Source organism: Elgaria multicarinata, chromosome 7 (genome assembly GCF_023053635.1).
Source record: "Elgaria multicarinata webbii isolate HBS135686 ecotype San Diego chromosome 7, rElgMul1.1.pri, whole genome shotgun sequence".
NCBI classification, from domain to species: Eukaryota; Metazoa; Chordata; class Lepidosauria; order Squamata; family Anguidae; genus Elgaria; species Elgaria multicarinata.
Window position 1 is genome coordinate 98,142,244 of NC_086177.1, and position 72,089 is coordinate 98,214,332.

Sequence of the window (72,089 nt, forward strand, 5' to 3'; positions counted from 1 at the left end):
CAAGAAATTTGGGGATTTTAACTTCAATTTTTGGCAGGTTTCAGAGTCTAGGGCTCTAAATGGAGACATGGAACTCTGCAGAAGCAGGAAGGGATTGATTCTTTTTAGTTTTGGACTACATTTCACAGGCACACACCCTTTTTGCATGGAGCTCTGTGTGTGCATTAGATTCTCTGCATGCACACTGAGAAAACTTAATCGCGGCAAAAACGTGCATTCCTCCACTAGAGAACATGTGTTTTAAAAATCTGAATACTGCTAATAGTATTCAGCATATTCCACAAATCCAGCTTCCAAAAGTAACAGGGTAGACATATGCCCTACAGGGGTCGATATGAAGAGTCACCCATCAACACTTAACCGACTAAGCAGGTACACATATGTTGAGATGTATGGTATTTCTATTTAAATTATAGTAATGAGCTCAACATTATATAGCCACATGTATTGGCACCCTTGTTTTTGGAGCTATGTAAGTGGCCACCCTAAAATTTCAATGCACTGTGTATACTAGATATAATGGAGAAATTCTTTTGGATTACATTGGCTGCAGTCCAAGGGTGTTCCAGGATGCTTTGGGGGGGAGGGAGAGAGGTCTGACTACAGATGTGGAGAAACAACTGCATAACCCTCCCACCCAGCCACCATGAAAACATATATCAGTAGAAGGGATAGATTTGGGGGCGGGTCTGGGGAAGGTTTAGATCTGCAGGACACATAGATTGGGAGAAATTTATTTCCCAATACAGCTGATAGGAGGGAATAATAAAAGGAAAGGTAAACAACCTGAAAAGAGAGGATGGGTAGAGAAAAACACCACTCTTCTCTCCTTTCTTCTCTGTCAACATGAGACTGGCAAGACTTTGGATAATGCCATTCTTCCACATTTGGCCGTCCTCCTCCTTCCTCAGTAGGGATGCCTGTAATTTGGAAATCCAGCCCTTTCTGGGTTCAACGGATTTCTACTGCCTGCACAAATAGGCTTGCATTCGCGAGCCAAGCTGTGGGTTTTCCCCAAACTACGTGGACCTTTTACAGCTTTCTTTTGCGGGAGGGCATCTGGGTGGTGTCAGACTGCAATTTGCACAAATGTGCATAATTTCCACATATTATGGTCGAAATTTGTGTCGTTTGCACAAATTGCAGCCGAAATGTGCGCAATTCACTCAAACGGCATCCGTAATTTGTGCAAATTGACAATTACAGAAAATCCGCTAACAGGCCCGACTTATTGCAGACCAAGCTGGGCTAGTTAGCAGAAAGTGAAATAAAGTCCAGGGAGATGAACTCACGAAAGCTTGTTGAGCTCTACCCCATAGATGGATTCCTCCGACATCCCTATTCATGTACGTATGCTTAAACAATCCTAAATATTGTATCTCTTGCTCCAGAGATTCTCAGCAGGATGCTGAGATGGTACAATTTATGCCATGAGAGACTCCAAAACACCCCCAAACAGATGTCAGGGACACAGTTGGAAAAGCGGGCTGTCCAGAAATTTAGAAATAAGTGGTGGTGGTGGGAAAGTTCAGAAAGTTGGTAATAAACAGGCACTAACTGCTGGAGATATATGAACATAATCCTTATCTAATGCAGTTGACCTTTGCGAAGGGCGATTACATCGTGCATTTTAATGGAAGGAGTAAACCAAGGCACAGGAGAATGAAAGCATTGGGCTGCTGCTACCTCCTTCTCTCCCGGCATGAAACAACCATCTTCTCTAAACTAAGCCGGTGGCTTTATGATTCCTTGCATTATTCTTTGAATGTCACGACCTTTGTGTCAAAGTGAGAGGCTGGATGTGGATTTTTCATGTCCTTGAAAGCTATACTTTCACCCGAGACAAAGAGCCTCTTTTATATCAGCATTAGGGCCTGCCTGCCATGAGGTGGGAGCAGCAACCCGTGCAAGTTTGGGCAGTGTGTGTGTGCTGACATTTTTCATTCCTCATGTCCCACAAGTATTTCTCTTTCAACGGGCCTTCTGTGTGAGTGGCGGGCGAGGAGGGGGGGAAGGAATGGGTTTTTTCTTTCTTTTTTTGGGTTAGGTCTAGTACATTTGAAAATTCCAACTAGGTTCCCAATTTCCCTTTTCTAAAAAAGCGGCTTGTGTCATACAGAAACATTTTTCACACACCCTCTTTTCCCTCTTTTTTTTTAACAGTAGAAAATATGTATTGTTTCTTTCTGCCTACTAACAAAAAGGACCATTAGGGTGAATTTCCTGTCTCAGCTCCCCAGAGAAAGACACACAAGCTGTTTTGCCACAAGTGACAGCTTGTGGCCATGATCCTCAGCAATGCTCAAGTGGGAAGATCTGCCCCCCCCAAATGAGGCATTTCAAAGTCCCCCCATTTGTAAACATTAATGACCTATTCATGAATAGAAGGGCAACAGTTTTGCACAAAAGGAACATTCAAATTCGTATCAGACTGCCAAAGTCAGCAGGAGAAGTGATGTAAATCACTTTGAGAGGAAATCAAAGACATTTTGAGGAAGTAAGAACATTCTTAGCAATGATAGGGAGACTAATTTTATTATTTATGGTCTTATCAGAGGCATCCCAGGGAGACTACCTGATTAGTCAATGTAAGCCTCCTTGAATTCAGTGGAACCAAAGCTAGATTATTTATTTATTTATTTATTTATTTATTTATTTATTTATTTATTTATTTATTACATTTCTATACCACCCAATAGCCGGAGCTCTCTGGGTGGTTCACAAAAATTAAATGCAATTTTAATGCAATAAAATAAATTGCTTACTATATATAGTTCCCAATAAAGGGATTTGTATGGACCTGCTGGGGAAATCTCTGCCAATCAGGTGGCCATGTGTCCTACATCACTGAGAACAGTCCTCTGTTTGAAGGGCTGCTTTATCCAAGTCTGGTTTCAAAATAAAGAGCCATAAGAAGGGAGAATGAGGGGTGGGGCTGAAGTTGACCATCAACAATTCCATCAGGACAGTAGAGTGAGCAGTTACACAGATCACTTGCTCCATCTTCCTCACTACAATGAGATGCATTGTATTTTTATTTCAGTTATAGCTATTATTTCTAACTTTACATCTATACATATGCATCTATAGCATATGCACACTTTATGCAAATCTGTGTCCTCTTTCTTTGGTAATACATTGCCTCTTTTTTGGCCATGGGTATAAAGCAACCACCCTGCATCAAAGTGCAAAGAAACTTTCTCTTTTACCAGGTTCTGATGGAAAACACAAAGTCCATTTGGAATGTCCTTCAGGTATGAGACAAGAGTTAAGCTTGGAATCCTTAAGCATGTTTAAATGTGTGTTGGATTGTATGTTTAGTAACGGGTGGACAAATCTGTCAATTTTGGTTTCTCTCCATTTCTCATCTTTTCAATCTTAAATTCAATTCATCCTGAACATTGACATGATGATGATGGTAATTAAGAAGTTTGCATGACCATTCACACACATTTCTGTGTGCATTTCTCTTAATACAAACCCTTCCAATGTATACTGTCTGTTTTGGATCACACCACGCAAGGCAACAATGCATGATTTTGGAAAGCACACCGCAGGGAGTGCTAGATGGAACTGTTGTCTCAGCAAAGACTCCGTTAAGGTCTTTCAAAGGCTCTGCCCCTGCTGGATGCTGACTGCCATTCTTAAAGTGGTGGTTTCTGCAGCCTCATGCTCCTGCATGGCTGAGGGACAGGAAGAGATGTACAGAGTCAGAATTAGATGAAGGGAGAGTTCTGCTGAGAGTACCCCATGAAGTGGGTGACCTCTTACCTATCTGAATCTGAGGTCATAGCTAGACCTATAGTTTATCCCAGGATCGTCCCAGGGTCATCCCTGTTCATGTAAATGTCACACAGGATATCCCGGGAGCAGGCAGGGACGACCCTGGGACGATCCTGGGATAAACCTTAGGTCTAGCTAAGGCCTGAGTCTTCCTCAGGATAATACAGAGCTTCAGAGCCAAGGGGCATGACCAGCATTGGGGCTGACAAAAGCCCACTTAGGAGCCAACACTGCAAAATGGATGGACCCATGAACCAGCCCAGTACAAGGTGGCTTCCTATATTATTGCATTACATTTTTAAGCTCTGCAGAATTTTTCCTTGGGCTGGATGTTAGTTTGCAAAAGCTCCCCTTTTAACACAAAAGAAGCTTACCAATACCATTTGTAAATATGCTTCATTCCTCCCCAGTGATCTCTCCTATTGTGATTTTCATTCTGCTCAGTCCAATCAACACATAGTGGATGTGTGTCCCTTTTGCACAGTATACAATTCCCATTTATGAGCGCAACACTTGTAAATTGGACAAGGATGCATGTCCGGATATGATGATTCAACTCCAGAGAATTTTCTTTTGGCTTTTGCAGTTTTTGAAATGTCAGGGCCTATAAGGACTGTCATATGGTATTGTTATATCAGAAAAGAAACTGCTGAACAAAAAGCAGGAATTCAGTATGTCTCTCCACAATGCAGGAGAACACAGGACAAGATATTCTTTAGTTACCTATTTCTTGTCTCATCCCCTGCCCTCAGAAATATTTAAATCTTCTTGGCCAGGAGGATGCCTTATAAAATCAGTTATGAGCTTCAGATTCGTTCTTTTATTAACCACTTTATCAGTTCTATATTGTAATGTATTGAGGCATTTTGTAGCCATCGTGGTGTTAAAAACTCTGACAGTGATTGGCTGAACTGCTCATATGTCACAGAAGGTTAGTTCAGGCAGACATATTTCTAGCTGACTACTCTGACCCAGAGAGCTTCGGCTATTGGGCGGTATAGAAATGTAATAAATAAATAAATAAATAAAGGGGTGGGGCAAATAGAATGGCCAAAAGCAGGGGCGGGCAAATTGTGGCCCTCCAGATGGTTTGGCTATGACTCCCATCAGCAATAGCCAGCATTGCTGATGTTGAGGGATCATGGGAGATGTAGGCCAAAATATCTGGAGGGCCACAAATTGCCTAACTCTGGCCTAGGGAAAGAGGGTGGAAGAAGCATGGGCCTATGAAAAGAAGGGTGAAGGAGAGAATGGGCCAAAGGAATGAGGGGAGGGTGAAACAGAGGAGTCTGAGAAAGAAAATGGAGAGAGAATGGGCAGAGCCAGTAGAGAGGCACACGTGATGGGCAGCACACCTACATGGATCATGAAAGCTGATGTTTGTTTGATTGAATTTAAATAAGCAGTGGGCCAGATCTTTGACTGTGGGCCTCTGCCTGGATTTCAAGACAAACGTATGGCCATTGATAAGGATAGATGAATCTATCAAGCTTGATTTTGCTCAGGTTCTCATTTTTCCATTGTTCAATTCATTCGAACCAGTTTTCAGACTGGATTGCACATTTTCTTTAAAGTCCACATAAAAATGCATACATATTTCTGTAGGGATTTCCCCCCCACCAAATGTATGCATTTTTGTGCGTACTTTTCCCAATGCTTAATTTCCCCCCCAAGTTATTTCTTGCCATTAAATTAAGTGGTTTGGGGACACATTACCCCAAATATACACATCTTTGTATGCACTGTTTAAAATGTACACATTTTTGTGCACACTTCTTGTGTCTGTGTGTGTGTGTGTCTGCAGACTTCGGAAATGGAAGGACCTGACCACGTCTCGCCTTGTGTTTAGGTTTGGGAAGTATTCTCACACTCTGTATACTTGCGGAAAATTGCACTCACACTCCCAAATCCAAACACATTTTCTTGCAATAGTAGTATTCTTTTAACTGTATTTTGACATCAGCCACAGCTATCTTTAGACTGGTGGTTTCTCAAACTGGTCTTTAGCTGCGGCCACAGATAAAGTTTCAGCACAATTGTATTCTGTACAACTAAACGGAGTAAGCCCAAGCCTTGGTGGCCACAATTAAAGTCCCCGGTGGCTGCATGAACCCACATGGCTGGCTGCATATGAGAAGCACTGCTTTAGGATCCAGCTATTAACTCCCATTCAAAACAGTAGACATTTCCAGCAAACGGCATTCTGCTAGCTACAGGAAATGGGACGCATTTAGTACGCCTATAAAGATTAAATGAATGGGGTGTGTGTGTCTCTAGCACAGGGGTGTTGAACCTCTTTCAGTCCAAGAGACAAATTGAATTTCAGAGAATCTCTTTGGGGCCTGCTTTCCAGTAGAGATTGGGGCTGAGGGAGTGTGGCCAAATATCATCCTATTTTAGCTTAAAGCTCTCATTGCCAGCAACTAAGGCCTCATCTACACCTGCAGCCCTTTCGCAATGGAAGAGGGCTGCTTCTGAATGGGCCTGGCTTCCATGATTGGCGCTCATGGGGCACACGTGACCGATGTTTACCGCAATTACAGGAGTGCCATTGTGGGAGCACGTGTGTCCCATTACAGGGCTTGTGCATGTTTATTGGTGGAAGTGGGCGAGCCTAGGGTGATGGGTACAGAGCAGAGGTTTTTTTTTACTGACTTGTGAGGGATGCGCATGAGCACAGATGTGCAACAACACATGGGTGTATATTAGAGTGACCCTATGGAAAGGAGGACAGGGCACCTGTACCTTTAACAGTTGTATAGAAAAGGGAATTTCAGCGGGTGTCACTTGCATGCATGCAGCACCTGGTGAAATTCCCTATTCATCACAATAGTTAAAGCTGCAGGAGCCCTGCCTAGTGTGACCAGCTACAAAAGAGGACAGGGCTCCTGCAGCTTTAATTGTTCTGATGAAGAGGGAATTTCACCAGGTGCTGCATGCATACAAATTATACCTGCTGAAATTTCTCTTTCTATACAACTGTTAAAGATACAGGAGCTCTGTCCTCCTTTTCATAGGGTCACCCTAGTGTATATGAACTCTGTCAAATATGCATTCCTGCACAGAGATATGTTTGTATTAAAAAAGAAAGAAAGCATGTTTTGAGTAGAATAAGTGATAAAGTAAAATGAATAAATAAATAAATAGCCATGTGCTTATAATATTTTTTAATCTTTTTGCACCAGGACATCCATATTCCTTCTGATCATTAACTGTCTGGTGACCAGTCAACTTCATTCTGGTGAATAAAACATGCTTGCCTGAGAAGGACTAAAACCTTTAGCAGCCCTAAGACTATGGCCACAGCTAGATCTAAGGTTTATCCTGGGATCATCCAGGGTTCACCCCTGCCTGAGCACTGGATCCCCCGTGTGTCACCTAGATGAACAGGTTCGACCCCTGGACAATCCAGGGATAAACCTTAGGTCTAGCTATGGCCTATATTACCCATGATGTGGTGTGACTGTAAGTGAAACTACCTACATGAACATGTTTGGGTCTTTGAAGTGACATGAGCAATAGGCTCTATTGAAGCCATGGCAGCACAACCAGAACCAACTGGCATGTAAATAGGGAGATGGAATTTCTTTGGGGATCCGCTGTTTTGGGGCAGTGAACATGGAGCTGATATGCACATCCTGGCTGCACGTTTTGCCCAGCACTGCTTAGGATGAAGGAATGAGGGAGAGTGCAATAAAATGCTGGAGTGCAACTAAAATGTTTGTGATTTGTAAGGTTCGGCTAGAACTGTATATGATCCCGCATTTTTAGAAGGTCAAAATCCTGGCTCATTTGAGATCTTTGGGCATTTGCCACTGATCTTGGTTGGACCAGAGTTTGGCTGAAAAGGTCAAATTTGTTTACCACTTAATGTTAAATCCCAGTTCAGTTAAAACCAATGGCAGACCTCCCAAGGCCTCCTTTGAGATTAGGATTTGGCCCTTACTAGACAAAAATCACTCCTTTGTTAAGTAAGCGGTGGATGTGCTTTCCACATCTAGAGTGACTGATTTATGTGCCACGGATATTAGCTTGGGCTCCACCCTTCAACATCAGCTCTGGCTGCAATATTTATAAGGCTCAGAGGTGGGAGAGGACAGGCGGAAATCATCAGCATGACACACGTGCAACTGGGGGGGGGGGACGTTTTAATCAAGCTCTGCTGTGCCTTCAGCTTCACTATATACATAAAAGGGGCAAGTAACCTTTCTACTTTTTTAAACAAGCACCAGTGCATCCGTGTGAGAGATACACATTCACATAGGAATATAAGATCATAAGAAGAGCCATGCTGCATCAGATCAAGAGTCCATCTAATCTATTGTTCTGTTCACAGAGTGGCCAATTAGCTGTCCACAAGTAGGGTGACCATATGAAAAGGAGGACAGGGCTCCTGTATCTTTAACAGTAATGCAGAAAAGGGAATTTCAGCAGGTGTCAATTGAAGAGGGTGAAATTCTCTCTTCATCACAACAGTTAAAGCTGCAGAAGCCCTGTCCTCTTTTGTATCTGGCCACTCTACTATAGCTAGTGTAGCTTTAACTGTTGTGATGAAGAGGGAATTTCACCCTCTTCAATTGACACCTGCTGAAATTCCCTTTCCTACATTACTGTTAAAGATACAAGAGCCCTGTCCTCCTTTTCATATGGTCACCCTATCCACAAGAAACTAACAAGCAGGACATAAGAGCAACAGCATCCTCCCATCCATCTTCCCCAGCAACTGGTGTACATAGGCATACTGCTTCTGATATTGGAGGTAGCACATAACTCAGGAATAGTAGCCATTGATGTCTTTCTCCTTCAGGAATTTATCCAACTCCCCTTTAAAGCCATCTAAATTTGTGGCCAACCCTACATCTTGTGGTAACAAGCTCCATAGTTTAACTATGTGCTGTGTGAAGAAGAAGGTCCTGTTCAGAAGACACCTTAGAATCATAGATCATAGAATAGTAGAGTTGGAAGGGGCCTATAAGGCCATCGAGTCCAACCCCCTGCTCAATGCAGGAATACACCGTAAAGCATACCTGACGGATGGTTGTCCAGCTGCCTCTTGAATGCCTCTAGTGTGGGAGAGCCCACAACCTCCCTAGGTAACTGGTTCCATTGTCGTACTGCTCTAACAGTCAGGATGTTTTTCCTGATATCCAGCCGGAATCTGGCTTCCTGTAACTTGAGCCCATTATTCTGTGTCCTGCACTCTGGGATGATCGAGAAGAGATCCTGGCCCTCCTCTGTGGCCACAGCTAGACCTAAGGTTTATCCTGGGATCATCCAGGGTTTGCCCCTGTCTTAGCACTGGATCCCCTGTGTGTCACCTAGATGAACAGGTTTGACCCCTGGACGATCCAGGGATAAACCTTAGGTCTAGCTATGGCCCACGTGACAACCTTTTAAGTATTTGAAGAGTGCTATCATGTCTCCCCTCAATCTTCTCTTCTCCAGACTAAACATGCCCAGTTCTTTCAGTCTCTCCTCATAGGGCTTTGTTTCCAGACCCCTGATCATCCTGGTTGCCCTCCTCTGAACACGCTCCAGCTTGTCTGCATCCTTCTTAAATCACAGTGGTTAAGGCTGGTTTAAGGTGACTTCTGAACAGGGCTGAACTTTCTTTTATCTGTCCTGACTCTCCCACCAATCAGCTTCATGAGATAACCCCTTTTGTTTTCAGGATTATGAAAGAGTGAGACACATGTCTCCCTATTGACATTCTCCACACCCTGCATAATTTTGTACACCTCTAATGAAGATTTCTGTAATTGTGACACCCCTTCTGATACTCTACAATAGCAATAGCAACTTTATCTAAGCTGCTGTGATTGGCACAATAAGGGATTTGCCTACAACATGTCAGACCATTCCTCCATCCAGCATTATCTCCACCAACTCCATCCCAGTGGTGGGAGAGGCCATAGGCAGAAGGAGGAGAGGGCAAAGGTAAAATGGGTGAGGCCATATTTTAGCTTAAAGCTCTTAATGCCAGTAGCTTTTGTCCCCTGACAGCCTTTCAAATACCCTGCCATGTGCATTGCTGAAGGGTCTGTTCTGCCAAGTGTATGCTGCATTCATTTTCTCTACAATACCTTCACCTTCCCGACTGAAAAGCCAAGTCAGCATTTTTTTATTTAGAGTATTACTTCAGGAAGTAAGAGAGAGGGACTTCAAGCTGTGACTCGGAGTCTTACACTTTTCTATTTTCTATCTGTTCCCCCCTTTAAAAACTCTTTTTAAAACTAATGGGTTTGCCAGCGTCATGACATTTGCCCATTCTGACTTCCTGGGCATTCTTGGAAGAGCTAGAGGGCCAAAAGGCACTCTGGGAAGTAAGAACAGTGGTGGGTTTGGAGATTTCTTTGAGTTGGTTTTCCCCCCCATGCTGCTGAACCAGGCATCTTTTAACAGAGGCCTCATCTACACCAAGCAGGATATTGCAGTATGAAAGTGGTATGAAAGGGGTATATAAAAGGCAGGAGCCACACTACTGCTTTATAGTGGTAATGAAGGGACAACTGTTGGGGCCCATTGACACATCCCATATACCACTTTCATAGTGCTTTATCCTGCTTGGTGTGGCTCCTGCCTTTTATATACCACTTTCATACGGCAATATCCTGCTTGGTGTAGATGAGGCCAGAGTTGCAGGGGAAATTAAGTAAAGGAGAAAAGTGCTTTCAGATTGCTTAACTCTCAAGTCCTTTCTGTCCTGAATGGGAAGAAGTTTGTGAATTTTGCTACAGAAAATGAAGCAAAAGTCACACTCATCTGTTCTAGCCAAATTCCATAGGCACAGCTGTTCCAACCATGAAGAGGACCATGAGGAACCACGAGGAACCTGTCTGCTCATTAAATACGACCCTGTCAGAAAAAAATGAGGTAGTGGCAACCCGAATTGAGCACTCACATGGTTCAATACATAGGGATTCAAACCAAGGCTTTTAAAGAATGAAGCACTCAATACCCTGGGCCTGGACGGAAGAATTGATCAGTTTTGGTTTCTCCCACATTTTTTTTTTAAATCCAAGCTCTTTCAGAATGTGGGAGGATGGAGAGAAAGGCCGTTTCTACACCTGCCTCCCTCCCCCAGGATAGTCCCTGGATCGTTACTGTGCATCCAAGGGGTCATCTACACCAAGCAGGATATTTCACTATAAAAGGCAGGAGCTGTACCAAGCAGGATATAGTGGTATGAAAGCGGTATATGGTATGTGTCCATGGGCCCCAACAGTTGTCAGTGCGCTTGAATATTGCTATAAAGCAGTAGTGTGGCTCCTGCCTTTTATATACGGCTTCCATACCACATTCATAGTGGAATATCTTGCTTGGTGTAGAGGAGCCCCAAATGTCACACAGGGGATCCTGGGAGCAGGCAGGGACGATCCCTCCATTTTCCTGGGATAACCTTTAGGTATAGAAAGGGCCAAAGGTGCAAAATCCAGGAAACCATTAAAACCAGGGTGGGGCTTGAGGAATGGCCATGGCCATCTGGGGATTCTTGGAGGGCTAAATTAGGACCACCAGCAGGCCAGATTTGGCCTGCGGGCCTCAGATTTTACAGCTCTGCTTTAAGGTGACACAAAACAAGGAACACTTTCCACACTGGCTTATCGAGAAGGGAGACCGTGAATGAATGCCACAGAATCCCCATACATTGTAAAGGGTTCTGAGGCATACCCTAAGTCACATGCTCAATTCACTCAGGGCAATAGTGGCTGCTGCATTTCTGTTGCCCACAGGGATTGAGCGTGTGCCCTAGGATACACTCATCCCTCTCCAGTGCTAGTACTTTGCTGGCAAAGATCAGACGCCATGGGGAGAAGAAGCCATCCTTTAGGGGTATTTCTCTGCCATTGTAAATCCTCCCATTGAGCACCCCCTGGTCAGCTTCCAAGGAACCCCTGGGGTTTCCCAAGAACATACTTTGCAAACCACTGGTTGACATCAAATTGAATACAGCAGCTAGTGAGTTTCCCAGATTCTGAGCATGTCTGTGGAATGGGTCCAGGTGCAGCACGGAAGCACAGCTCTCAAAGCGGATATCGATAGCCCCCCTTGCTCAGCACTTTTCAAGATCCCACAGACAATTTCCGAGTCAAAACAACAGTTTGTATACAGCTGTGCTAATAGCTGCAGCTTGCTGTCAGAGGAAGTCCGCTTAGATTCCAACCATCTGGAGCAGAAATCTCTTTCCCATTTCTCAAAGCGGGGACAAGTAGCATGTCTTTGTGAGAGCTGGGCTATGGGGGGAAAACAGATGTCCTCGTTTAAAAAAGGGGGGATCAGGAATATTATATGCGAATGGCCTTCAGCATTCCATTAAAGAGGACTGAACCTGCCCTCCCTCCCAGTTCTCCTCAAATTGGCTCAGATTAAGCCAAGCAATAGCTTCCCAAAGTTGGGAAATACTTCAACTGATTTCCAAACCAATAAATCAGAACTTATGTCCCTGTTGGTGTGATGATTGGGCCTGATTCCTTCTGCCTCTTCCCCAGCTCCTCCGTTGGTCTCCCAGGCCATAGCTAGACCTAAGGTTTATCCCTGGATCGTCCAGGGGTCAAACCTGTTCATCTAGGTGACACACAGGGGATCCAGTGCTCAGGCAGGGGTGAACCCTGGATGATCCCAGGATAAACCTTAGGTCTAGCTGTGGCCCAAGTCTTCTCCCAGTCAAGAGCTGGCCTGCCTTCCATCCACCAACCTCTAATCTCCACTCTTGCCTGCCCACTTGCCTTGGGACTCCTGCTGCTGCAGTGCCTGTATGAGGAAAGATGGAGGTCTGTCTGTCTGCCTGCCTGTCTCTCTTCCTGGCACAGTTACAGCTCAGAAAACGGCATTCCTCAGAGCTCCTGGCACCTGTCTCATTTCTGCAGCACACGAATAGGGATGGGCGGATTCACCCGCGCTCGGCTTCATAGGGTGTCCGCTGAGCCGCCCCTGCTGTCTGTCCCTGGTTGCAACACCATGGCTTGTCACCCGCCCGATGAAGCCGCAGGGCCATCCATCGTCTTACTGAGCTCTCATTTTGCGCTCAGCCATTTCCAGAAATGTAATGTTGTGCCGTAAAAGGGCCGTTTACGCAACATTGACGGGCGTGAACGCGCCATTCATTCCTTTAATGTTGTGGAAATGCCCCCTTCGCAACCGCCATTGGCACATTACCTTTCCGGAAATGGCCGAGCTGCTATTGTTGTGTAAACTGGCAGCTCGCGCGAGTCCCCGTCGCTGCTCATTGAGTCCTCATTCTCTCTTTGCAAGGCTTCCTGCGCCTGCCTCCTTTTAAACGCTTGACAGAAAGAGGGGATGAAAAGCAGCGGAAAACCATGAGCTTGACTGACTTGCCGCACAATGAGTTGGGGAGGCCTGGGGATTCATGGGCTAGAAACTGGGGGGAGGGGGCTGACCTGAGAATATCTCGTTGAACCTCGAGCCCCAAACAGATGCCCACATCATCCCTGCACAGGGATGGGGAAACCTTTTACAGCCTGGAGGCCAAATTGCAAACTAGCAAAGGTCTCAGGGGCCACATTTCATCTGCAGGTGGGGACAACGGCAGAGTAGGCGGAGCCAGCTGTGATTATTGCTGTTGAAAGCTGACTCAGAAGTAAGGGCAATGGGTGGTGTGGTCTCTAAGGGCCTTCCTAGACGAGGCCTTAGCGTGCCTTCTGTTCCGGCTTCCCTGCTGTGCGTCCAGATGACGCACAGGGGAATCCGGAGACAGGCCGCGCTGAGGCCTCCTCCAACGCGCCATAAGCGAATTCGCTTATGGCGCGCCTTTTCCCCAGCTCCGGCCTGAGGCCGGAGCTGGGGAACGTCTAGGGACTTCCGCAGCTTTTCACGGCTCCTCGCTTACTTGCGAGGAGCCACGAAAAGCCGCGGACCTGGCACAGCGCCTATAGTAGCGCTGTGCCCATCGGCGGGGGGGGCGAAGGCTGGGAGGGTGGGTGCCAGGGTGGGTGGCACGGGGGGAGGGCGGGTGCGATCGCGCCGCGCGCCACCCGGGCAATGCCTGGCATGGGGCGGCATTGCAATGCCGTCCCATGCCAGGCATTGCCCGGGCTCAGGCGGCGCACGGCGCGATCGCACCCACCCTCCCCCCGTGCCACCCACCCTGGCACCCACCCTCCCAGCCTTCGCCCCCCCCGGGTACCCCCCCCAAAAAAGCACTTACCTCTCCGGAGTCTTCGGGCCGCACCCGGCCCCTTTAAAATTAAAAAAAAAAATGCTGGACGCCGCAGGGACGCGTCCCTGCGCGTCGTGCGTCTAGTAGCCTGGGGGAGGCGCGCTAACTTCAGCGCGCCTCGGCCCCGCCTCCCTGCCGGCGTAAGCCGGCAGGTCTAGCAAGGCCCTAAATCTCAAAAACCAAATACATAAATCATGCTTGCCTTGCATTTGAACCCAAGTCCCTATCCCAGTTCAGACATTTGCATTTGCAGTGCAACGCCAGTCGGGGAACTTAGGCCATCTGGCTTAACTAGGAAGGAAGAGACCTGAAGTTCTCCGAAGGCTGACTTACACATCTCATGAAGATCCTTTTGGAGAGGATCTGATGCATGAGTTTTGCACTGCAATCACGCTGCAATTAGCAAGCTTGTGTTCTAGAAGAATGCCCCTGAAATACGTTTCCACTTGTTGCAGCAAGAGCTCCCAAAACACAAATAACCTATATGAATTATTGAAGTTGCATTATTGCCCTGCTTCCAAAGCAGCCATCTACACTAGGCCTTAGCTAGACCTAAGGTTTATCCCAGGATCGTCCCGGGGTCATCCCTGTTCATATAAATGACACACAGGATATCCCAGGAGCAGGCAGGGACGACCCCGGGATAAACCTTAGGTCTAGCTAAGGCCCTAGTTTCTACAAGTTTCAGCACCCGCAGTCAGGAGTTGATTTAATGGTTTTAACTGATATTGGGAATTGTTATCCAATATATCCAGAGGGCACCAGGTTGGTCAAGGCTGCTCCAAATCAACATTCTTTCTTTTTCTTGCTCATATAATGTGCGTACGCACACACACACAGAATTTAATTTGCTATAATTATGTTTTGGCCTTCCCTTTTCACAAGTATGTAGAAGGATAATCCCCTCAAATGAAAACGTCCCAACACATTGCTATGGGATCCATTTATTTTTGCATTGCTAAAACTTTCCAAATTACTGCCAGCCAAATGTATCTTGTTTCGTCTTTCTTCTGCTTCTGCTGTGCTCTATACTGGGCTGGTTTTTTAGAAGAAGGCATGCTTTCTGAATGCTTTATGACTTACAGTCACAAACACAAAATGGTAAGATGAATTAGCTTTTGCCACTTCCATTCATCAAAACTCTCCCCCTACCCCCACCCTGATGTAAGATTTAAAGTTGGCTGAGGAAACTTTGCTGATGGTGGTCTTGAGGAATGTGGCCCATGGGGCTGTCCCATGGGCCAGTGCCTTCTTGGTGGTGGCACCCCAGCTAGAGATGGATGGAATCACCCACATCCAATTTGTCAGATGCTCACCCTACCACTCTTTGCCCCCACTCATGGTGCCATGCAACCTTCTTTGAAGCTTGGCGAGCATCCGAAGATGTTGTGAGCCCATCCACCCTCATCTGGAGACTTCATTGTGCACAACAATGGAGGATCCGGAAATTATGTATTTTTCCCATTGCATAAATGGTGGCGGTAAAGGCCCCATTTATGCAAGATTAAGGGTGTTAATGGAGCATTCACATCCTTAAACATGCGTAAATGGGGCCTTTACTGGATCTCTTCAGATGGATGGGTGAGCTGTGTTTCCTTACCATTCCTATTTTCCTGGTTCTGTTCTGAGTTTGAAACTAGCACAATTACACAGAGAAGACAGAAGTGACTGCGTGGCCTGTCAGTTTCAATGGGACAGCGCTCTCTAGTGGGCATTTTATAGTGCAACCTAAGAAGACTCGGGTTTTCTGGGGTTTATTTTGTGAAGGTAAAACTGAGAAAAGGAGCAGGAGAAACGCAGGAGGTTGACTGTTTCATCAAAAGCACCAGCAAACATCCGTGAGTAGCCAATAACGAGCATGCTATAAATTGCTCATTTAAAGAAGCTCACTGCCGCCATTTACGCAACAGAGAAAAAATGTAATTTCCAGAGCCTCCATTGTGTGCAGCAATGGAGGCTCCAGAGGAGGGCAGACTGGGTGCTTATTGGGCTGTGCCTGTGAACATGCTGCGTCTGATGAGCTGGGTCCAGGGGAGTGGATGCGGGGGAGTCCGTCAGACTCCCAGACCAAGTGGGGGGCTGCTCATCCCTAGCCCCAACTATGGACCTCCCTTCCAGTATTTGGCTGCCCCCCATGCTGATGGCATCTTTTGGAAAGCCTTTTGACCTGGCTTTTGATACTGACACTCACAAGTTTCTAGCCATGCCTGTCTTGACACTACCTAAAGCAAGACATCAGGTAAAGGAAGTGCCTCCTATGCACTGGAGAAGGACAGGAGTTCTTCTTTCTCGTTGTAGAACACTACTCATATGATCATGACATACGTGCATTGTTTTTGGCCACTTTCAATACTTTCTTCTCGAGCTGACAGTATGTTTCAATGCAGTCTCCAGCATAATTTGGACTTTTAAATTCACGCTGACCTTGGCCATAGCTAGACCTAAGGTTTATCCCTGGATCGTCCAGAGGTCAAACCTGTTCATCTAGGTGACACACAGGGGATCCAGTGCTCAGGCAGGGGCGAACCCTGGATGATCCCAGGATAAACCTTGGGTCTAGCTGTGGCCCTTGTTGTCTCAACCGAATTAGCTCTTTGGTTCAGTCTGCTAAAAATGGGCTCTTTTGTATCTGGTCAAGAGGGGCAGGGCTCCTGCAGCTTTAACTGTGGAGATGAAGAGGGAATTTCACCAGGTGCTCCATGCATACAAATGACACCTGTTGAAATTCCCTTTTCTCTACAAGTGTTAGAAATACAGGAGCCCTGTTCACCTTAGGCAAAACTCCATTTGAAGGTCTGTCCATTTAAAATCCAGTTTAAAGATAAAGAACCATAAGAAGAAAGAGTAGGAGCCTGGAAGACGTCCATCCTCAGTTAGCAACTGTACTGGCACACGGGTGACCTGGGTGTTACCTTCCCTGCTAGGGTGAGATGCATTGTATTTCTATTTAAAGTACAACCCTCCTTTTCACATGTATACATATTTTCTGCAGATTGTTGGCTGCTTTTATCCTCTTTTTGGGCAATACATTTCTTCTTTTTGGCTTTTGGGGTGTTATAACTGTCTATCCTATCCATTTGTAAAATATTTGATGGTATGTACTTTCCAGGTTTGATTCTTTCATTATGATCACCTGTTTTCCAGAGATTGTTCAACCCCCTAGAAATTGCAGATCTATTCAGAGATTTCCTCCTCTCATTGTACAAGCCAAGCACCTTCATAAATATTCATAGAGCACCAAGAAATGCCAGGACTAATATATGATGGGGACAACACGTAAACAGGAAAGCTTTTAATAAATTCTGCTCTTCACGCCCATCTATCGATCAAGCACCATGATATCGGCTTGGCTTTTCACTGGGTCTCTGTACTGAAACTAAAATGTCATGTAGAAGCATTTAATAAAAGTCACAGCATGGTCATTTCAATGTGAGGGCTCTAGTTCTGCAAAATTGTGCAGGCTAGTTTAAAGAGAATGTTTTATTTTTGACAGAAATATCAAGGTTTATTCACTTAAGGCTTGATATTTTCAGGATCTTTTTTTTTTGGAAGCTTTTGTAGAGTAGTAAAATGCACACGTTTTCTGTGCAAGTGCTAAGCAACAATTTCGTAAAAATTAATGTGAAATTCAGGGTTTAATTTATGGCAGGATGCAGACTCTTTTCTTTGGTTCTGATGATTCATGCTTCTTGGCGGGGCTTTGATTGAGCAATTGCTCTGCCTCAATCCCAGAATTTTATGCGAGGTAGGGGCAGACAACCGTCCATATGCAGGGTGAACATACGAAAAGGAGGACAGCGCTCCTGTATCTTTATCAGTAGTATAGAAAAGGGAATTTCAGACCTGCCCTCTTTTGTATCTGGTCACTCTAGTATAGCTCCTGCAGCTTTAATTGTTGTGATGAAGGGGGAATTTTACCAGGTGCTGCATGCATATAAAGGACACCTGCTGAAATTCCCCTTTCTTTACAACTGTTAAAGATACAGGAGCCCTGTCCTCCTTTTTGTATGGTCACCCTATCCATTTGTAACCTTCCTATATTTTCCCACCACTTCTTCCATCTTTTTTTAATACCAGAGAAAATCGGTTAGGAAGGGAGAGGCACAATAGCAGGAGAAGGTCATTTGATTGGTAGTGCTAGGGGTTGTCCATTTCTAGGGTGACCATATGGAAAGGAGGACAGAGCTCCTGTATCTTTAACAATTGAATAGAAAAGGGAATTTCAGCTGGTGTCATTTGTTTATATGGAGAACCTGGTGAAATTCCCTCTTCATCACAACAGTTAAAGCTCCAGGAGCCCTGCCCTGGAGTCACAGCATGGCCATTTTAATGTGAGGGCTCTAGTTCTGCAAAATTGTGCAGGCTAGTTTAAAGAGAGAGTTGCATTTTTTCAACAGAAATATCAAGGTTTATTCACTTAAGGCTCCTTTATCTTTATCAGTAGTATAGAAAAGGGAATTTCAGTCCTGCCTTCTTTTGTATCTGGTCACTCTAGCTATAGTCCTATAGCTTTAACTGTTGTGATGGAGAGGGAATTTCACTAGTTGCTGCATACATGCAAATGACACCTGCTGAAATTCCCTTTTCTATGCAACTGTACAGGAGCCTTGTCCTCCTTTTCATATGGTCACCCTACCATTTCTCAAAGCCCTCCATGGCACAGTCCAAGAGTACATGAAATATTTCAATGGATCACTTTCTGGCCATATCGTTTGCACATGCGGTAGCCCTTATCCAAATCAGGAGCCCAACAAGGGACAACCACCTTCTTCTCCCCACACTAGGGCCCCAATCCAGATGGGGTCCCTTGTGCTTACTTTAGAGTGGAGAAAAACACAGCTGCCACCTCTGTTTAAAGCAGGCATGGGTGTCATGGGTCCCTCCAGATATTTTGGCATACAACTCCCATCAGCCCTAGCCAGTAGAGCCAATGGGGATGATGGGAGTTGTAGGCCTAAAAGTCTGGAGAGCCACAAGTTGTGCATCCTTGCTTTAAGGTAATGTGTTATTTGGGCCCCAGATTGGAAACTCTGCAACTAAATAATGGAATTGCTCAGTTCCCATCCTTTCTGCCAGTGCCTAATGTCGTCGGGCAGGCTTCATTGCCACGCAGGACGAGTCTCAGCAGTTTCCTTTGGTATTTTGCAAATACAAGTTATTCAGACAAAGGACAAAGGATTCCAGTAGAACCTACACAGTCTGGGACTGCATGAAGAACCCAAAGGACACCCCACCTCTGTTTGGACAGATTCCATACATTATGGTGACACCAGCATATCTTATGTTTGGAAGATATAGATCTTTTCCTAAAAATCTAAGACCCAGCCTAGCATCCACCCACGGCAGACTACACAAAAAGGTTGTTTCTATGCAGCTTTCTTACTACCCCCCTCAACTGCAATACAAGTATTTAACAATACAGATAAATTGAAATTTTGTGAATTGTTGTGAACTGCCCAGAGAGCTCCTGCTATTGGCCGGTATAGAAATGAAACAAAACAAATAAACTATCTTCTCTGGATTTAAGCAACATAGCTTATTTCACAATAAATCTATTGGTTGCTCCCCCTCCCATTTTTCTTACACCCAACTTTCTTTTCTACCCATTCAATGGCTGAGGCTAGATCTATACTACTGCTTTATAACAGTTCTGAAGTGCACTGATAACTGTTGGGGCATTATCCGTATTCCATATGCTGCTTTCATAGTGTTATTTACCCGCTTTTTATTCCACACCATTGGCGTGCGCACAGGGGATGCAGAGGGTTCCATTGAACCCCCTAATGTGCTGCCGCCGCCATGTTTGAACCCCCTCTGAGGCCGCTGCGGGCCAAGCCAGGCGCCGTCACTCCAGAGATGGGTCAGAGGGAAATGTGCAGCGCCGCCTGTCAGAAGCCGCTCCAGCGGCTGCGCCCGCCCCACTCCGGTTCCTGCTCCTTCTCCGGCTCCGCGCCTCGTTGTGGCCGCAGCTGCGGTTCCTGCTGCTGGGCCTGGCGGGGGCGGGGCCTGGCTAGGTGTATGGCGGGGCCAGTAAGTGCCGTTTGGGCTTCCCTGCGGAGCGGAGACCTTTGTGGGTGCGTTTCTCCGCTGCTTTCCCCAGTTACCTCCTTCTGCCTTTCTCTTTCCCCGGGAAGGGCCAGAGCAGGGAGAGTGGCCGGCGTGCGTGCGTGCGTGCGAGGGGCTGCCGCGCTTCCCGCAATTCACTCGTCGGGCACGTTCCTTCAGGGGCAAAGACAGATGTTCGGGGAAAAGGGCTGCTCTCCCATTTCCAATTCACAGAGACCACTGGAAGAGACCTGCTGCCAGCTCTCCTCACAGAGGAGAGCTGGCCTGGCAGCAGCAATGAGGAGGAAGAGAAGAGCACCACGTGCGAAGGAGGTGAGGGGGAGAAGGCCGGCCAGCGGTGGGGCTTACAGTCAGGGGCCTACACTGTTCCTAGCTCTACAATATTTATTTTTCAAGCCATTCTTTTGGTAAATATGGTATGTGTGTCTCTTGTGTCACTTTAAAACAGAGCTGCAGCACAATCCTATGTATGTCTACTCAGAAGTAAGCCCCACTGAGATCAATCAAACTTACTCTGAGGTAAATGTGCACCGGATGCAGCCTGAAAATGAAGAGACGATGAAGAAAGGACAGGAGAAAAAGAATTGTAGAAATAGAATAGCAAGGTAACTGTGGGATATTTAACCATATTTAAAGACAATAAGTACATCCCACACTGGGATATTTAACCATATTTAAAGACAATAAGTACAGGAAAATTAGTGCCCTTCTACTTCAGTCCCAATCAAATAATTACAACAGTGAACCAGCCAGGTCTTTCATAGGAAAACTCTGTACCAGGTGATAGTTATTTTTAAATTTTAATTAAAAATATATTATCCTTTCCTATAACAAAATGGTACTTACTCCTAAGTAAGTGTGTCCCACTGAAGAAGGAAATCCTATTTGATTCCTGTATTCCTGTTAGTGTGACATGATAAGTTAAAGGCACAATTTTATGCATGTTTAGACAGAAAAAAGTCCTTCAACTCCTAGAATCCCCTAGCCAGCATGGCTGGCTGGGGTATGCTGAGAATTGTAGGACTTCTTATACAGTATGTGGGTATGTGGTGTGGTTTGGCTTGAATTGTTTGTGTCTGGATTTCCTTTCTGGACTGGACTTGCTGGTTACATGACCCACAAGGCCAGGTTGTGGTATAGTCCTCTTCTTCTTTTGTGTTTAAAAGCTGTAAAGTATCCTGTGAGATCTGGAAGACTCACAACTTTATTATGGCATAATAAGCTGTTGTCCACTGGCCTCAAGTGCCAAAATGACTTTACTGGCTTTGCACTGTGAGTTTGGGGGTGGGGTGGGGGGTCATGTCATTTGCTATTCCGCTTTGGGCAGCAAAATGTCTTGGGCCAGCCCTGGCAAGAGCTGGCTATTATTTAGATACTGAACAACATGCATTGGGTTTCCTAGGTGTACAGGGCCCAGGTGTCTCAGGCAGGATCTACACTACTGTTTTCATAGAATCATAGAATAATAGAGTTGGAAGAGGTCTATAAGGCCATCAAGTCCTGCTCAATGCAGGAATCCACCTTAAAGCATCTCTGACAGGTGGTTGTCCAGCTGCTTCTTGAATGCCTCTAGTGTGGGAGAGCCCACAACCTTCCTAGGTAACTGGTTCTACTGTCATACTGCTCTAACAGTCAGGAGGTTTTTCCTGATGTCCAGCTGGAATCTGACTTCCTGTAACTTGAGCCCATTATTCCGTGTCCTGCACTCTGGGATGATCGAGAAGAGATCCTGGCCCTCCTGTGTGTGTCAATCTTTCAAGTATTTGAAGAGTGCTATCATGTCTCCCCTCAGGCTTCTCCTCAAGGCTAAACATTACCTCTGTTTCCTTTCTCATACCTCTCCTGTCTGCACCCTCTCTCCCTCTTCTACCCCACACATAGGGGCATTTCTCTCTCTTCTTTCCCCAGGGCTCCCCCTACGCCAATCCTCTTCTTTTGCCCTTATTTTATTTAGAGTATTTTTATTTAGAGTATTTTTATCCCGTACCTCAGCCTAAAAGTCTCCCGGAGCGGTTTACAATTGATCAGTAAAGAAGACTGATGTGCCCTTGTGACGGTTTCCCATCCTCTCTTTTCTCCTTCATCTCCTGTCTTCTGCCAATAGCCCCTTCGCGGCCTTCCAGAGATGCCCCTAGTTCCAGATCTCCTACACTCCCCCAAGTTTTCCAAATCTTGCCAGCCAGCCCTCTCTTACGCTAGGCTCGCCACCCCTCGTCCTCACTATATTCACCCCAGAAGTCTCTCTCCTGGACCTCATTCCAAATTCTTTGCTCAGCAGCACACAGGGTAATCTTTTAAAATCATTATTAGGGCATTTGATGTATGGTGTATTCTCTGTATGGTGCTGGAATTTAAGATGACACTCATTGTTGTTAATGTGATAGAATCTGTTTTAAATGTGAATCTGTTTTAGTAAGTTTGGATTAGGTCATTATCTGATTAAATTTAAAGATGGTGAAAATTGACTGTATCTTTATATATGCCTGGTTATCACTACAGCAAAAAATAGTATTCAGAGTCTCCATTTTAAAATGTGTATTTTTAAAGTACAGATTACTTGTTAATTAAAAAAAATACAGTTTACTTCAGTTTTCATTTATTTTGTTTGTTTGATGAATGGAAAAAAGTCCTTTATTACTATATATTTAATCAATGTTTACCTTAAAAAAAAACAACCCCTGGCTGAACCCCCTAATGAAATGTGCTGCGCACGCCTATGTTCCACACTCGTAATGATTTGACACAAGGTGTAGATCTGGCCTGTGTCTCTCAGAGAGTCTTCAGATGAGTGTTTTATAGCACGCTCGTGACTGGCCACTCACAGAGCTTCATGAGTCATGTTGACGTTGCAGCAAACCTCATGTGCCTTCTGTTGTTTCCCCGCTACAAAATAAGACCCACAAAATCCAATTCTTCTCAGCTATAATGATAATCTCCACTACTTCCTGCCATGTGCAGGAGAGGTTGTGCTATAAAAACACCCACTTAATGGGCCATGTGGTCGCTGCTTGCTTCCTCTTTCTTCCCCATGTGATTCTGCCTGGTCTGTATTGTGGAAGAGAAGCAGGAAGCAAAGTGACAGTAAGGAAATACATCCTGCCTACTCCATTAAAAAATGCTCTCAATCTGTGTCCCTCCTGATTTTTCTCTGTCTTATCCCATCCCTACTGTCTTCCTAGGAGTTGTCCAAAACACTCGTTGCTGGGAAATACCAGTCCCTCCCCTCCCGGGCCCCAAATCCATTTTTTACATGTAATGGTTCCATATCATGGGGCTGCCTTGCTGGATGACAGAATGAAAGGGCACAGGGGAGTGTAAAGAAAGGCACTTAAACAGCACAAATCTATTAAGAAAGGAATGAGCACCATTGCAGACTTCATCCACAGGTTGGTCCCAGGTTTGGAAAGCTAGATGATGAGTTTTAATGTTGACGTTTCACAGCAACAAAGAGAGGCAGCAGTGATACTATGACACAGGGCTCCATCACACATGGGAAAACATGCTCCCCACTGTCACTTCTCTGCTCCTGCTTTCGTCGCTCAGTTACTTCCTATTTCAAAACAGGAAGTAAACAACGAGCATGAGGCCCATTCTTTCGGGGGTTCTAATCACGCTGCTTCTCCTGCCCACAGCAGGAGAGAGCAGCAACTTCCAGTTTTAAAAATATTTTGGACTGTCTGTGGTTTTTCTTGTGGTGCAAGGCTAGAAGGGGCAAAAAGCATGCAGGAGGCAGACAACCTCATGTGAGGGACCTGTGAAAAATCCGTGAGTGCCCAGTAATGAGCGTGCAATAAAACGCTCGTTGGATGGAGCCCACAATGCAATCTCTCCCTCATTGTGGCCATCTGCGATGCCATAAATTGGGTTGTGCAAACTTGTCTACAAACAGAAAAGCAAACAATTGAGGAAAGTGGATCCACATCCAGTATATCACCTGTCTTCAACTTTTTCAGTCCTGGGATACACTTTTAGGCCAAACATGCATTTCGGGACCCATTTTCAATATTTGGTTTCACCTTATATTTGTATGGGGATAGTCCTGCTGTTGTGACCCACCTTGCGAACCACCTTAGGCCAAGCTACAAACTATTAGTGGCTCCTGATCCACCAGTTGAAGGTAGTACTATGTACTACGGCTGTGCAAATGAGCGCTCCCACCAAAGCCTTTTGCTATCTCCTGAATGTGTTGAAATCTTCTTTTTCACTTATTTCTTTTATCTGTAAGGCAGCATAAGCCCTTTGAATGGAAGGGAGCCCAGAACTGCAGTTCTTGTCACTAACCTCCAGAAGACAAAGATTCCCAGATCCAAAGTGGAGGAAGAAGAAAAGAGTATTCTTAAATGCATCCTGACAAAAGTGTATTCTTTGGGTGTTACAACCCACAATGGCTACAGCCTTCTCTGTGGTGGCCTCAGATTCATTCTCCATTTTTTGGAATGCCCTTCCCAGGGGGAGCTGGCTGGCACCTTCGCTACATACATAGTGAAGTCAGGTTAAAACCTTCCTTTACCAGCAGGCGTTTAATCTTTAATCTGTTGCTCTGGTTATGAATTTTATTGCTGTTTTTAATGTTTTAATATATTTAATGTTTAATATTACTTTGATACTTTTATTCTTGTATTTTTAGTTTGGTTATTGTTGTTGTTATGTTCCCATGGTCAAAAGACATCATATTTCTGCTCATCAGTCTAGAAATCATTTCTAAGGATTTGGTGCTCCACCAACCCACTGTAAGACATAGCCTACAAACAGAGAAGGTTCAAGACTATACTCACTCTACCCAGGAGCTGTCATCCTACCAACATCCCTCCAAAAACAAACCAGTGCATCATGCAGGAAAGTAAAAAAGAACCCTAAATAGGGTGACCATATGAAAAGGAGGACAGTGCTCCTGTATCTTTAACAGTTGCATAGAAAAGGGAATTTCAGCAGGTGTCATTGGTATGCATGCAGCACCTGGTGAAATTCCCTCTTCATAACAAGAGTTAAAGCTACAGGAGCCCAGGTGGGAATCTACACTGATGTTATTCTAACATTTTGAATGGGTTACTGTGACGCACAGCGTCACGTGACCCTGGGTCTCCGATGTTGTAAATGAGTCGTACTTACCGGTTCTATTTCTTAGTTCCAGCGTGGCTACAGATTCATGTGCCTCGTCCTACCGGTAATTTTCCTCTCCCTTTCTCAGAGCTGCTGGGTTTGCTCCGCCCACTTCCTGTTCTCCTTCCTTTGCCCCGTTTGCTATCTTATCTGCTACAGCAGATAAATCACAGCAGCCTTATACTGTGCAATCACTGACAATTGCATGCAAAGGACTCAGAAGTTTTCCACCTTAGAATCTGCTTTGATTGTGAAGTAGTCCCATGCATCCAGCGTTAATTGTGCTCCTTTTGCAAAAGACTCGCCCCAGCCACTGCTGTGGGCGCAGGAGCAGGATTTTAAACAAATGCTTACATCTGCGTAAGCTTTATAGATAAAGACACCAAAATTGGCACAGTAATTCAAATACCAAATTTGAATCAAATTGGGTCATTGGTTGATTTTTTATGACTTTTTTTTTTTTAACATTTCTCCCCTCTTTGCAAAGGAGCTGAGGAGCCCTCAAATGATCACTGCAGCTCCCTGCAGGAAAATTAACAAGGGTCCAAAGTCCAAAACTCATGACCAGCGGGGCTTAAATGGGGCTGTTGCTAAAACTTTTCAATCTGGTCTCCCATCCAAACTCTGACCAGACCTGGCCTTGCTTAACTTCAGCAAAGTAGCTGGCTCCTATGCATTCAGGCAATTCCCTGGGACTTACATTAAGGTGTTTTGGGAGGAGTTTTGTGTGTGCTTATGATGATTGCCTTGCCCTGCCCTGCCCTGCCCTGCTCTGCTCTGCTCTGCTGGCTAGTAATGAGGCAGGCAGTGGGCGGAGCAAACCCAGCAGCTCTCACAGAAGAGGGAGAACAACGGAAGGATGGAACCATGTGCCCTGAAGTTCCGTTGCAGCGAAACGTAAGTCATGCTAGTGTGTCCCGTGATACAGAGAAATGATACAGAGAACCACGTTAGAAAGGGACACTAGCAACGTTATAAGACTAGTGTAGATCCGGCCCTGCCCTCTTGTGTATCTTATCACTCTAGTATAGTTCCTGCAGCTTTAACTGTTGTGATGAAGAGTGAGTTTCACCAGTTGCATGCATACAAATCACACCTTCTGAAATTAGGGTGACCAACTGTCAGGATTTCCCCGGATTTGTCCTGGTTTTTGTTCTTTCCATGGTGTCAGGGGGGATTTTCTATAATTTTCAATAATGTCCTGGAATGATACACCTTCCTCTTTAAGGCTGCCATTAGCATGGCAGGAGGGAATGACATGCTTTCTTGAGGCACATCATTCCCCCACCCCGAGCTCCAATTGAGGTCTTAAAGGGGAAAGTGGGTCATTCGTGGACATTATAGAAAAGGCCCCAATTGGAGTGGATGGTGGTGGTGCAGAATGAAATAATTTCCCCTCCTCCACTCCAATCGGGTTCTTTAAGGTGGCGGGGGAATAACATACTTTCTGTAGGACTCAGAAAGCTGCTTCCCCCCCCCCACACGCTAGGTGTCCTCTTTTTTGGTTTCCCAAATATGGTCACCGTACTGAAATTCCCTTTTCTGTGCAACTGTTAAAGGTACAGGAACCCTGACCTCCTTTTCAGGGTTCCTGTACGCTAGAGTAACATCCCAGGATCTGCAGGCCACTCCCGCCTTGGCTGATGTGAGTGTTCATGACTCAACCAACAGGAAAAGACTGATCAAGAATGGTGTTCATGGGAGGATAGCCAGGAGGAAACCACCGCTCTCTAAAAAGAACATTGCTGCCCATGTGAACTTCGCTAAAGATCTCATAGATGACTCCCAAGACTTCTGAAACAACATATTTTGAGTTTGGTTGTTGTTGTTATATTGTTATGTTGCTGTTTTGATTTTTTATTATTGTAAATCACCCTGAAAGCATTTGTCATTTGGATGGTATGCACATTCAATAAATACGTAAATAAATACCTTCTCATCCTGAAATACTTTGGCTGCTGAATTTTGAAGAATTAGTGTATCTATGATCTCTAAGGCTATTCTGTTTTATGTCATCTCTCTGTTTTAGTTTATATGTTTGATCTTCTAGTATTATATGTCTGTCTTCCACAATGAGGAACTTGGAGCAGATCAGTAGAAGGAATTTTACTGTGACGGGTGGCTAGAAGAGACATCGACTGTCCTGCTTGCCATAATGAAATCTCTAGAAACAATTACTGTGCAGAATGAACATAAACCCAAGTTTCAGTTCAGAACTGTCTGTGGTTTGAAATACATGTGCTTCAGTCGGAGAATATCTTTCTGTGGGAGTATAAGTGAATTATGCCATTGCAAACATGTTTTGAAAAAACTTTGCGTCATCACTTAATTTTAAGTGGCCTCCAGTATAACTGTCATAATCTCTGCTAGATTTTTATTGTTACAAAGTTTTTTAATGTTTAATACATAGATCTTTTAAAGTACTTAAAAAAAGTTTGCTAGTTGTATTGTATGTTGAATTGCTGTTGATTTCTTACATTCCCTATCCTGCATCCCCAAACAAACATTTTTCAATTAAAATAATCACTTCTGTTTTATGTTACATGAGAGGATAGCATAAAGTAAAAAAGTGAACATGCCGATACAGATACAGCTGTCAACTTTCCCCCCTCTTTTGGCTGGGGAATCCTGGGAGTTGTAGTCAAACACATGTGAGGGAACCAGGTCATGGAAGGCTGGGTTAAGGGGGATAGTGTACCAATAATTCATGGTACCTGGACAAAACACATGTTATTGCCTTGGGCCACAGCTAGACCTAAGGTTTATCCTGGGATCATCCAGGGTTCACCCCTGCCTGAGCACTGGATCCCCTGTGTGTCACCTAGATGAACAGGTTTGACCCCTGGACGATCCAGGGATAAACCTTAGGTCTAGCTATGGCCTTGGTCTGATCCAGCAGGACTCCTTTTATGTCCTTATACAATGGACAACCTATCAGTTCCTATGCTTGCTCCATTATCTCTGCTCCTTAATGCCCCAGTGTCCTGCCAGTTTCCAGATCCTCCTTTTGAGATCACACCTAGCTATTTCATGGCCGCCTCTCCCTTTCTGGTTAGGAACATAGGAAGCTGCCTTTTACCATATAGGACAGTTGCCCCATGAGAACGTAAGAAGAGCCATGCTGCATCAGATCAAGGGTCCATCTAGTCCAGCATTCTGTTTGCACAGTTTGTACCAGCTAACAAGGGAAGCCCACAAGCATGACATGAGTGCAACAGCACCCTCGTGCCCATGTTCCCCAGCAACTGGTGTACATAGGCATTCTGCTTCTGATTCTGGAAATAGGATAGAGCCATCAGAACTAGTAGCCATTGATAGCCTTGTCCAATCCCCTTTGAAAGCCACCCAACATCTTGTGGCAGCGACTTGCATAGTTTAACAATGTACGGTGTCAAGGTGTCCTTCCTTTTATCTGTCGTGAATCCAATGGGGTCATCATGACCCCATTGGATTGTAGTATTATGTGAGACGGAGAAAAATGTCTCTCTACCCACTTCCTCCACACTATGCATGATTTTGTACACCTCTACTGTGTCCCCCCCTTACTCTAGCTAGCCCAGAATTTTCTACACTAGAGTGGGGAAACTGTGGCCTTCCAGATGTTGCTGGACTACTCTTCCCATCATCCCTGACCATTGGCCATGCTGACTGGGGCTGATGAGAATCCGAGTCTGACAACATCTGGAGGGTGACAGGTTGCCCACCCCCTGGACTTCACTGACTGGCTGTGGCTTTCCAGGGTTTCAGAGTGAGATATTTCCCAGCTGTACCTGGAGATGCTGGGGCTTGAACCCAGGACCTTCTGCAGACCAAGTATGTGCTCCACCACCTAGATATGGCTCTTGCTTGTTCTTTTCCAGTTGCTCCTGACTGCTTGAGAAACATCTCACAAGTGGTTCTGGGTACCTCTGAGTTGCGGGGGAGGATAGGGTTGAACACCTGATGGCCCTGTGGTTACCTACCCTTTCCATGGGCCCTTTCCTTTCCTTGCTCCCTCTGGGTGAAATCCAGTGACAGAGATGACTCCTGGGTCACAAACGCTGCAATAGCAAGCCGTAGATCTCAATTGTGTAAACACTCCTTCATTTAAGTGATGGCTGGAGCCCTGAATATCCAATGTGATATGGTCTCCCTTGCTGAAAATAGGGTTTGGATTTGAAAGACCTCAATTACTGAAGCTTTCAGAGCAAAACAGTTTATAGAATGGCGCTGAGTAGTGAAAGAAGCAGTCCCGGTGTTTTGCAAATGGAGGGTGAGCTCATACTTTGACTTCCATCCCAACGATTTTTGCACTGTAATCAGGTATTTTGCATAAGTTTTTTTCTGTTGGCAGTGAAGAATATCAGTCGACAGAAAGCAGTTCGATATTAGTCTAAGGAGTGTGAAAAAAAACCCCACCCCAGTTAAAATAACAAAATTTGGAAGATGTTGCATGTACTTTGGCAAAAACAATCAACCTTGGACTTGGTCTTAGGCTTGGGTACAGAGCGAATGAACGGCACAATGTCCTTTTTTCTTGTCTTTTTGCCCAGCGAAATGGACTATTTGTAATTTCTCATGTGTCTAGATTATAGGTGCTAATGAGATGGATTTGACATGGGAATGGTGAACTCTGACATAACTTGGGACATTACTGCAGCAACAGGCCAAAACCTTCATTGTCTTTTCTTTGTTGTGGAGCGAAAAAGTGCCAACAGGATAGGGTTACCCAAGGGAAGACAATGTCACGGCCAAGCTGAATTGTCGGGCGCCAGTACCAGACCCGGAATCAGGATTGTGTGTTCTCCAATCCATGGTCCCTAAAGTCAATTACTGGAGCTGGAATTGGAAAGCAGCTGGCAGTGGCAGAAGACAACACCCGTTTGCTGACTAGGCAAGGAGTGAATATTTTTACTTAATGTTTATACGAGTCCTGGCCAAGCCAAGAACTTCACACTATTTTCTACCTAGTGTTGTCAGCCTTCAAGCATTGGCCCTGAGCAGTGGAGAATACAAAAATATTATAAAATACATAAAACTGATCAAAGCATATAAAATGAATAAATTATTAAAATAACAGCCAGACATCTTAAAATTCGACTGGGTAGGCCTGCTGAAAGAGATCAGTCTTTATTGCTTTTTATATTCAGAAAGACTATTGAGTTGGTGGATCCCTCCCAGAGAGCCATTCCGCAGTCTGGGAGTGGCAGAAGAGAAGGTCCTCTGGGTAACAGTTGTTAATCTAGTTTTTGCTGGCTGAAGTAAATTCTTCCCAGAGGACCTGAGTGTGTGGGCGGATTGCATGGGAGAAGGCAATCCTGCAGGTAGGGCTTTAAAGGTAATAACCAACGCTTTATACTTGACCCAGAAACTAATTGGCAGCCAATGAAGAGATTTTAAAGCTGGTGTAATATGGTCACCCCTAGATGTACCGGTGACCATTCTGGCTGCCATATTTTGCACTAGTTGAAGTTTCTGGACTAGGCACAAAGGTAGCCCTATGTAGAGCGCATTGCAGAAGTTGAGCCTCAAAGTTACCAGCATGTGCACTACCATCTTTAGGTCTCCCAAGTCTAGGAAGGGACGTATCATTCGAAGCTGATAGTAGGCACCCCTTGCCGTCGCCTCTATCTTTAAAAGGGGGTTGGATAAATTCCTGGAGGAGAAGGCTCTCAATGGCTACTAGCCCTGATGGCTACCTCCAGTATCAGAGGCAGTAAGCATATATGCATCAGTGGCTGGGGAACATGGGTGGGAGGGTGCTGTTGCACCATGTTCTGCTTTGTTGGTCCCTGGCTGACAGCTGTTTGGCCACCGTGTGAACAGAGTGCTGGACTAGATGGACCCTTGGTCTGATTCAGCAGGGCTCTTCTTATGTTCTTATGTACTTATGTTGGTGGCTCTGATATCAGTGGGGCTGTGAATCTGTTCTTATGGTTCAGTCAGAACTCTAAAGGAGCTATCCAAGCTGCTACCCTATCTCCAAAACAGGTTCAGACCCTTGGATAGAATCATAGAATCATAGAATAGTAGAGTTGTAAGGGGCCTACAAGGCCATCAAGCCCAACCCCCTGCTCAATGCAGGAATCCACCCTAAAGCATCCCCGACAGATGGTTGTCCAGCTGCCTCTTGAATGCCTCTAGTGTGGAAGAGCCCACGACCCCCCTAGGTAACTGGTTCCATTGTCATACTGCTCTAACAGTCAGGAAGTTTTTCCTGATGTTTAGCCAGAATCTGGCTTCCTGTAACTTGAGCCCGTTATTCCATGTCCTGCACTCTTGGAGGATCGAGAAGAGATCCCGGCCCTCCTCTGTGTGACAACCTTTTAAGTATTTGAATAGCTCCTTTAGAGTTCTGACTGAAGCCTAGAGTGGATTCACAGCCCCACTGACTATAAAGCCACCTGCTTCCACTGGTCCTGAGATTTAGGTTTTACCTTAATTTTCAGGGTCTCAAGGCAACAACTTCAATGCCAGGACTGTCAGCTAATGTGGGACATTTGTCCACTTCTCCTAATGGTGCAAGTGTGCAAGATGTTGCACACCTGCCTGCCTGTGATAACGATTTCACAGATAACTTACCCATGCAGCACCATGCATTGATTTATTTAATGCACTTGCAACCTTCATTAACATCCAAGATGTGACCAGGACACTCAAGAATATAAAAAGATAGGTAGGGATGTTATGGGAGTCTGAGAGTGGCGGGTGGAGTCTGGCAGGCTCCCCCTTGCCCAGCTTCCCGGACTCTTGTCTGCAAACTGCCATCACTTACCTGCCCTGTTTGGCTCCTATTGTAGGGTGACCATGTGGAAAGGAGGACAGGGCTCCTGTATCTTTAACAGTTGTATTGAAAAGGAAATTTCAGGAGGTGTTATTTGTATATATGGGGAACCTCGTGAAATTTCCTCTTCATCACACCAGTTAAAGCTGCAGGTGCCCTGCCCTCTTTTAAATCTGGTCACTCTAGTATAGCTCCTGCACCTTTAACAGTTGTGATGAAGAGGGAATTTCACCAGGTTCTCCATATATATAAAGGACACCTGCTGAAATTCCCTTTTCTATGCAACTGTTAAAGATACAGGAGCCCTGTCCTCTTTTTCATAGGGTCACCCTATCCTATTGGGACAGGGTGCAGCTGCCCAATGAACGGACGCAGGTGCCTGACTCCCCAGTGAGCTACCATTTTGTGTAGAAATGCCAGCTCTTGGTTTTCCATAAAAGCTGTCTTATGCAAATGGCGGGCGTGGGGTGGTTTGTCCATCCCTAAACATAGGGCGGTATCCAATCCTGCCACTCCGCTTACCATAGGTGTGCAGAACCTCTTTCACCAAGAGGTCCAAAGTCAATTTCAGAGAAGCTTTTGGGGGCTGCATTCAAGTGGTGGGCGGAGTCAATTGCAAAAGGGGTGAGACCAAAGGCAAAGGGGGCGGGACCAAATATGCCATCATATTTTAGCTTAAAGCTCTTACTGCCATTTACTTAAGCCTTATCTGATTTATGCCAAAGGGCTTATTTTCATTGTCCACTGAAGTGACTCTGTCCAGGTTATGCCTTTCAGACAAGCGTTTTATAGCAGGCTTGCTACTGGACACTCATGGATGTTTGCGGGTCCTTTTGACAATGCTGTCTGTCTCCTGTGCATCTCCTTCTCCTTCTGCTCATTTTTACGTCACAAAAAAAGACCAGGAAAATCCGATTTTGGGGCTGTAATGAAACTTGCCGCCATTTCTTGCTGTGTACAGGAGAATCTGCGTGATAAAAACACCCACTGCATGGGCCATGTGGTCATTGCTTGTTTCCTCTTTCTTCCCCATGTGAAGAAAGAGGAAGCTGTTTGTCCCTATCGTGGGACAGAAGCAGGCGGCAAAGCGATGGTAGGGCAACGTGATTCCCCCCACCCACCCTCAGATGAGGCTCTTAAGAAGATAATGATCAGTGCTGATGCAATGTTCCCCAAGGAGCAGATCAAGTGAAGCATACAGAATGGTCTCCTTCAACTTGGCAAAGACAGAGGTGTAGATGGCCCTCCTCGTTCATGGTATTCATGGGGGAAGAAAAACATTGCTCTACTTGTCTGCTGGAGCAGGCTGCATAAGAGTAGCTCTCAGCACGAGATTGGAGGAGATAAATCAGTCACAATATCTGGAAATCACAAGAAGGGACCTTTATAAAATTGCATACAAAGAACATTTTCCAACCCAGGCCCAACATGGAGATGTACAATGGACTATTTGTTATGTTTCTAAAATATGATTTGGAATCTCTGAATAAATTACTTTCTGTTAGGCAATAAACAAAAAGAAAGAAGCACATGGAATTGATTATCTCCCCCTTCTCCACCCCCAATGCTTGCAGATTCTTGACTTGGCCGCTGCCTGGCAACTTTCATCGAAACTGTGCCAGCAAGGACCCAGCTGGGTTGGCAATAGCCACCATGTTGGGCCTGGGCTGGCATATGAACAACGGGCTCCCTTGCAGAATTTGGACTTGTCCTTCTTGTTCGTGGGAGCGTTGGGAGATGGGAAGCCATGGCAAAACATTCTCTAACCCCCTCATTTTTTTACAAGGGAGGGGGAAAGTGTGTGTGTGTGTGTGTGTGTGTGTGTGTGTGTGTATGAGAGAGAGAGAGAGAGAGAGAGAGAGAGAGAGAGAGAGAGAGAGAGAGAGAGAGAGAGAACAGCTCTAAGAAAGATGTGGAGAGATTACGGCATGACTCACAAGGAGACAAACTAATCATGGTGCAGAAAAGGGCAACCAAAATGATCCAGGGGCTGAAGCAGCTCCCCTGTGAGGAGAAGGTTACAGCTTCTGGGACTATTGAGCTTAGACAAAGGATGAACAAGGAGAGGCATGATAGGGGTGTACAAAATTAGGCATGATGTGGAGAAAGTGGATAGGGAGACACATTTCTCCCTCTCTCTCATAATACTAGAACCCAGATGGGTCATCTCATGAAGCTGACTGGTGGATTCCGGACATATAAAAGGATGTTTTCACACAGTGCCTAGTTAAAGTATGGAATTTGGTGCCACAACATGTAATGATGCCCACCAATTTGGATGGCTTGAAAAGGTGATGACACAAACCCAGGGGGGGATATGGCTACTAGTCCTGATGGCTATATATTTCCTCTAAGGTTGGATACAGTTTGCTTCTTGTTAGCAATACCTGGGGAAAGCTGTGTTAACTACTTCCCCCCACCAAATCTGGTACCCCCTCCAAATTTCTGGCATCCCTGATTTCCCCCTTTGTTTTTGTTTTTTTAATTTGCTGAGCAATTCTTTTCAACAATGAACATTACTAAGAGTACTGAGGGAGAGGGAGGAGAATATATATATATATATATATATATATATATATATATATATGTGTGTGTGTGTGTGTGTGTGTGTGTGTGTGTGTGTGTGTGTGAACAGCACCTAGTCCCTGAAGTTTGCAGGTAGGGTTTTTAAACAAAGAGCAGTTCTTATGATGGGAACATAAGAACATAAGAAGTGCCCTGCTGGATCAGACCAAGGGTCCATCTAGTTCAGCACTCTGTTCACACAGTGGCCAACCAGCCACCGGCCAGGGATGAACAAGCAGGACAGGGTGCAACAGCACTCTCCCAGCCATGTTCCGCAGCAACTGGCATACACAGGCTTATTGCCTCGAATACTGGAGATAGCACACAACCATCAGGGCTAGTAGCCATTGAGAACCTTCTCCTCCAGGAATTTATCCACCCCACTTTTAAAGATAGATGTGACGGTTCATCCAGTCCAGCACTCTGTTCACAGAGTGGCCAACCAGCTGTTGACCCAGGGACCCAAAAAGCACAGGGACTCCCAGGGGCAAGGGAGGGGGAATGAGCGCAGGTTTTCCCAGGGATAAATAATGCCTGGGAAAATCCAATTCTTCCCCCAGTCTCGGGATCATCCTGAGACCGCGGGAGGTGTGGCCACCCATCCCGGCTTCTTCCCTCTTCCCCGTGAGTAGTGGGGTGCAGTAGAAGGAAGGATTCGGGCCGAGAGGAATCAGGGGTGGGGGGAGAGGGGTCGGGGCTTTCCACCCCATTTACTTTTCATTGGAGCATGAGTGCACTCTAGCTCCTGTCACTTTTTTTTAAAAAAAAGGCCACCTCCACTCACGCAACGTCCCTCCTCCCATCCTGGACATCGTGCTGGCCATTTGGACATGAAGGACAATCCCAGAAGGAGGTAAGTCCGGGATCACCCCCCTCCCTCCCTCTACACCGGGCTGTTATAGAAATGGCCTGTATTTACTTTACAGCAGCCATGTAAATAAAAACAGAGTAATGACTAAGGGTGCAATCCTATGCATATTTAGACAGAAAAGAGTCATACAATTCCCAGCATTCTCCCGCCATAACCTGCAAAAAAAAAAATTTTTAAAAAAAAATTACCCTGAGGATCGAACAGATGAAAATGCTTTAGTCTACTTTATTCACTGGGACTAATCCTATGCATTGTTTACCCAGAAGTAGGTCTCACTTTATTTGCTGGGGAAAAGAAAGGCACCACTGGCCAAAATGCAATCATGAGTGAGCATCAGAGCTTAGGTAAAGGGTCCTCAGAAGATAATATTAGAGCTTGATTAGAGCAGAGCAATGACTTTAGAGGGAGCAAAAACTGGGGAAAAGAGGCCTCCCCCCCCCCCCAGAGCGTTGTGTGCTTTTTCCCCTGGCAGGAAGAATGACAAAACAACATTTATTTGCTTATGGATGAAGAAGTATGTATTGGCCAAACTCCATCCCTTGCAATTAATCTCGTAGAAGCATCTTCCCCTTGAATCGCTGTCTATCTGACTAAGGGGAGAAATTCAAATCAACTAAAAAAAACCCTGTGCAGTGATGTCCTAGAAGTAACCAGCAGTTCAGAATAACGTGTTTGAATATCATTGTAAAGACCCTTTCCGTCCTCCCAACTCTCTGCTTCGCTCACTGAGGGCTGATTGGCAGCACATGGGGGAAATCCAGCCCTGCTCCAAATCTGCGCAGTCCCACCACCCTCTTTGCTTGGCAGGCCTGTGCAAAATGAGAGGAGGAGGCAACGGCCACACAGGGACTCCGTCTCACTTTGCTTTCAGAGGGCCTTCAAGATGCTCGGGTTCCCATCCATATGCACATGCCATTGGCCTAATGGCCTCTAGCTGACCCACGATTTCCTTCTTCCATATTATTTTAATATCGGGACCACTCTGTCATCCACCCCCTTACAGGCTCACATCGCATAGTTCAGAAATACCTTTCCCTGGAGATGAACTGTTCATGTGATGTGAGGCATCTATGGGAACTACATCTCCCATCATCCCTGGATGCTTTGAATGTCCACAGGAATGCCTGAAGCTCTCCTATGCCCCTTCCAGTGGGTCTGATTCTCTTGCTGTCACTTCCTGCCTCCAATAAGGAATGAAAAACAGGAAGATGAGAAGAGTCCCTTTCAGGACAGGTTAGGTGCAGGTTGGAGGTCTAGTCAGGGGTACCGTCCTGATGATGTAATTAGGAGCACAATTGGGCCTGGAGCTTTTTCAGTCCTGTTTTGACCCAATTCAGAGTCAGCCACTTTGGTGTGGTCTCTGAAATGGGGCTGGAAAGAGTGCCCCCAACTCCTCAACTCAGTAGCCTCGGTTTGTCCCATCAATAGTTTTTAAAGCAGCATCACCCCCGCCCGAAACAGTATCAAACCCTTAAAACTGCACAAGGCCCCTCCTTGCCATGCTGTGGCAAAACCCCAGACTTCTGTCTCCGTCACTGGCTAGATTAAAAACTGGCAATTTATTTTTCCACTGGCGTGTGCATATCTGTGCGCCTACCCACAGGCAAACAGATTACAGTTACAGGCTTATGGGGCATGTATAGAGCTCCATCAGCTGAGCGTTTTATTGCACACATTGCTGGGCACTCATGGATTTTCGTGGGTCCCTCTCATGATGCCATCTGCCTCCCACATGCTTCCCGCCCCTTCTGACCTTCCTCACATCCCAAAACAAACAAACACCCAGCAAGTCCGATACATTTTCTCCATGCGAAATAAAAGCACCCTTTCATCCCGTGTATTGCTGTCCTTCCGCTATGTTGCTTTTGTTGGGGGGTGGTCCTGCTGACGAAAGAGGAAGGCGGGGAGGTCTTCCAGCTTGCTGAGTCTGTCGGTTGAATGGACGGACTTGTGTTGAGCTGGTGGAACAGACTTTTGCTGCTCCGACCTCACCCTTGTGGTCCGCAGAAACGGTGCCTAGCCAATTAAATGTTGAATCGGTAAAACCCTAGCCAACAAAACTAGAGTGTGTGGGGGATGGCAATCATGTCCGTCACCTGACAAGAACCAATGAACTGGAAGTGGAAAGAGAAGGGTTGGGTTGGGTTGGGTTGGGGTGAGCACAACAGCAGGAGAGCAAACAAAAGCAGCAAGCGTGTAAGGGACCAGTGCTTGCCACGCTAATGAAACGGAGGTCAAAATTGCGGGTGCATACCGGGGGGAGAAAGTAGGTGTGATGGAGCCCATAGTCATTATCGGTAGCTAGAAACCATCAGGTATCAAAGGCCGTTAAGCATGAATCAAGCTATACAAAAGCAGAGAGAGGGGGGGCATGTCTAGGCCTAGGGAGGGGAGGGGGAGGATCTTGCGATATGGTGAGTGTGAGATCCTCCCCCTCAGTCCACATGTGGTGCATAATATCCTGGGAGGAAGAGGACGTAGTGCCCACCATTTTTATTTTTATTATTGTTGTTGTTGTTGTTGTTGTTGTTGAAAATGACCGCATAAGTGCTCCAGCGATATAGGTAGGTTTTTGTTTTGTTTTTAAAGAAGATCCCGCTCCCCCCTCCCACCCCCAATGGGCATGTTGCTCCTGAAGAGCTCCGTGCCCCATGCCCAGTTCCTGGCTCCTTGCATTTACTCGTGAGGAGCCAGGATGAAACCGGGATGGCTGCCCACACGTCCCGCGGTCTCGGGATCATCCCGAGACCGAGGGAAAAATCAGGATTAAAGTCATCCTGGTTATCCCGTGGAAAAGGTTATCCCTCCCTGCCCCCCGGGATCCCCTGTGCGTCATGTGGATGCACAGGGATGATCTTGGGGCGATCAAGGATGATCAGGGGCCTGGAAACAAAGCCCTATGAAGAGAGACTGAAAGAACTGAGCATTTTTAGCCTGGAGAAGAAAAGATTGAGGGGAGACCTGATAGCACTCTTCAAATACTTAAAAGGTTGTCACACATAGGAGGGTCAGGATCTCTTCTTGATCCTCCCAGAGTGCAGGACACGGAATAAGGGGCTCAAGTTACAGGAAATCAGATTCCAGCTGGACATCAGGAAAAACTTCCTGACTGTTAGAGCACTACGACAATGGAATCAGTTACCTAGGGGGGTCGTGGGCTCTTCCACACTAGAGGCCTTCAAGAGGCAGCTGGACAACCATCTGTCAGGGATGCTTTAGGGTGGATTCCTGCATTGAGCAGGGGGTTGGACTCGATGGCCTTGTAGGCCCCTTCCAACTCTAATATTCTATGATTCTATGAGTCCCCGGGATAAGCCCTTATCTAGCCATGCCCAGAGAGGGAGAGGCAGTATTCCTTGATACAAATCTCTTTATTTGATACCAACACCCACCAGGGCTGGCCCTACTATAAAGCGGGAGGCAGCAGGCACAGCAGGCGTTGGAGTATGAGAAAAGCAGCACTCTCCCCCTCTGCCACTTCTGGGTCCTGCTGGCTGCCAGGACAAAGAAGCAGCCGCTCGCTTGCCTATGCTGCCCATAAGGTGTTTCCGCATTCAGGCACCATGTGGAGCCTGAGCGAAGTTGGGCAAAGTATCATGAGAAATCCTGAAAGTTCTGGGATTTTTTGGGATGCTTTGCTGGATGTGCAGCTGCCCTGTGGCTTCTGAAGGCACAAACGCCTTACAGGCAGCGTGCTGGCAAGGCGGACGTCCGTATCCGCATCAGGAAAAATAAGTTAACTGGCGGACAGCTGCGCTGATCAGAAGCGAGGGCGGCAGGTCTCCGCTTCAGGCTGTGACTTGCCTTGGGCCGGGCCTTATACCCACATAACAATATTTAGGATCTGAGCATGAGCTGTTAATAGAGAAGAAAGAACAGAATTTTCTATTTTATTGTTTGCAGCTAAGAAGTAAAAAAGCACACACTCCTATTCCCATATTGGCTCAGAGTTTGACTCTCATAGCTTTCATTGTCAACATCCCGATAATCTGGGAAAGAGCATCAGAATTTCTCTGGAATATGACCGTCAGTATTTGGCAAGATTCGTAAGAGCAAGTTTGCTCGTCTTCACAATTTTAGACAATCAATTCAATTCGTCTTCTTCTTCTACAAAGTTTCTACAGATGGCATAGCGGCAATTTCATCTTGGAAGAGAAAAAAAGGGAGGCAGTAGCCTTGAAAATATCGGCAAATTCCTGTTCATAACTTCCCCATGAAATGCACGCTTGTGGCTGTAACGTCTAGTCTATGACGTTGAGATCAAGAATCCGAGATGAGCAGATGCGCAGGCATCTAAATGAAATGCTGAGAAGCCCATAATCAGCCCAAAGAAACAAACAGACAAACAAAGCACCCAGAGACAAACATAAACTTTATTCCAGGTGCTTCCACTTTAATGACATTTGCAACATGCATCTTTTTGATAACCTATATTTTAGTAAATTCTGGGTGGTGCCGAATCTGGTGCCAGTCCTGCTAAAACGATCAGAGGCAGCACCTCTTCCATACAGACTTCCCAGCAGTTTAAGGTCAGCTGAAGAGGCCCTGTTTTAGATCCCATCCTATTTAGTGGCCAGAATGGCCTCTGCAGGAAGAAGCAGGGCCTTTTCGATGGCTGCCCCAGAGCAGTGAAATGTCCCTCAGCTCATTTGGACCCAGGCAGGGGGAACCTCTTTCAGCCCGAGGGCCACATTTGATTTTGGACAAGCTCTTGAGGGCTGCATTCTAGTGGTGGGATGGGCTGAAGCCAAAGGGGTGGAGCCAAACCACAAAAATCAGCATATTTTAGCTTAAAGCTTTTACTGCCAGTAACTGAGCCCCATGGGAGGCATCTCAACCTTTTAGAATGGGGAAGAAACTTCACAAAAGCTGGGGGCTTACCCAATGACTGGTGTTCAGGGGGAAATGGATGGGGGCAGGGAAGGGTAAGTGTTCATCTGGGGAACTCCAGAGGGCCAGATTGGGATCCCTAGAGGGCTGAATTTGGCCCCAGGCCTGAGGTCCCCCACCCCTGCTTCTTTCCATCTGGCAAGCTAGTTAAGACACTTTTGTTTCAATGCAACATGCTTTTCTTTGGTAATTTCTTTTCTTTTCTTTTGCCATTTAACAACTAACATCTGTTCTTTGGTTGTAGTTTTTGGCTTTATTTTGATTGTCTTTAATTGTTTTATTGTAGTTGTGATTTATTTTATTTCAAACTACCTTGACATTGTTTCTTTGGGATGAAATAAAGTCTACAGACTTAGGATGAGGAAGATGATAATGCACTCTACTATTAGTTTAAAAAAAATAACAGGGAACAATGGGAGAAGGTCTTCTGGTTTGCCCTGACCTCTTGCAACTTCTAATGGGTAAGAATGTTACACTCTTATCAAAGGAACCCAAGTTTTAGTTCCTTTCTACATGAGGCATTTTTTGTGTGCTTGTGACGTCTCAATTATTGTAGTTTGTGGGTTCTTTACATGATGCCATCATCCTCCAGGGCTTTTCCCCTTGCTTTGCAACAATTATAGCATTTTTTTTTCTGATGAAGAAAGTTGGTATTTCAGTGAATGGTGGCAGGAAACTCTGGTGTATTTGCATACTTCTGCTATACCACAGTGCCACCTAGTGGTCGTTTAATGGGACATATAGAACATCAGAGAAAGAAACCCCCCAGCAAAAAACACATGTAATGGAGCTGATCTTAATCCCACAAAGTAGGGTGACCATATGAAAAGGAGGACAGGGCTCCTGTATCTTTAACAGTTGTACTGAAAAGGGAATTTCAGCAGGTGTCATTTGCATATATGGAGAACCTGGTGAAATTTCCTCTTCATCACACCAGTTAAAGCTGCAGGTGCCATGCCCTCTTTTAAATCTCATCACTCTAGTATAGCTCCTGCAGCTTTAACTGTTGTGATGAAGAGGGAATTTCACCAGGTTCTCCATATATACAAATGGCACCTGCTGAAATTCCCTTTTCTATGCAACTGTTAAAGATACAAGAGCCCTGTCCTCCTTTTCATATGGTCACCCTACCACAAAGAATCCTGAAGCACTGGAGCTCTGCTCACGGAAAAGGAACTCTCTATGGGTGCTAGCCACCTAACCACATAAGGTGGAGGACACCCAAAGAAAGGCCTCAATAAAAATGCTAGAGAGTAGACCAGTTCATATGGGATCAGGTGGGCCTTCAGATACTCTGGCTGTCCAAATTATAAGGGTCAAAACCTGTACCTTGAATTGTACCTGGAAACAAATTGGAAGTGAGCATAGATTGTTTTTAATACAACAGCACCCACCTTGTGTGAATCAGGTGATTGAGGTTTTGTTGACCCGTCAAATTAGCTGATATCATTGTTTATCCTGCCCCTTGTTTGTGGATTTGTTATCTGCCAGCATTCAGCCCTCATGACTTTGAGGAAGGGGTGGTTACCCCAACAATCGAGATAAAATCATCTCTCAAGGGGGCCATCTATGTAATCTACTGGGTCCCCACCCCCATTAATCTGAAAGTTTGTAGAAATAAAATGGAATTGGCGGACTCTCCTGAAAGAGCATTTAAGGGCTGGATACAAGACATCAGCTTATGCCTGGGAAACATTTTGCTCAGGCTTTTTGGTTAAGTGTAAACATATTGTTGGCTAATTAATGGAAACAGATGTTTCTGCAGTTCAAGGAAACCCATTGTCTGGCTGATTCTCGCGTCACTGGGAATTGACAATCTCATCTCTGCCAGAGAAAGGGAACTCTGCGGAACGGGAAGGCGGAAAGAGAGCTCCCAAATCTAACAGGTTCACCTCCAGAAAGAGATTTGTTCCCCAAAAGGTTAAAAACCCACCTTGAGAGCAAAGCAAACAATTCACCTAGGAGCAAATCATACTCTAACTAATTCAACTGATAGAGAAAAGAAAGAAGGAAATATAATTTTCTATGTACCACCCACTTTTTTCCATAATGAAAATATAATAATAATAATAATAATAATAATAATAATAATAATAATAATAATTTATTTATTTGTTACCCGCCTCTCTCTCTCTGGATCGAGGTGGGGTACAACACGAATAAAAACACCATAAAATACATACAACTAATTCAAACATTTAAAACCAGTGCATCATTAAAATATAATGGAATCTCATAGGTATTTTTTTTTTTAAAAAATAAAACACTAAATTATATTTTCATCATGGAAAAAAATGGGTGGCATAGAGAAAATTCCCTGCGGGTTTTCTCTGTCAGTTGGATTTGGTTGGCCTAGTATGAAGGCACCTAAATTCGAGCCCACGGCTAGGCAGTGGGAGGAGAAGTAGATGAGAAAAAGACCTTCCTTGTTTGTCTTTTTTGATCTTTTTCTCATGTACTTTTCATCCCACTGCCTAGCCGTGGACTCGAATTTAGGTGCCTCCGTACTAGGGCCCGTTAGTGCTGAAGAGGCATTGCACAGATAGACTAAAGATAAAGAGGTGAACCTCCCTACAGGGCCCAAGAATGAGTAGGGGGGAATTGGTACACTTTGCAAGGTCCCACGGATATAATCCACCCTCAGCCAAGGGCGGAACCCCTTGCCATGAGGGGAAAGATTGATGATAAAGTGTAGAGCATTCTTCACGATAGTTATGGCAACATGCTTCCTTGTATCTGTTCAACTGTTGCCTGGATTTTGTGACATTTGCTGCCGCATAACCAGAAGCAATGTTAAAGCAGAACATGTAATGTTCTGAACAGTCATTCACTGGTTCAGGTCCTTCTCTTGAACATAGAGAGTGTGTTCAGGTTTCCTAGGAGTTTGATGTGCTCTCCTTTATTTATTTATTTACAATATTTATATACCGCTCCCCATTGAAAATTTCGGAGTGGTGTAGAAGATAAAATGAAAATCAAAACAGAATAAAACACTTAAAACAGATCTTAAAAGAAGCAAATACAGTGACTCCTGGCTGGACATTAAGGAAAGGCTTCCTGGAATAATGATGTTTTCAGGAGGTGCCAAAAGGACCTCCAGAGGCAGGGAATTCAACAGGAGGGGAGCCACCATGTTGAAGGCTCTTCCCCTGGTGGACTACAATTGGAGGATGGATCTATGTGGGACCACCAGGAGCAGACCCTTGGATGACCTCAGTGACCGGGCAGGTTGGTAAGGGAGGAGGCGCTCTCTCAGGTATCCTGGTCCCAAGTTGCTTAGGGCTTTGTACACAAGTACAAGAACCTTAAACCTGGCCCGGTAGCGAATAGGCAGCCAATGCAGTTCCCTCAACAGAGGAGTTACATGCTGGAAAAGGGCAGCTCCAGACAACAGCTGAGCTGCAGCGTTCTGCACTAGCTCCAGCTTCCGGAGCAGCTTCAAAGGCAGCTCCACATAGAGTGCATTGCAGTAATCCAATCTGGAGGTTACCAATGCCTGTACCACTGTGGCCAAGCTATCCCTGTCCAGGAGAAGCTGTAGTTGGCGAACCAGCCAAAGCTGGTAAAAGGCACTCCGAGACGCCATGGCCACTTGAGCCTCCAGTGACAGAGATGTGTCTAAGAGTACCCCCAAACTACGAACCTGATCTTTCAGAGGCAGTGCAACCCGATCCAGAACAGGCAATAAGCCTGTCTCCCGGACTCGAGAACCACTCACCCACAGGGCTTCCGTCTTGCCAGGATTCAGTCTCAGTTTATTGGCCCTCATCCAGCCCATTACTGAGTCTAGGCACTGGTCCAGGACCTGCACAGCCTCACCTGATTCAGTTGTCACAGGGAGATAGAGATGTGTGTATGCCACAGAGCCTGCTGGCTCTTGTTCAAGGGGAGCTCTTTTGACAGTTGGTATGGTTGAGCAGAAGGACTTGACTGCAGGGCTCCATTTTCCCCAGTTGCTCTCCCCCACTCCAAAAGGAGGAGGCGAGCCAGGCAGGAATCGAACCTGCAGTCTTCTGATCCGTAGTCAGACGCGTTATCCGTTGCGCCACTGGCCCCTGCAGCCACCTGGCAAAGAATGCATATTTCCCCTCCAACACCAAAGAAGAAGTGTTGAGAATGAAAGAAGAGGGCTGAAGGACACCACATGAAGATAGGGGGCACAAGGTGAGGAGGCCTTTTGAAACTTGCCCTCCAAGATTTGTGATTTCTCCTTTGGCGGCTCTGCTGGGAAGTCAAGCCTTCCAGCATGGGAGGTTTCTGCTTTGAAGCCTCCTCCTGCCTGGTGCCATAAGGCCACTGGGCCTGGCACCCCTCCATTTTTCTGCCTTTCACTCTCTGTACTATCACCTTACATGGCAATTAGGGATGTGTGTCACTGGGAAACCTGCTTTTTTTGGGGGGGGGAGTTTCAACAGAATTCTGAGGCGTTCATCACTCAATTTGGGTTTGTGAGCTAAGCTGTGGCCTTTTCCCTGGACTCTTGGAACTTTTTGGATTTTTGCACATTCCCCCCATAGCTTCCACAATTTGCGCAAATTTCTAAGCAGTCTGCACAACTCTCCACAAAATGTGTGCAAATTGTGTAGAAATTCGCAGAAGTTGCAGAAGCCGCAGTGGGGGTATGTGCAAAAAATGCCCGGAAAGTCTACGATCTGGCCCGACTCTGTGCAGAGTGAGTGACTTGCTGTGGAGTGAGTCGGGCACTGCAAAGGGAACCGGAACGAAGTCTGGAGGTTGGGGTGGGTGGGAGCGCAGAACCTAGGAAAGCTCTTCGAAAGGCTTTGGCCGACATCTCTAATGGCAGTGCTGGAGAAGAAGGACAGCACTTCTGCAGGGCAAAAGGGACTCTGGCAGGAATCAAAGCCACAGCCTTTGAATCCCCGAGGACAGCCTACGTCGGGCTGTGGCAGGCTGCCTGGAAGCCCATCCTGCTGTCCTTTGCACCGCAGGGCCTGCTGATTTTGCTTCAAGGGGAGCCCTCTGGTGCTCCAAAGGATGCTGACGTAGCTGAGCAAAGGGAGGCCATATTCCCGAGAGGCTCTCCGTCACTCCAAAAGGAGAAGACAAGCGAGGCAGGAGCTAAAGCTGCAGCCCCGCCCTCCTGCGTTAGACATGTTATCCATGACGTCGCTGCCCCTCTGCCCCGGCTTACCTATACTTCCTTTATGAGGGAGAGAGGAAAAAGAGGTAAGAATGAGAGAAGGTGGCCCCATGGAAATCCCACAAAGGGGCTTGGCCGGGGGGTGCCGGGGGGGGGAGGCAATGATCTCCGGAGGCTCTCCGCCACACAAAAAGGAATGAGCCAGGCAGGAGTCGAACCTGCAGTCTTCTGATCCGTAGTCAGATGCGTTATCCATTGCGCCACTGGCCCTGCTTTGACCTGAGCCAGCAACGAACACCTCCCTTCTGGCAGGAGGAGAGCTGAGAATGGAACATGGCCCAAGGACATCCCCTGAGGAGAGGGAAGCAAAGGGTTTTGATAAGCACAGAGGCATTTTGAATGCTTGCAAAGGACCTTTGTACCTTTCCCTGTCGCTCTCTACTACAAAATCCAGCATTCCTGTGTATGAGGGTCTGGGTTGGAGGCTGCCAGCTCTGGCACTTCTGAAAAAGTCACCTGTCAGCTTTCAACTTTCCCATTGCAATGGCAATGTGGGGGAACAAAGATGGCACTTATGCAGGAGCCATGCTCAGGTCCCCTGGGCGTCCAACACATCCTCCATTATGCCACAGGGACTGCTGGGACTAGTTCAAACAGACTCCTTTGGCTTTCAGGTATTATTATGCAAAGGGTCTCAGCTGAGGGGAGGGGGGCAATGTTCCCTGGAGGCTCTCTGGCACTCCAAAAGGAAGAGGCAACAAGCCAGGCGGGAGTCAAACCGGCAGTCTTCTGATCCATAGTTGGACGCGTTATCCATTGCACCACTGGCTGTGCACCAGGCTAGCTCACGATATATATCTTCCTTCTGATAAAGAAAGGAAGGAAGTTCAAGAATTCAAGGAGTGCACAAGATGAGAGAGAATTCTCAGGATGATAGAGAAAGGTTTATTGTACAAAAGCCCGACACATTTCGGCCTCTTGTTTTTTAGGCCTTCTCCAGGGGGTTGTTAGAATGTCTGCAGAAATTATTAACAACAAATTGTCTTGTGATGGTGACTAAGAGGCCAAAACGCATCAGGCTTTTGTATAATAAGCCACATGCTGAGACTTCTCTGCCTTTTTGTGCACGTCTTGGATGTTTATCTGCCTTGCACCCAAGAATGAAAGGAGACACCATAGGTGTGGTGTGGTGTGGTGTGGATCTTTCCCAGAGGCTCTCTGGTACTTGAAAAGGAATCAGCCAGGAAGGACTTGAACCTGCAGTCTTCTGATCTGTAGGCAGATGCGTTATCCATTGTGCCACAGGCCCTGCATTGGCTTAGCCAACAACAAACACCTTTCCTCTGACAAAGAGTGAAGAGATGAGAATGAAAAAAGATGCAGCAGCCCAAGGACACCCCATGGGGAGAAGGGGTGCAGAGTTTTGATGAACCCTGGGTGAGGAGGCATTGTGATGTTTGCTAAGCCAGAGGCATGTACCTTTGTATCTTTCCCTTTGGCTCCACTGGGAAATCCCAAGCGACTCCCATGAGGAGAGGGAGCAAGGAGTTTTGATAAGCACGGGGGCAAGGAGGCTTTTGAATGCTTGCAAAGGACCTTTGTAACGTTCCCCGTGGCTCTCCCAGGAAGTCCTGCATTCCTGTGCATGAGGTTTTGGGCTCCTGCATTGAGCAGAAGGTTGAACTTGATGGTCTTATAGCCCCCTTCCAACTCTACTGTTATATGATTCTGTGGCTGGTCTGAAAATGTTTGCCTTTTACTCTTGAAACTGAACTTGTGATGGCCATGTAAGAGAAGGAAGATGGCTCTTCAACAGTGGAAAAGTGACTGTGGTGGGACTCAGACTCACAGCCTTTGAATGCCTGATGGAGGAGCCATGCTCAGGCCATTTAGGAATCCAATACACACACACACCCATCATGCCGCAGGGACTGCTGGCTCTTGTTAAAAGGGGCTCCTTTGGTGTTCAGAATAGTGTATGCCTTGTTGAGCAAAGGTGCTTGGCTGTGTCAGGAGTTCCCCAGCGGTTCTCTCCCATACCAGCAACTACGGACCATCCTGTCATGCTATGAGGGGAAGATGGAGACTCTGGGAGAGAATGAATATTTCAAAGTGTTCATGGAAAACCTGAAGAAAAAGACAAAACAGACTATCAGCCTCTTCAAAGAAGGGAAAGAGAGAATGTATGAGGGGAATTCCCAGCTTAGGTAACACAGTTCTGTATTAGTATTTGCTTGTATGGGAAGTTCCTTGTTCCAGTGGTTCTTGTATACTCCTGGTTTCTTCCTTTATATATGTTTATTTGGCAAACTTACCACAATTGCAATATTTTGTAAACTGCCCAGAGAGCTTCAGCTATGGGGCGGTATATAAATGTAATAAATAAATAATAAGAGTTGAGCCAGGCAGGAGTCGAACCTGCAGTCTTCTGATCCGTAGTCAGACGCGTTATCCATTGCGCCACTGGCCCTTATAGCCACCTGGCAAATAGTGTGTACAACTCAAGAATCAAAGAAGACAGTCTAGGGAACATTGACACTTCGTCCATTTTCTTCTGCTGCCCCTTATGCCTGGAACGCTCTTCCAGAACATTTGAGAACTACAAGCTCAACCGCAGCTTTTAAAGCTCAGCTAAAAACTTTTCTTTTTCCTAAAGCTTTTAAAACTTGATTTTGTTCTGACTTTATACTGTTAGTTTTACCCTACCCAGTGCCTGTTTACCCTACCCTGTGCCTGTTTGCTTTCTCTTCCCCTCATTGTTTTATCATGGTTTTATTAGAATGTAAGCCTATGTGGCAGGGTCTCGCTATTTACTGTTTTACTCTGTACAGCACCATGTACATTGATGGTGCTATATAAAATAATAATAATAATAATAATAATAATAATAAGAAGAAGAAGAAGAAGAAGAAGAAGAAGAAGAAGAAGAAGAAGAAGAAGAAGAGGAGGAGGAGTGAGGGAATTGCAGTCAGGCCCTTTCTACACCTAAGGGCCTTTGGGGAGAGAGAAGGGAGGAAGATCCTGGACTTACCTGCTTCTGGGATCATCCCTGGGCATCTAAACAGAAGTGTGACATCCTGGAAGGGAAGAGGGACGTCGCACCCATTGCACCTGCCATTTTTAAAACAACAACAACACAGGAGTTGTAAATAAAAACAAAACAAAAGCCCTGACCCTGCTCCCCCCTCGATGTCCCTGGACTCCCCCTGGCCCGGCTCCTTCCCTCTGCTGACCCCCACTACTCATGGGGAGGAGGGAAGAAGCTGGGATGAGCACCCACACCACCCACGGTCCTCGGGATCATCCTGGGAAATGCAGGGAAAACCGGGATAATCAAGGTCTCGGTTAACCTGGGAAAATGGAGGGATTGTCCCTGCCTGCTCCCGGGATCCCTTGTGCATCATTTGGACACACAGGGACGATCCAGGGATGCTCCTGGGAAAAATCCAAGGGGTGGGCTGGCCTTAAGTATGGGGTGGGGGGTGGGGGAAGGCAAAGAGGCCACTTGATGGTTGCAATCCCTGAGGAGCTTTTGTGTTATTCTCTGCAGGGATGTTGAGCCTTCCTCCAAACCAGTGCCATGGCCCTGGTACATCCAATTTTATTTTATTTTGCTTTGATCTTTTGCTCTTGGCACTACCATTGCTATGGCAATGCAGGGCATGGCTCTTCTGCAAAGTAAAAGTGACTCTAGTGGGATGCCAACCCATAACCTTTGAATCCCTAAAAGGCGCCTAATGCAAGGGCTGCACTCAGTCAGCCTAGGAGTTCAACGCGCTCTCCATTGCGCCACAGAGCCGGACTGCTGTTGCTGAGGGGTTTAGACTGACACCAGAAATGGGAGTGTTGAGAATTAAAGCAAGGACAGTGAACTGGAAGTTGTGGCAAGCCTTTTTTGAGCTTGCCATCCCACTGTGCCTTTGTGTTTTCCCATTTTAATGCTCGGATGTCCAGCCTTCTCCTGTGTTCCTAGGGATGGGAGAATCAGCATGGTTCAAGCTCACTTGAGATTCTCCAAGTTTCACCTCGAAGCTTGGTCCACCTTCCACCCAAATGCAAGCTTTTGTTGTTGTTCTTCAAATGGGGAAAGTGCGCATTTTGATGTGCATTTTTAAAGCATGCATCCAAATGTGTACTTCCCTCTGTTGACTACACTGTGAAACTGTGTCCCCCACCCCCATGCGTATTTTTAAGTGTGCATTAATATAATGAACACATTTTGCAAACGCAATTGCAAGCTCAGGAATATGTGAACTTTGCCCAAAAGACCACTCATGTTCAGGGGTGCAGAGGAGGCAGGTTCTGACATTTAATGAACTGAAACTAAATTCTTGTACATCTCCACCGGCAACCCTGGGTTGTGACGCTGCTGCTCCCCTGGCACTTTGGTAGGGCAAAACTGACTCTTGCAGGACTTGAACCCATAGCTCCTCAGTACTTGAGTTAGGCCCTCTGTAAGAGCAGCTCTTGAGTATGTATGAATGGAATGGGCTGGGCCAGTTGTACAGCTGTTAACCAATTTGGAAAAAGTGCAGAAAAGGACAACTGAAATGATCAACAACCTGGACAGAAGGCTACAACAGCTGGGATTGTTTAGCTTGGGGAAACAGGAGGCTAAGGGGAGACACGACAGAGGTGTACAAAATTATGCATGGTGTGGAGAATGTGGATAGGGAGACATGTTTCTCCCTCTCTTATAATACTAGAATCCAAAGGGGTCATCCCATGAAGCTGATTCAGTTCAGATAAAAGGAAGGACTTCAATACACAGCACATAGTTAAACTATGGAAGCTGCTACCACAAGATGCAAGGGGTTAGACAAATTCCCAAAGAAGAAGGCTATATCAATGGCTTTTAGCCCTGATGGGTATATGCTACGTCCCATATCAGAGGCAGTATGCTTATGTACATCAGTTGCTGGGGAACATGGGTGAGATGGTGCTGTTGTACTTGTGTCCTGTTTGCGGTTTGCTGCTCGACAGCTGTGTGAACAGAATGGTGGACTAGATGGACCATTGGTCTGATCCAACATGGCTCTTCTTATGTTCTTATCTGGCTAGGGTTCCAAAGGCTACTTGGGTGACTCCTACCTGAATTGTTGCATTGTTTTGGTGTAGCAGGCTTCCAGTTGGAAGGTTGTCCTAACAGGCAGGCTTTCCTGCCTAATGATGTCATTATTGTGCTCTCTTTTGCCATTTCTCTTAACACTGACAGAGCAAAGGGAGCCAAAATCTAAACATTTTCAGAACATCCCAGCTGTTTGCAGAGACAAATGATGAATGCCGTCTCCCCTGGACACTGGATTAATCATTGTAAACTGAAAACTGTCTTGAGAGCCGTTTCAGTGTGTCTTCTTTGGAGGAATAATAACCCCATGAATCTACCAAAACTTCCCGCTGGGAAAGCTAATCAGTGCCTGCTGCAAACATGAGGGCGACAAGCCAGTGTCCCATGTAGACAAATGTAAGTAGATCATGCTGATCAGGCGAGATGGAGTATGAAGGGTTAGAGAGAGAAACGCAAGGCAAAACCACCCTTCCCAGTGGAAGCCCGGAAATTGGGACCAAATGCAGATATATAACAAATTGTTTGTAAAACACATGGCAGTACTGACATGACAAATTTCATGATGCTGAGACACAGGAGAGGTTTAAATTAGCCAAAGGTGTACATTCCTTTTGTTTTCTGGATAAATCCATGAAAGATAAATGAATGATGAAACAGATCCTGTTAAAAAGAAAAGGAAAGTTGCCTGGATTGTCCTGGGGTTAAAGAGTACTTCCAGCAGCTGCAATATGGTGTCTGTAAGAGAGCCAGTATGTCCCTAAACAGCAGAGGAAGAAACAACTAGAAGCAGGTGTTTCAAAGTGGAATTATAACTGGGGAGCCCTTTTTCTTAGAACACATTGTTCATTCGTTGGGCAATGAGCATCCATGAGTCTTGTAATTCTTAAAGTATCCTGCAGCTCTTAGGAGCCACGTAGGTGAGAAAACACACATGTTTCCTTTTAAGGAAGAAGGGTAGTTGCTCATGGACTTGAGCCACAAGGGCCACAGCTAGATCTAAGGTTTATCCTGGGATCATCCAGGGTTTGCCCCTGCCAGGAGCACTGGATCCCCTGTGTGTCACCTAGATGAACAGGTTTGACCCCCTGGACGAGCCAGGGATAAACCTTAGGTCTAGCTATGGCCAAGGATTCTGGGCTCCATGCAAGTTTGCTAGGGACACAGACCTGTTCTGTGATGGAGCTGAAAGTAGATAGAGTGGATTAAGAGTTTTATGTAGGAAAGTTCCCTGTCTACAGGGCTTTGATAGGGTGGAGGGCTCTGATCTTGGACCCCTTTAAATCTTGTCAGATTGCATTCTTGAAGAGTGATACATCATCATCATCATCATCATCATCATCATCATCATCATCATGCTTTAGAGTGGATTCCTGCATTGAGCAGGGGGTTGGACTCGATGGCCTTGTAGGCCCCTTCCAACTCTGCTATTCTATGATTCTATGATTCATCATCATCATCATCATCATCATCATCATCATCATCCCTTTTGTTGCTCATGGCGGTTTTTCTAGATGGACTTGACGGGCTTTGCTAAGTCTTTTACTGATTCAGGAATTTTCTGACAATTGAGCATGTTTTAAGTATGACTGCTTTCTGGATGTTGGTGTGGATGTATTTTTTTGTAGGCCCAGTTTCTGAAGGGTTTCTGTATAGTTTTTTGATGTGATGCCAGTGACTGATGTGACTAACAGGATAATTGTGACCTTTTCCTGATGCCATAGTTCTTTAACTTCCATAGCCAGTGGTGTATATTTTTCTCTATTCTCCTCTTCCTTTTCTACAACATTTTTGTCATTAGGTATTGCTATGTCAATGAGGTACAAGTTTTTTGTTTGTCTATAACTGTTATGCCTGTTCGGTTGCAAGTTCTTGTCTTGTCCATATGAATTGTTCTGTCCCAGTATATTTTATGATCTGTATTTTCCAAGTTTATTATGCGTGCGTAAGTATAGTATGGTGTAGGTTGTTTGATGAGGTTGAATTTGATGGCCAGTTGTTCGTGAATTATTTCTGCAGCTGTATTGTGTCATTATTATTATTATTATTATTATTATTATTATTTTCCACTGGCAGTCTTTGAAAGCTGCTCTTAAAGTTAAAGAGATATATACTGCAGGAGTGTGGAATACGTGGCCATCCAGATGTTGTTGGATTGCAATCCCCATCAGCCCTAGCCAGCATAGCCAATTCTGAGGGATGATAGGCATTGCAGTCCAACAACATCTGGAAGGCGAGACATTCCCCACCCCTGTGCTAAAACAGTAAAATAGTATAAGAACAACTATGGAAGCTGAAGCCTAGCACAGGAATCATAAATAAAGGGGCTACTGAAACGGTATATGTACTCCTGTAGTTTTGGCACACATTCGTTATGGTGATGCCAAAGGCTATAACTGTTGACCGCATAACTGTAAGCTATATTAACTGAGGCCAGCAAAGAAGTTGACATTAAATGCTGAAGAAGTTGGCATTAAATGCATTTACTGATTTTTCTTTTTCTCCTCTGAACTTTCCTCTCCAAAGTCTTAGACTTGTGGAGAGTCAAGAGCTTGTTTTTGTGAAGAATTGCTTCACACACACAAACACAAATTCTGTCTGGAGGGGGACAACATGTAAGTGGTGTTTTGCTTAGGGCTGTGCTCCGCTCCGATTCGGATCACGAATCCGGAGCGGAGCGACCTGATCCACCTCCACCAAAGGTGGATTCGAATCAGGTCAGGGGAGCTGCGGATCAAGGCGAAGTGATTCGCCTCCATCCGGAGCTCTGAATGCAGGTAAGGGGGGAGGGGGGCTCACCTGGCACTGGTGCCAGTGCCACAGTCCATTCAGTGGTGGAGGCAGGTAAGGGGGCAGGGGGGAGGGGGGCTTACCTGCCTCCAGCACGGTCTGGCACTGGCTTCAACTGAGGCCTGGCCCTCAATTGAAGCTGGCGTCGGACCACGCCAGAGGCAGGTAAGTGGTGCTGGGGGCTTACCTGGTGCCGGCGGCACCGCAGTCTGTGCGGCAACGGCGGTGGAGCCAGGTAAGGGGGCAGGGGGGAGGGGGCTTATTCGGCCCCCATTTTGCCCCCCTTCCCCACTTACCTGCCTCCGCCACCCACTGCGGAGGTAAGTAAATAGGGGGGGGGAATCTCAATTCGCCCCTCCGGATCTCGCTCTGTGGAGTGGAGCAGGGGAGGGTTGGATCGACCCAACGTAGATTGGCCCGATCCAAAAGTTCCAGATCGGGCCATGAAGCGGTTCGGGGGTTCCGTGCACAGCCCTAGTTTTGTTATAGTCTGCTAGCAATGGAGGTGGAGTTGTGGCCATTTTGCAAGAAAACGGTAGTGGACCTTTAATCTATGCAAGATAGATGCCACCCTTCTGAACACCCTGCTACCTAATTGTAGGTATGTGGAGATCTTGCAAGGTATAATCGCTCAATGGTGAAGAAACAGTATTCTGCACATAGTATGGTGATGAGCGGGGCCGAAGGCAAAAGGGAGCAGGCAAAAGGGTAGGACAAAAAAGAAGAAGAAGTTTATTTCAGCTTAAAGCTCTTACTGGGCCTGTTCAGACAACACACTAAGCCATGGTTAGGCTGTTAAGCCTTTTGCAGCAAATGGTTAGTGAACGTGTTTTGTAGTTATGTAGCCAGCATGGTTAGGAATGGTTTACACGACACACTAAGATCCTGTTTAGACGACGTGTTAAGCCACGGCAGTTAAACATTTTGAGCTGAGTGGTATAGCTTAGCATGTCATGTGAACGATACCTAACCAGGCAGCTGGAAATGCATTGCCAAAAAGGAGGACAAAAGAGGGCACGCATACATGGACAGATCTACACCAAGAAGGATATAACACTTTGAAAACATTTTGAGGACTGTATAGGGAGTGTGTCCTGGCCCCCAACAATTGTCACTACTGTTATAAACCATTTTAAAGCAGTAGTGTAGATCCTGCCATAACATTTCCACATGCTGATTTGTATGTATAGGTGCAAATTTGGAAATCATGGCTATGTTTTCAGTAGAAATACAATACATCTCACCATAGTGCGGAAAGAAGTGACCTGTGTGCCTTGCTAAGTCTGCTGTCCAGGTGCTAACTGTTGATGGGCAATGTCAAGGCTCCTGCTGCTCTTCCTTCTTATCATTATTATTATTATTATTATTATTATTATTATTATTATTATTATTTTATTTATATAGCACCATCAATGTACATGGTGCTGTACCTTAGTCTGGACTTGGATTGGATGGCCTTAAATAGAGGACTATCTTCTGTAAAGTAGGATATATGGTTGTGGGGGGCACCTTTGTCCATCAGCCCATGCTGCCAGGTTGCTAAACTCTAGACATAGCCTCATGCACCTGGCCAGGAGCATCGGGAGATTTCAGTTATGGGATGCTGGAAGGTATGCAGCAGCCTTGCTCCCAAGGCTGAAGAATGTTCTGGGCCATGACCTTTGTGGGATACATTTGTGGGACTACACACTTCCCATAATAAGGGCTGAATCTACACCAAGCAGGATATTACACTATGAAAGTGGTATATCAAAGGCAGGAACCACACCACCGCTTTATAGCAGTATTGAAGTGCACTGACAACTGTTGGGGCCCATAGACACGCACCATATACCACTTTCATATTGCTATATCCTGCTTGGTGTGGCTCCTGCCTTTTATATACCGCTTTCATATCTCTTTCATATTGCAATATCCTGCAAGGTGTAGATTAGGCCAAGATGGCCACTTACAAATCACACCCCAAAAGAGGAAATACAGCACCAAAAAAAGGACAACAGGGGATAGCAATATAAAATTTCCATATGCTAATTCATATGTATTATTATTATTATTATTATTATTTATTTATATAGCACCATCAATGTACATGGTGCTGTACAGAGTAAAACAGTAAATAGCAAGACCCTGCCGCATAGGCTTACAATCTAATAAAATCATAGTAAAACAATAAGGAGGAGAAGAGAATGCCAACAGGTACAGGGAAGGGTAAGCAGGCACAGGGTAGGGAAAAACTAACAGTAGAAAGTAACAGTAGAAGTCTGCACAACATCAAGTTTTAAAAGCTTTAGGAAAAAGAAAAGTTTTTAGTTGAGCTTTAAAAGCTGTGGTTGAACTTGTAGTTCTCAAATGTTCTGGAAGAGCGTTCCAGGCGTAAGGGGCAGCAGACGAAAATGGACGAAGCCGAGCAAGGGAAGTAGAGGCCCTTGGGCAGGCGAGAAACATGGCATCAGAGGAGCGAAGAGCACGAGCGGGGCAATAGTGTGAGATGAGAGAGGAGAGATAGGAAGGAGCTAGACCGTGAAAAGCTTTGAAGGTTAACAGGAGAAGTTTATATTGGATTCTGAAGTGAATTGGAAGCCAATGAAGAGATTTCAGAAGCGGAGTAACATGGTCGGAGCGGCGTGCTAAGAAGATGATCTTTGCGGCAGAGTGGTGAACAGAAACCAACGGGCTGATGTGAGAAGAGGGAAGGCCAGAGAGAAGAAGGTTGCAGTAGTCCAACCGTGAAATAACCAGTGCATGAACAAGCGTCTTGGCAGAAGAGACAGACAAAAATGATCGAATCCTGGCAATATTATACAGGAAAAATCGACAAGATTTAGCTACTGCCTCAATATGAGGAATAAAGGAGAGCGAGGAGTCGAAGATAAAGCCAAGGCTACGAGCTTCCTTGACCGGAGTAAGCGTAACATCATTGACAGTAAGAGAGAATGAGAGATGAGGAGAAGGTTTAGGAGGAAAAACAAGCAATTCAGTCTTTGCCATGTTAAGCTTCAAGCGACGATGAAGCAGCCAAGCTGAGATATCTGAAAGACATGCCGAGATACGATCGTGAACATCAGGAGAAAGTTCCGGAGATGACAGATATAGTTGTGTATCATCGGCGTACAGATGATATTGGAGACCATGAGATTGAATAAGCTTGCCCAAGGGCAACATGTATAAGGAAAACAACAACGGGCCAAGCACCGAGCCTTGCGGAACCCCTACTGAAAGGGGAAAGGAGGAAGACGAGCTGCCATTAGTCAACACGCTGAAAGAGCGACCCGCTAGATAGGAGGCAAACCAGTTATAGACAGAGCCACAAAATCCAAGGTCATGAAGGGAATCTAAGAGAAGATCATGATCAACCGTGTCAAAGGCTGCAGTTAGATCAAGGAGAATAAGAATGGAATAATGGCCTTTAGACTTGGCAGTAAGGAGATCATTGGTGATCTTAGTAAGGGCTGTTTCGGTGGAATGCAGAGGACGGAATCCAGATTGAAATGGATCCAAAGCAGAGTTACTAGAAAGAAAGTCAAGACAGCGAGAGTAGACCGCACGCTCCAGGATCTTTGAAACAAACGGCAACAAAGAGACAGGTCGGTAGTTAGACAGAGATAGCCTATCAAGAGTAGGTTTCTTGAGAATGGGAGAGACTGTAGCATGTTTAAAAGCAGAAGGAAATGAACCAGAGGACAGAGAAAGATTAATAATATGTAGCAAGGAAGGGAGGATAGCAGGAATAAGATTAATAAAGACGCGAGAAGGAATCGGATCACGAGAACAAGTGGAAGGCTTCGAAGAGCGCAGTATTGTAGACAGTTCATCCGCAGAGACCGAAGGAAACGCAGAGAAATTTGCAGGAGGAGCTGACAGATGAGGAACAGGAACTGGAAGAGGAGCAGAGCTGGCCAGATCAGAGCGGATAGTTTGGATTTTAGCATTGAAAAAAGAGGCAAAGTTATTAGCAGACAGAGAGGCGGGGAGAGATGGCGGATTAGGCTTCAGAAGAGAATTGAAGGACGCAAAGAGCCGCTGAGGATGCCTAGCATTTGACTGGATCAGCGTTGAGTAGTACTGCTGTTTGGCCAGTGAGATGGCAGAAGAGAAAGAGGAGAGTACAAATTTGTAATGGACAAAGTCTGCCCGGTCCCTGGTCTTACGCCAAAGGCGTAATATGTATATAAGCAAATTTAGAAATAATTATTATAATTATAGTACATCTCACCATAGTGTGGAAGAGTGTGACCAGGTGACCTTTATGTCTTGCCTGTTCAGTCTGCTGTCCAGGTGCTAACTGTTGATGGACAACTGTTCATGTGGTTCTTTATATGGTAATTGGACAGGACAGACCTTCAAATAGAGAAGCCCTTCACAGTCGTCTTCAACCAGTGGGTCATGTGACCCAAAAGTGGTCCAGATGGGTCACGGCATTAGGACTATTAAGTATAACTCAAAAGTAAAATTGTGAAAGTGGGTCCCATACTGCAGGTTGGGAGTCTGAGCTGGGTCTCGGGTCTGGACCAGTTGAAGACTATTACAATAGGGGGCACTTGGTCATCCTGCGAGGGCCTTTCAAAACAGCCCTCTGGGATTTCCCATAAGCAATGCAATGTGGGAATCGTTTGGATGAGAGAGAACAAAATTGTTTTGGTTTCCAAACGTCACTGTCATACCTGCTCAAAATTCTTTCTGTTGTCTGTTTCATGAAGATGGTGGAGTACTTGAAGCCATCAAGGTGGAGGACGAAACTTGCATTGTGTTCAGCAAGCCATGGGGCAGAGGGGCTGCTTCCTGACACTGGCAGCCCAAGGCTTCCTGGTTCCTTGCAGAGAGGGGAAGTTGCTGAGTGTCTCACTTAATTCCATAAGCTGCGATGTACTGTCAAAAATGCAAGTGTCAGCATAAAAGCCCAAATTCACACAAACATGAGTCAGACCTAATCTTGTCTAATTAAAGGCTTGCTCCTGTTGATGCTTAATTGCCCTCGGTTTCCTAATTACTTGATGTATGGCTTGATGTATGTTTCATCCTGCTTAGATGGGTAATTCAAGAACAACCCTAGAACCTAAATGAAACCCTAAACAAGACCAAATCTTGCAGTCTGAAGTCATAGTTCCATTATGGCAAAGACGACACTGGATGGATTTGTGCAGTGTTTGCTTTATGGTTCATTCAGGGACGTGTCAGTAGGAAAAGGGCTATAAACGCAACAACTTTGGCTACACGATGCAGTCAGCCTGATCCAGCCAACTCCCACAGAGGTTGTGTCTATGAGAGCTTGATGTTTATTGGTTATTCTAAACAATTTTTAAAAAACAAATCTGGGTAGTTTTATTTTTTTTACAGTTGGTGGTACAAATCAGTGCAATATTAAACATACACACCCACCCTGTGAAATGAAGGGCAAATGTTCTCATGACATCACGAAAGGCACAAAATGATGCATTTGTTTGTATTTCCAGTAAGGTTTCCTCCAGCCTTCCTGTGCCTCTGGACGGGCAAACATTGACATGTTATTCTCGGAGAGCTGTTTCTAAAACACTGAAAGACGGTTGTTAGAAAAGAGGCTGTACCAAAGCCACAGAAAAAAAAAAGTGTTAGAGAACTCTGGACATACAAGGGCTTGATTGTTTTGATGGTTTGCTCCACGATGTTCTTTGACTTTTCACATTGCTCACTCACAGGTATGTTGTTTTAGGAAAACTAACGTTGCGCCTCTCAACTGGAAAGTGTTTGCAATAGCAGCAGGTTGGGCTTAATATTGCTTTGGTGGAGGGAAACTGCTGAAGTCCACAGAGAGGAGAGGAGAGGAGAGGAGAGGAGAGGAGAGGAGAGAAGAGAAGAGAAGAGAAGAGAAGAGAAGAGAAGAGAAGTGAAGTGAAGAGCTATTTGTGTCTTGCATTTCCTCAATTAAAAGAACTGGCTCCAGAATAAAGGAGCATTTGCTGTTACCTAAAGCTAGCGAAGAAGGAATATGTCAGGGTCTTAGGTGGAGTCTACACCAGCCGTTTATTGCAGGACTGTATCGCAGTCATCACTAATGGGCCGCATGACCTTCACCTGCACCCGCAGTGATCTCAGCTCGACCTCTCAGTTTTCCCGGAATATCCCTGATGGCTTTTGTCGTGGTTATTCCGGCTCTCTCATGTCCATTCCGAAGAATGCGTGTGGTGTGCCCCACCCACCTTTGCAAGGTTGTCGCTGTTTACCACGAGTTCTGAGCTCAGCGAACAGCCAATCAGCTGTGAGGGGCATGTGCATGGGTATCAGAAGTGTGTGGGAGTGGACCTGTCCACCATTTTGCCACATGTTTTGGATGGGTATCGTCGTGTTTTACTGCTGAGTGTGCTTGGGTTTTTTTAATACAAACATATCTCTGCACAGGAGCACATATTCAACAGAGTTCCTATTTCCCCATGTATTGGTGCACGTCTGCAGTCATGCGCATTCCTCAGGAGCCATTAAAAAAACTCCTCTCCTGGGTACCCATCTCCCTAGCCCTGCCCACTTCTACACATATACATGCACAAGTGCTGTTACGGGACATACGTGCTCCCACAACGGCACTCCTGTAATAGCGGTAAACACCGGTCATGTGTGCCCCGTGAGCGTGGATTGCAGAAGTGGAGAACATTCGGAAGAAGCTCTCTTCCATTGCGAAAGGGCTGCAGGTGTAGATTAGTCCTTACGTTCAGAAACCCACGGTTTGAATCTAGGGACTGGGAATAAGGGTTTGCAATATCAATCCCTACAACCTGCAAGCCCTATGAAGCCTTGGATTGCCCAAACCGTCTGCCTTTACCATGTTAACAGAACAGTACCTTTTGCATTCTGGACTTTAGCACTGGCTCAAGAGTGTGCTATCCCTGTGACAGCCTTCCCCAACACGGTTCCCTCCAGATGCTTTGGCCTACAACTCCCATCATCCATAGCCATTGGCTATGCTGGCTGCTGCTAAGTGGGAGTTGTAGTCCAGCAATTTCTGGGACAACCCAAATTAGCAAAGCCGCTCTTTGGTCTACATCTCCAGATCATTGATAAAATCCAACATAAATCATACTTAGAAAAGACCCATTGAAATGAATGGGATGACTAACCTAAGCTCCATTCATTTCAATGGGTCTACTCTAAGTAGGGCTTATGTTGGATTTTTAGGCCAACGTTTTAAGTTGCAAACTAATACAGATATGAGACAGCACAAATGTAAGATGAGGGAAATGAGAAATTAAGAGAAACCAAAATGGACAGATTTGTCTAGAAGTGGAAGGTCTTGAGTTTGGGCTGCAGTGCGCACTTCATTCTCTGAGCCTGAACACAACACAGGGTACAGCCACTATTGACCCTGATCCCACTAGAATTGTTGAAATGGGCCATTATTAACAAATCCCATCTTTGTCCTTATGGGCTGACTTGCCCAACTGTTACGGTAGCAAGAAAGCAATGAGGAAAGTCTGGTGACCCCCAAACCAGTGATGATCCTCAACCTCCACTCAAGCTCTGCCCATCCTCCCATTTGTCCTGCCCTTAACTCTGCCCAAATAAGCTCCTCCTACTGTCTGCTCTATCTACCACTCCAAAATTATACGTAGAGCAAATACACCAGTCACACAAAGAAAAATAAAATAAAAAGAGAGGAAGTAAATAAATCAAAAGGAATACACTGAATTTAAATCTAATTATTGACAGAGGGTAGTATATTTAACTTCTATTCATATTTTTCTGCTTTACGTTGCAAGCCGAGATATATCTGAAATCCGTGGGCTGCTTAGAACTTTTCTTCATAATCCTTTGCTATATCAAGCTTATATTTAGTCTCGTTAGGAAAGGCTTGGAGAAATACTGCTGTAGATGTCCCTGATCAGAATATAGAATAAAATCCTGCCATATTTTATAAAAGTCAGATGTTTTGCCTTTGCCTTTAGCTACTTTCAGTTGGTTCATCAATTTTTCTGGCATGGCTATTTGCCACAATTCCATATACCATGATTTCAGGGTTATAAATTCTGCAGTTTTCCAACTTTTGGCTGTAACTCTGTGACAACAATGCCCCCACACCACTCTGAAATGGAGGGAACCAATATTCTGACAGTGATGGGGACACTGTCCTACATGCAACACACACAATGAAGTCAATACTGCCCACCAATTGATGAGCTCTGTTGGCACAGGTTGCATTGACCCAGCAGCTATGAGTCCCTGAGTATCCCTGCAGGAAGTGGCCCAATTCCCCTTATACAACACACTGCTCCCAAGGACCATTTTGGACCACACAACACTCAAAGGGAACATTTCAGCCACATAACAGAGCAAAATGGTTGGTGAACTGGAGGTGTTCGTTCAAGCACCATCATGGAAATGAGAGAAGCATGGTCCCACTCACTTTCTGCTTGCAAGACCAGAAACTGTGGGCCTTGCTAGACGAGGTCTTAGCGCGCTGTGAGGCCCGGTTTCCCTGCTGTGCATCCAGATGATGCACAGGGGAATCCGGGGTCAGGCCGCGCTAAAACCTCTCCTAATGCGCCATAAGTGAAGTCGCTTATGGCGCGCTTTTTCCACAGTCCTGGCCTGAGGCCGGGGCTGCGGAACGTCTAGCAAGGTCCGTGGCTTTTTGTGGCTACTCGCTAGCCGGGAAAAGCCACGGACTGGGCACAGCGCTCATACGAGCGCTGTGCCCATTGGGCCGGGGGGATCCCGGGGGGAGATGGGGGGGAAGGCCGGACCGGCAGGAGAGGGGGATGGCGGAGGGTGGCACAGATCGGGGATGGGGAAGGAGGGTGGGGAAAGAGTGGGCAGGAGGCATGGGAGGGGATCAGGAGCGGATGGGGGGGCTTAAGTAAAAAAAAACCACTTACCTTCTCCGGAGTCTTCGGGGCCCACGTGGCCCCTTTAACAAAAAATAAATTTAAAGAAATGGCTGACGCTGCAGGGCTTCCGGAGTCCCTGTGTGTCGTGCGTGTAGGAGGCGGGGCGGCGCGCGCTAAAGTTAGCGCGCCATCGCCCCGCCTCCTTGCCGGCTTATCCAGCATCGTCTAGCAAGGCCCTCTGATGCAAGGGACAAAAAAGAAGCAGCTCTCAGGACTCAAACCCAGATTGTAAATGACACAGAGAGCCACTCTTACCTGTTCAGCCACCTGTTCAGTGACATCGGGGGCCACTTGTCTCTCTGCAAGTCACAAATGCCAGGAAAGCATGAGCTGTAGGGCAAGCGCTAGCCCGGTGGAACCACTCAGGCTTTATGTGCAGGGGAACAGTGTGGTGTAGTGGTTAGACTGCTTGATTTCAAAAGGGGCATTGTGGAGAGGGAAAAAGTGCAGAAAAAGGCAACTAAAATGAGGAAAGGTTGCAAGAGCTGGGACTATTTAGCTTAGGAAAAAGGAGATGGAAGGGGAGACATGATAGAAGTGCACATTAGGCGTGTTGTGGAGAAAGTGGGTAGGGAAACAATTTTCTCCTCCTCTCATAATTCTAGAACTTGGCATCATCCCATGAAACAGATTGGTGGGAGATTCAGGACAGATAAAAGGAAGGTCTTCTTCACACAGTGCAGAGTTAAACTATGGAATTCACTTTCACAAGTAGTAGTGATGGCCACTAATTTGGGTGGCTTTAGAAAGGATTGGACAAATTCTTAGAGGAGAAGGCTATCAAAGGTTACTAGTCCAGATAGCTAAATGTTACTTCTGATATCAGGGCAGTATGCCTATGTACATCAATTGCTGGGGAATATGGGCATTCATGTCCTGCTTGTGGGTTTCCTGAGGGCAGCTGGTTGGCCACTGTGTGAACAGAAAACCGGTCTAGATGGCCCTTTGGTTTGATCCAGCATGGCTTTTCTTATGGACTGGGACTCAGGAGACCTGAGGATTCTAGTCCCACTTGGCCATGAAACTCACTGGGTGACTTTGGAACAGTCAGTCTAACCTACCTCAACAGGGTTGTTGTGAAGACGAAATGGTCTACACCGCTTTGAGCTCTTTGGAGGAAAATGTGTGTCAAGCATAGCATTGCACCCTGGGTGTTGTACATAATAATAATAAAGAGACACTCTTGGAAATAGGGTGTTGACTAAAAGCAGGCATAACAGTTAAAAATAAGCCAGCACCCAGCTCAAAAGAAATATGTGCCCATTGTCTTCCCAAGAGATGGAAGGTCCTTGAAGTGTTAGCCAGTGTTTATAATAGCTTTCAAAAGGATCGAACCATGCATTTCAACTTTCATAAAACACTTCGATAACCGCTTGATTGTCAAACATTGCTGCAACTGTTGCTTTTCTTAGTGTTAACTAAATGCCAAAAAGAGCCACATAAGTCAAACTCAAACTCAGAGAAGTAAATATAAACTGAATAGGTGCAAAGTCAGTTTATTCTTTCAGAAGGCTTTCAAAGCAAAGGATATCTGGAGGTTTATGCTATTTTCTGCTGCTCTGCAGTTTTTCTTGCTCACATGTATTTCCCAATATATATTTTTGATATATTTTTCTTTTCTTTTTTTGTTAACCACCTTGGATATCCTTTGGGATGGAAAGGCAGGATATAAATATTTTAATAAATAAGCAAATCTGTAACAAAAATCATAGCACAAATCCTAGTTTCTTATCTGGAGGGAAGCGCAAATGATTCAATGCATATAGGTATAATCTTTAATTCTCTTTTCTTTAGAGGAAACGTTTGCTCCAAGTTTTCCGAAAACCCCAGGAAGGATCTTATTTAGTTACAAATAGATAGGTAAGATGCTGACTTTATACCTGTTTGGTTTACTCCATCTGTGGTATCCTGTGCTTTTCTTGAAGCTACGATTCGCACCTCCAGGCTCTCTGAGGGCAGGTCTAGATGGGGTGCTATCCCGGGGATCATCCCGGGATCGTCCCTGTGCATCCACGTGACGCACGGGGGATCCCAGGAGCAGGGAGGGATGATCCCTCTCTTTTCCCGGGATATTGCCCTACCCTTTAATCCCGACTTTTCCCAGGGTCTTGGGATCATCCCAAGACCACGAGATGTGTGGCCAGCTGTCCTGGTTTCATCTCGGTTCCCCCCACCTCACCCCATCGGGGGTGGAGTGGGGGGAGTGGGAGGTGGTTAGGTTTTTTTTAAAAAAAACCCTCAGTTTTGCGATGGGGTGCTCCTGCACTCTTTTTCAATTAAAAAAACACAAAACAAAATGCTGGGCATGATGTCCTCTTCGTCCCGGAACGTCGCGCACCGCATGTAGACACCCTGGACGATCCCAGAAGCAGGTAAGTCAGGGATCGTCCCACCTCCCTCCTACTACAGCATATGGTGTAGACATGCCCTGGGTAGCCAGATAGGGAGACATTTTGTATACACAAGATGCAAAAACAAAAGAACTGAAACTGTGTACTACCAAATGGGCTTTGGCTGGACAGATGAAGAGCTGCTAATTTAGGCCAGAACTACGTTAAGTAGGACATGACACTTTGAAAGTGGTTTAAAAACTGAATATGGAGTGTGATATTCCACTATGAAAGCAGTATGAAAGCGGTGTATGGTATGTGTCAATGGGCCCCAACCATTGTCAGTGCACTTCAATTCCGCTATAAAGCAGCAGTGTAGCGTCTGCCTTTTATATACTGCTTTCATACCAGTTTCATAGTGGAATATCCTGCTTGGTGTAGCTGAGCCCCATGCATAGTATTGCATTGTAAACAACTTTAGATCTTAACTCTCAGTTAAGATCAGGCTGTTAAAAGATATTGTAATTGCGAAATACCATGTCCGCATTGCCTATTTTATTCCTTTTTAGCTGCCATTATAAAAAGAGTGTGTATACCGTGATCCTATCCTCCATATGTGCAGGCTTTTGAGAATCATAGAATAGTAGAGTTGGAAGAGGCCTACAAGGCCATCGAGTCCAACCCCCTGCTCAATGCAGGAATCCACCCTACAGCATCCCTGACAGATGGTTGTCCAGCTGGCTCTTGAATGCCTCTAGTGTGGGAGAGACCACAACCTCCCTAGGTAACTGGTTCCATTGTCATACTGCTCTAACAGTCAGTAATTTATAGCACCTTTGGATGTTTTCCTCTTGGGAACATATGTATGTGCATGTGTGTATAGATAGATAGATTTATAGCTTAGTATGTCTATGAATGTGGCAGAAAGAATCAGATAAAGCTATTGGACTTAATTGCAAAGGCAATTTACAAAAAATGTGAGGGAAATTCTGTCTTAGGCTCAAATTTGAAGTTGCCTTTAAATTAATTGCAAGTGTGCACTTAACTCCCCCCACCCACCCCCACACTACTGAAGTGCTTATCTTTCCTTTTCCCTCCTCCTCCTCACTGCCTGGTAGGCCAGGGATACTTTCTAAGTAGCCTATTGTCAAAATAATTCATTGCCCCTGGGGAAATCTGAGTTCAGAAGCAGCGGCCTTCTCTGGTTCAACAGGGGTCAGCCACATCAAAGGGAGAAATAGATGTGTTCATTCTCAGGGGTGGTATTGGCGTGTAGGCCCCACTCTTGAAGCCGCCTGTTTTCTCTTTCAACCCAGGGCAGGAAATCTACTTGAAGCTGGGAAGCTGGCAAAAGAAAAGCAGGGCGAAAAGATAAAGGGCTATGTGAGCACATGCAAGTTGCCCTCATTACTCAGTAGCTTGCCACTGAAGTTCCACTAGAGTCAATGGGACCAGTGTCTTCCTGCAGCAATAGAATAAATATGGACACCTGTTGTATCTTTATAGTTATAGGCACTTCCTTGTTTTGAATTGTAGAAAGGTTTGTCCTGAGAGGACCCTGGTAGAAGAAGGGGGAGGTAGGACAAGAGAGAGATAGAGAAAGAAGGAGGAAGTGAGTGGAAAGGGAAACAAAGTATATAAGGGCGTTGCTAGACCTACCGGGTGTTCCGTCGTTGAGGAGCGGTGAAAGCGGCTTTTCCCGTTCAGCCGTGACGCCTCATGATCCACACCTGCCTTCGATTTATGGCGGAAGTTTGCGCCGGTTGTGCTGCTGCCGCCGCGAGAACGGTTGCGCAGCCACACCGGCCTGATTGCCGCGGTTTTTTTTTTCGCTCGCTGCACGGTTTGCGCACGTCCGAAAGACCGCAAACTTGCGCAGCCGTCAGCGATGCCGCCGCCGGCCCTGGCGGCGGCAGCGGCGGCAGTGCCAGTGCCAGCTGAAGTGCTGCTGGTGCTGTTGAGGGTCAACATTGATGCGCTCACTTCCTGATGGGGGTCGTGGCGGGTGTCATATGACCCGAGGTCAATCGTCTGCATGGCCACTCTGTGCCTACATCTCCCATCATGCCTCTGAGGTGTCGGCGGCGATGACCGCCTCTGTGCCCTGTGCCCCATCCCAAGGAGCCAACCCACATCTGGCCGTAGCCATGGCAGCAGCCCACAAACAGCTCTGCCCTCTGCCAGCCTGGTACCCACACTAACAGGCAGCGTACAGCACCGCCATTATGCGGCCACGGTAGCTGCCCACCGCAAGGAGTCACCAGCCACTTTTCCGGTCCTCCGTTCCTGCGCAAACTGTCACTGGGGAAATAAAAAAAAAAAGCCGCTCCGCCGCGCTGCCCCAGCTGGCGGACTGCGCGCAAATGGCGGAGGCGGCTTGACCGAAGCCGCTGACCACTCCCCTTAGCACGCCTTTTCCTGACCAGTGCCGACCGCAGTGACCTCACATCCTCCCACACGTACTCCGAATTACCGCGGGACAGCAGGAAAAGGCGCACTACAACTCACTTTTTTAAAGTCGGGAGAAAGAGGCTTCACCGCGGGATAACGGCGGATCCTCGTGAACGTCATCTGGAAGCCTCGACGTGGCTGCGGAAGGTAACGCGCGCTAGAGCCTCGTCTAGTAACGCCCTAAGAGTTTAAAAATAAAGTGAAGACCAATTTGCATTCAAACCTTGTTTTGGGGTTCTCCTTCAGATATATACACACAAACAAATAAAACCACATGCACACACACATACACACATACTGGGCCTGTTCAGACCACACACTAAGCCATGATTAGGCTGCTAACCCTTTTGCAGCATATTGTTATTGAGTGTGTTTAAACCATGGTTATGTAGCCACCAGGTTCACACGACACATTAAGGCCATAGCTAGACCTAAGGTTTATCCCTGGATCGTCCAGGGGTCAGATCTGTTCATCTAGGTGACACACAGGGGATCCAGTGCTCAGGCAGGGGCGAACCCTGGATGATCCCAGGATAAACCTTAGGTCTAGCTGTGGCCTAAGTGATGGTTCACATAACACGCTAAGCCATGATGTTTAGCTCGAAATGCTTAACCACCATGGCTTAGTGTGTCACCTGAACAGGTTCACACACAGATATGTGTCCAATGATGCTGTTTTATGTGCTGGTGGTACTTTCTCTGAGAGTGGGGAAGATCCACACAATCAACCAATCCTAGCTGTTGCAGATGCTCCAAAGAGGCCTTGGCCAGATCTACACCTTGTGTCAAATCATTACAAATGTGTGTGTGTGAGGGGAGGGGGAGCAAAAAGTAACATTATGAAAGCAGTATATGGAATGTGGCTTGTGCCCCAACATCGGCGTACTTCAATACCTCTATAAAGCAGTAGTGTGGTTTGGCCCTTACTGGATACAGATGCCTTTGTCATGTAAAGGTTAGCTGAAATGTTCGAGATCTCTGAGCTCTTTCTTTTTTTCACTCCTATAGATTCACTTTGCAGAATTTCCCCTGAATATTCTCTACTGTGGGGTGTGTGTGTGTGTGTGTGTGTAGCTGCCGTTCCATGTCTGCCCCCACAGACAATATCCTGTAAGTCCGGGGCATTGTGGAAGATGCAAAATGGTGGTCAGGCTGCCAGTGCAGTTGCTAGTACTGTCACTGAGGAAAAACAGAGAGATTTTGAGAGGCCATTTGCACACAGCATTGTGTTACTTTTTAAAAAAAAATTCAGGAAAGTTTCCTTTTAAAAACAAACAAACAAGGTCCTTCCCAATTGATATATACTGTTCTGAATGGCTGACCTTTAGGAATGTTTACGTCACACATCCGCACAATGTTCAAGGCAGCTTATGATTAAAATCACCATAAATACAAGCCACCTATGGTCACACACAGCAGCAATTAAACTTTTCCTCCTTTGCCATCCATTTAAAATAATTGTGTTTATCTAATTGAATGATTGCCCAAGCCCATACGAATGATTACACAAGACACTGTTCTGCTATTTGGGTTTCTAATCTGAAGTCCTTGCAATACCCTGAGGCAGTTAGTGCTATGGTAAGAAAAGCTGTTTAAAACACACACAGAGAGATTTCGTACCTATTGCCATAATGATGATGGCTAGTATCTTAATTTCGCTGTATACTGTAAATGGCCTGTCATGTTACCAAAAAGGCTAGTAGAGAACTCTAGGAGAAACCTCTATATACATATCAGTAGAGTTACGAGCAAACAATCCACATTAGAAGACCTTGCTATACGTAACATTTGTGCCAGAATAAAGCAATCCATTGAACTAGTTAAGGGCACTTAAAACCCTGTTCAAATATCTGGTGCTTAATAGCGCTTAGCTGTGGACTAGGTTAAACTCTTGTTTATTTTACCAACCTGATTTCATCAGACAAACCAAGGGGTGAGTGGAGATCTATCGATATAACAAACCTTTTCTGTCCAGGGATGTTTCTCTTTCCTGTACCCGGTTCTACCATTCCTAGAGGTTGGCTGAATTTGCAGGAACAAGCTTAGACCTCTGGAAAAGAGCATTTGCACTGGTGATGTGCTGTCTAAACCATTTAATCTCAGTGATCTGCTTGTATGAGCAGTGTAATTGTGGGTGGGTGTGGGTGGCATGAGACCATGGCCCTTTCTACACCTAAGGATTATCCCAGGCAAATGGAAGGATCGTCGCTGCCTGCTCCCGGGATCCCCTGTGCGTCATTTGGATGCACAGGGACGATCCCGGGGGGAAAAGCAAGTGTAGAAATGGCCTATAGCTAACCTTCCCTAACATGCTGCCCTCCAGATGTGCTGGACTGCAATGAGTTGCAGTAGAAGACATAAGAACATAAGAAGAGCCCTGCTGGATCAGACCAAGGGTCCATCTAGTCCAGCACTCTGTACACACAGTGGCCAACCAGCCGTTGGCCAGGGATGAACAAGCAGGACATGGTGCAACAGCACCCTCCCACCCATGTTCCCCAGCAACTGGTGCACACAAGCTTATTGCCTCAAATATTGGAGACAGCACACGACCATCAGGGCTAGTAGCCATTGATAGCTTTTGCCTCCAGGAATTTATCCAAACCCCTTTTGAAGCCATCCAGATTGGTGGCCATCACCACATCTTGTGGTAGTGAGTTCCATAATTGGAAGGAACATCTGGAAGGAAACAGTTGGGGGAAGGCAGACTGCTATACAGTCATATTCCATGATTGGCAAGGGAGCCCTGCCTCCCATGCGTCCAAATTGAGGCATGCCACAGTTGCTGAACACATATTGAGAGGATTGCAGTGGTGAATGAAACTGCAGATTCCCCTACATGATTTATTAACCATATGACAAAATGTTGAAATATATATAATAAAAACTTTTAAAAACTACTTTTGGGCCATGTGTAGTTTTTAGAGGAGATATATATATATATATATATATATATATATATATATATATTATAAGCTTCTTGTCACGTGTGTCCTTTTATACTAATAATAGAGAACGGACCTAGCTTCACATGGGTTGGGAAGAGCCCTTAGTTTGGTACGACAAAGACTTAAGTCCCTATCAGAGTTGGAGACATTGTGCCAGCCCCACTGAGTGAAGACACGCCCACTGGAACCCCTAGGCATGGTCTCTGCCATGGAGGCCTTAGCTAGACCTAAGGTTTATTCTGGGATCATCCCGGGGTCATCCCTGCCTGCTCCTGGGATATCCTGTGTGTCATTTACATGAGCAGGGATGACCCTGGGATGAACCTTAGGTCTAGCTAAGTCTGGAGTTCACCTGTGTATTGCATTTATGTTATTTTTTATCCAATTTGAGTGTCTGTTTACTAACCGCCATTGATTTTATAGTGCTTTTTGTATGGTTAAAAATTGCATCTCTACAGCACTGAATCATCATATCAAGTTTGGTTGAAATAGATCAAATGGTGTTGAAGCTATAAAGATTAAAAACAAATTCGATTAGCCATCATTTTGTTTCAAGATGGTAGACACAATTTTGTATAGCTAATATCTGTTTGCTGCAGTGCTGTATCATGATGCAAAGTTTGGTTGGAATTGATTAACTGGTATTGAAGAAGTAAATCTGTAAAAAAAATTGATTGGCCACCATCTTGTGTCAAGATTGCAGATGAAATGTTCACTGTGCTTTAACCATCCAGACAGAAGTAGAATAAATAATAAAAAATGGCACAAAGGCAGTAAATATCTCGATGTTTTGACTGGCCACCATCTTGTTTCAAGGTGGTGGTCGAAACATTCAGTGCCTAAAACCATCACAGATAGAGGTAGGGTTTTAAGGACCAGGTCTGGAAATAGCAGATTTTGCCCCATACATGCTAATGGTGCTATTAGCGTGGGGGGGGGGATGCACAATTTCTGGACCCTCCAGAAATTTATTTATTTATTAATTGCATTTGTATACTGCCCCATAGCTGAAGCTCTCTGGGAGGGTCACAAAAGATAAAAACACTTAAAAACAGTATACAAAAAATTTAAACCATGCAAAATACACATATATTTAAAACCACTATAACAATTTTACAAACGATGAGCCAAAAAACAGACCCAGGTTCATTACATATTACTAAATGTCTGGGAGAAGAGAAAAGTTTTGACCTGGCACCAAAAAGATGACAATGTCGGCGCAAGGCGGGCCTCGTCAGGGAGATTGTTCCACAGTTGGGGGGCCACCACAGAAAAGGCCCTCTCTCTTGTTGCCACCCTCCGAGCTTCCCTCAGAGTAGGCACCTGGAGGAGGACTTCTGGTGTTGAACGTTGAGTTTGGGTAGGTTCGTATTGGGAAAGGCGTTACATCAGGTATTGTGGTCCCAAACCGTTCAAGGTTTTCTTATTTCTGCCAATCTTGGGGGTTCCTCAAGAGACAAGACCTGTTGAGATAGGGTAGCCACTTGTAAATTGGCCAAAAAGAGGTCATGCAACTCCTGAAAAGAGAACATGAGAACATAAGGAGAGCCACAGTGGATCAGACCACTGGTCTATCTAGTCCAGCATTCTGTCCATACAGTGACCAACCAGCTGTTTGTGGGAAACCTACAAGTAGGACAACAGCACTCTCCTACCCCTGTTCCTCAGCAATTGGTGTACATGGGCATAGGTAGCAGATAGACATCAGGACTAGTAGCCATTGATAACCTTCTCCAGGAATTTGTCAAATCCCCTTTTAAAGCCATCCCATGGGGTGCAGTAATACTGTAGCTACAAAGGCTCTGTGAAAGTTTTTTCTCTGAGGTGCTCTCTCACCTTTCTGTGGTGGACAAGATGGCCTCTTTCTTCTGAGGCAGTCGCTATTGAAAATCAAAAGGAGCTCTCCCTGTGGGATAATTAGTCCAGGACAGCTTGGCTCAGGCTGGTAAACAATGCGAACGAAGGGTTCAAAGAAACCTTTTTTGATATGCTTCAGCATGTTCTGTTCTCTAATGTTTTGATGTACACAGAGGCCTAGAAAGTTGGATTTATATTCTTCTTCCTTTGTAGACGGAAGCTCACATCGAGCTGGAACATTTTGGACTGAAGCTTAAAGGAGAGGACTGTTGCTACAGTGGGATTTTACTGTGAATTTGTTTCTTACAATTCATCTTCATTACTGTAATTTGAATTGTAGAACTGGTTAAACAAACAAATGTCTGATTTGTGCGCTCTTTCTCTCTCTGCACATTTACATACATGCTCCCACTAATAAAAATATATAATGCTCTGTTAATATAAATATTTGCCCTCTGGGGCCACAGTTAGACCTAAGGT

General features: G+C 45.7%; 3 non-coding genes across 3 annotated transcripts; all 3 read right to left on the reverse strand.

Moving 5' to 3' along the window:
• Positions 1-44,197: 44,197 nt before the first annotated feature.
• Positions 44,198-44,270, reverse strand: TRNAR-ACG (transfer RNA arginine (anticodon ACG)). Its single transcript has one exon. It is a non-coding gene; the product is annotated as a tRNA-Arg (tRNA).
• Positions 44,271-45,513: 1,243 nt separating this feature from the next.
• Positions 45,514-45,586, reverse strand: TRNAR-ACG (transfer RNA arginine (anticodon ACG)). The gene has a single exon. It is a non-coding gene; the product is annotated as a tRNA-Arg (tRNA).
• A 2,127-nt stretch (positions 45,587-47,713) lies between these two features.
• TRNAR-ACG (transfer RNA arginine (anticodon ACG)) lies at positions 47,714-47,786 on the reverse strand. The gene has a single exon. It is a non-coding gene; the product is annotated as a tRNA-Arg (tRNA).
• Between the last annotated feature and the right edge of the window lie 24,303 nt (positions 47,787-72,089).